Source organism: Phaseolus vulgaris, chromosome 5 (assembly GCF_051622355.1).
Source record: "Phaseolus vulgaris cultivar YP4 chromosome 5, ASM5162235v1, whole genome shotgun sequence".
Lineage (NCBI taxonomy): Eukaryota > Viridiplantae > Streptophyta > Magnoliopsida > Fabales > Fabaceae > Phaseolus > Phaseolus vulgaris.
Window position 1 is genome coordinate 8,447,307 of NC_143502.1, and position 72,089 is coordinate 8,519,395.

Genomic DNA, 72,089 nt, shown 5'->3' on the forward strand with positions numbered 1-72,089 from the left:
GAGTGATGATCTTGAACCCCTCAATAACATACACCACTCCTTTCAGAAACACTTTTCTGAAACTGCCTTACACCACAAAATTACAATGTTCAAAGTTAAGAAAATAGAGTACACATAGACTTTACAAAGCAGCAGAACAGAAATATACAAAGACTCAGTCCTATTCCACACAAAAATGATGATTAAAGGCTTTTGATCTCTTGAAAAACGTTAGTAATAATCTTTCTTTCTTAGGCTCTTGAAAAGATAATCAAACAGCCTTTATATAAACTTAAGCAAGTGGTTAAAACTGTTAGATCATAAATCAAAAGCAATTAGAATCATTTAAAAACAGTTTCAAACCCTTAACATATTGTTTTTTTAAATAACATATTGAAATAAATTTTCTTTTAAGGATTTCATAAAAACAACCAATTGTTTTATCGAAATAAATGGTTGTTTCAGTTTAACAGCAAAGACAAAACAAAGCAAAGATTTTCCAAATCATTTTGAAAACCACTAAGTGTCAAACAACCAGTTGCTTCGACAATGCAACAGGTTGAAAAATTTGTCTTAGCCTCAATACCTTTGAGCAACAACTATTTCAACTAGTTGATTAGAAAAACAACTAACTAAAATTTCTCAGCTTTTAAGAAAACATTTCTTTCAAAAGAGATTAAGAGTTAAGTGAGCTTGGATTAATATAAGGTGTGAATTAACAAGTCAAAAACTACTAGACAACACACACACATAGCAGTAGGGTCTTCAAGATTTCCACACAGATTTGGAGACATCAAAGCATCTTATTTAACATAAGTAACTTTTCTTTACTTAATCTCATACATTGCATATTATTTTGCCTGTGCAAATTAAAGAAGGAAAGCTTTTTGCTAAAGTGATTTCTGAAAACTCATTGACAGATCATTTGCCAAACAAACTATTGTCTAACTACCTAGTAACAGACGATACTTTACAAAAAATGTTTTTTTAAAAAATTGAAACACAATTCAACCCTTCCTTCTTGTGTTTTTCTTGTTTTCTACAAAGTGATATTGTTCTTGTTTCTAATTCATTTTTTAGTGTTTGTATTGTATTTGGATAGGTTTTTAGGTGTGTCGGGTAATAGGGTGTTACTAGGTATTAAGTTAAGTCTTGTTCGATTCAAGATTTTGATTCTTATATTTACTTTCAATGTTGAGGTTGTGTGTTTGAAAATATCTAATATTATAGTGTGAGCTTGGTTGGTTTGTCTAAGCAACTGGATATAGCTCTTGATTTAGTGTGAACTAGTATAAAAATTATTGTGTTAATATCTCTTTCTCCTTATATCTCTTTTATTCTTGGAATTTCTATATTTTTCATTGGAAGCATTGCCTATTGTAAACCAAATTTTGCAATTCAAAGATTTAATAATTTTTTCATTCTAAACATTTGACAATATTATTCTTAGTTCAATTCAATTCGGCCCCATCTTGAACTCAACCTTTAAACCTAACATGGAGAACTCAAACTCCATGGAAGAAAGAACAATGGCAAAAGCATGTATATTACCAATGGTGAGTTGCAACATTTAACAAGGCAAGAAGTAAAACAAAAATAAGTAAAAGAATGACATAGAAAATGGATTAAAGACTACAAGAAGGTAAGAATACATCACATTTGTGATGCATCCCTGAGGATAAGTCCAAAAAGATTCAGAATTTGAAAAAGATTTTCAAAATAAAAACCAAAACAAGAATAAAGAACTCTTTTGATTCACAAAGTTGAACTCACAAAAGGAGAACCTTATTCAATCTTCAAAAGTACAAGTATGAGAGGTCTCCTTATATATGCACAAGTCTTGACCAAGGAAGAAGAAAAAGACAATAGCAAAGAGAAGAAACACTAAGCTAGAGTTAACTATCTTATCTTAATCTTATTATTATCCCTTTAGTTAACTCCTACACTAGATTAGTGCATTGTAACTTCTTGAAATTAGGAAAAACACATGGGTAATTCCTTAAGTTTATGATGTAATTCCTTGATTTAAGAAAAAACTCATGATGACACTTACAAGATACATAATTGGCACATGGGAGAAGGAAAAGACACTGGAGGAGTTAAAACCAACCATGTGTACTTGAAAGTGGCATATATTGGTTAAAAGTTATCTATATGATATAAATAAGGATAAAGAAGAACTTGTTGAAGAAAGATAAGAGGACATATAAGAAAATTAAATAGAGGAAGAAGATTTCACGAAAGACGAAAATAGTAAGACTCCATGATTTGGAAGAGGAGATTAAAAGACTTGTACTTGAGTAGTTTCTCGGTCTTCAAATGAACTTGATAGAATTAGGAACTTCATATGTTTTAATTCATATACATGGGAGAAATCCACTCATTCTTGAAGTTAGAAGTGTCTTTTGGAGCTTCTAACTACCACATGTCACTTTCAAAATGCACATAGGGGTAGTTTGACTATTCCACTTCACCTTTCATGCTTTTAAGAGTCTTTTTGTGTCCATTGGAGTGAATTTAGGTGCCTCGCATGTGACTTCTTCAAAATCCGTCATTAATTTTCACATGTAATCATTACATTCAAATAACTACCCATGTGCACTCCTTAATTTCAAAGGGGTTAAACATGTGTTTAGCTTAGCAAGTGGAGTCATCTCTTAATAGAAAAAGTTCTCCTAGGACAAAATTCTCTTCTATCTATAGGTATCTCCTTCATTTGTAAATACAATATATCTTGAGTTGAATGAAAAATCTCTTTTGTAAGTTTTTGTGAGAGTTTTAGTTTTCTCTTCTCTTATTTTTTTTGGTTCTTATCTTGAGAAACTTTATCAAGTGGTGAATCCTCTTGCACTTATCCTTTGATTATTCGATTAAAGGTGGCGTGATTTTTTCCATTTCTTATCTAAATTTATTTTTTATTTTATTTATTTACTTGTTCTTATTTTTACTTGAAAACTATTATGACTTTCTGGATTTCTCCACAACTTCCACGTTTTGCACCAATACTTTCCATTTCTCTTTTTCAACATTCTTATCAAGAGCTAGAAGATTAACCCATTCTAGAAAGGTCATCATCACATTCCTAGTAAGTGTTCTTCAAGAATGGATATAAAACCCATTTCTATTTGGATGTGGTTCTTGCTTTTTTTTTTATTGATTACTCTTTTGCCAAATCATTTTCATGATGTTTCGAACATGTTTATTATTTTGTTTAATTAGTTTAATTGATTCATCAAGCCATTGTTTTAGACTGCTTGTTGAGATTTCTACTAGAGTTCTTGGTTCGTTTGCTTATTTCTAATCAATCTTTTGTTTGCTTAATTCAAGAGGTAGAATGTAAACATCTTATGAGTAGACGCTTGGAGGCAAGATACTAAATACTTCTGTAGACACTTGTTCTGCTGATAATATTCTATGGAATTTGATTAAATTGATTAAGTTCAACTCTCTGTGAGAATTGATAGCATGATAAAGTTTTGTTAATTAATGATGAATTCACTACTGAATGAACTTGAGTCCTGCTTTTTTCATTGTTTTCATCTTCTATTTTACTCTTTTTTTCTAAACATCCTTAAACACCATTTAATGTTTATTTTTATTTCTTACTTTTATTACTCATAGATGAATTGCAAACACTAATTTCTTATTATTTTACTTGAATTTACAATTGGATTCGTTGAAAGATAACTTGAGATCAACTAATTCTATCTATACTATCATCTCTTTGGTTTTAGATGATCTAGCCAGTGTTAGACGGTCACACTAAAATCACTTTTAAGTTGGTTGTGAAACAATAACTATTAATGCTTTAAAACTAAGTATTTGATTTGCATCTATACTAGTTTATCAAACGTAAGTATTACAATGTATAGCTGAAACAAGAGGGGGGATGAATTGTTTTTGCAAGATTTTCGCAAAGACTAGAGCTAGATTGAAAAGATCAGTTAAATCAATCAATTAATTTATCTGTTCAACGTTATTTAACAGATTAATAGTTCTGTGAAAAATATAAACCTATTGTTTTTACGAATCAACTGATTGTTTTATGCAGAACATATAGAACAAAATATAAAATAGTTTTATCAGAGTAGGGAAGAGAGATTCACACTAAGAAATTTATATTGGTTCATTCTTAAACAAGAGTTACATTCAATCCTTAGCACACTACTAAGAACTCACTAAGTAATCAAAAACATATTACAACACAACTAAGAGTGTTGTTCTTGAACCCTTCAAGAACACATAACACTCTCGCAAAAAATACAATTTCCAGATACACTATTTGAAACTATTTTACTCACAATACAAAATTAAAAGAATGAATTAAAATACACCCGAACTTTATACAAAGAACAGTGGAAGAATTAAACTGGAATTCTATTTCACACAAAAACAATGATCCAAGACTTCAAGAATGATTAAAAGCTCTTTGATCTTCTCTTTTGAAAAAAAAATTCAATAAACTCTCTTCTTTTTCTAAAAATGATCAGAAAACCGTCATTATATAAACTTCAAAAGATGGTTAAAACAGCTTAATCATTAATTGAAATTTGCTAAAAGCATTTAAAAACAGTTTGAAAATCATAATAGAAGTCTTTTAAAATCACTTAATTGATTTTTAAAACAAAATGATTGTTTTCATTTTCTGTTAAAATCAACATAAAAAGACCAATTCATTTATCGAAATAACTAACTGATTTTGCTTTACATAAAAGATAAGAGAAAACAAATCATTTTTAAATCTTTTTAAAAACCTTAAATGCAATTCAATGGGTTGTCACGATAAATTAACCTGTTGAAAAACTTATTCTAGTCACCAGGCTTTGAACAAAAGTTTTTTCAAATGATTTAAATCACAAAACAACTAACTAAAATTAACACATATTTGAAAAACAAAATTTTCAAAAGAGATTTCAAATTAGACGAACTTGAATCATAAGTAAGTGCAAATTAACAACTCAAAATCTACCTAACTACACACACATACAACAACAGATTCTTCAAGCTGGATTTAGAAATCATCAAAGTAACCTTGTTCAATCGTAAGAACTATAATTTGATCACTTAGAAAAAAAATATTAAAATATGTTAGTCAAGTGATTCAGTTGAGTTGTAAAATTTATGTCAGATGTAGTTGTTAAGACTGGGAGAGTTGATGAAAAAAATAAGTATTCAAATATGTTCATCTAATTAATTTGTTGCTAGATGTTAAGGATACACCTTTTGTACTTCATCAGATGAAACATGTTGAGAAATATCTGAATACATATATATATATATATATATATATTTAAATCTATCTTTTTTAACTAATCATCTTAAGCAAAACTTGCATCAAGTGTAATCTATTAAATAGAGGGATTACAGTCTGATTATTAGTTATAGTTAATAAAAAGTTATCTTGGGAAAATACTTGGGTAAAGTTATCAAATTTTGTTTGAGATGATACATCAGATGAAAGAATTTTAATTTAATTGTTTAACAAAACCAAATCATCCTTTTAACATCATTTTCAAATGATATTTGCTAAAAGAAATTAAGTATTAATTCAATCACAATTCAATCTTCTCTTCTTGTGATTTCTGTATTTTTCACAAATCTAAAATCTTAAAAATGAGAGGAGAGAGAAAAAGATCATTTTCTACTAGAATTGAGTGATATGGAAGAATCCTATATAAAAAAAAGAGATGTAAGAGAAAGTGAGGAAGTTATCCCTCTCTTTCCTTAAGTTCCTCAATTCCTCGGTTATTGATGGTTGACAATGATGGAGAAGACATGACAGCGAAGATTTCATTGAAAATGGGTAAGAATGTGAATGATTTTTGGTTTGAAGAATAGAGCTAGGAAAGAGGTTAGGCCAACCTTCTATCTTTTTCTAAGGCTTCTACACTTAGAGAGTGAGAGCAAAAGAAAAGTGAGACTTGAGAGAAATTCTGAAAACCATTTATATAGAAATTCATTACTTAGTTCAAGTTTTATTTTTACAATAGAAAAGCTCTTTATTTATAGAATAAAAAGTGACCAGTGAAACTTAAAAACTCTTTGATCATGGAGTGACATGTGGTACCTAAAATACTCTTCATTCGTGAGTTGCCATTTGACAATCCATGCACCTCCAAGCTGTCCATCCAGGATGTGACAAGTGGCATTAAGGAAGAGGAGAATGCAAATAGGAGGCGCCTCTTGCTCCATGTGGAAAAAGACTAGTCACTTTGGGAAAAGGAAGGAAAAAAACTCCATGTAGGTGTCCATGTAGCGCTTATGTATATGTCTTTTAGACTTCCTTTCAAGATCTTCTATTCTAATACAAAAATTGGCCAAATACAAGGCCCACAAAATTTAATATAGAATTTTAAAGATCAAATTAGAAATTCCTAATTAACCCTAAACCCTCTATAAAAAAATTTACAAAACTTCAAAAAAAAAAAACTTCTAGAAAAAAAATTTGTATTCAATGTTTTCTTTTTCTTAGTCATGATATTTTAGGTGATTGGGATGGTCCTCCATGAAAAAAAAGACACAACAAAAGGGCTAAAAATGAAGACACTAAATAAAGATAAAATTAGATTTCTAAAATTTTCAAGAAGTTATGATCTCGATTTGTATAATGGGAAGGAAAGTAGAATAAATCTTATTTTCTTATGGACTTTTTGATTTGGACATTATTAAACTTTCTTCTTTATAATTTGAGGTTATTTATTGTTTTACTGGAATCAATTCCAAAGTTATATTATAAAAAGGTAATATAAATTCAATAGTGTCTTGGGAAAATTTCAAGAAGTGTGTGAAACAAAGGTTTGTGCCCAAGCACTACATCAAGAAGGAATTGATCCTTCAACTTCAAAAGTTGAAATAATGCAACAAGAGTGTTGATGAGTACTATAAGGAGATTGAAATGCCCCTTGTAAAAAGTGGGATGAAGTAAACTAAAAAATGGTAAGATTTATGTATGGTCTCCTACAGCTCTTGAGCTGATCAACCCTGACATCAACATTAAGTGGTAACAATTCTTATAACCATGTGACAATCCAACCATCAAACTCGAACAAAAAAGATCTCTTGAAATTCCTTTGGATATGTAGAATATTCTAGAAAAATCAAGAAATATTCTACAACATAAGAAATTGACAAGTTTACATGGTTTTTTATATCTTCTTCCATAACTTGGAATCTTCCCTTTTAAAGCTCTCTTCAAATTTCTACTTAGTTTCTTCTTCTTTATTTTTCCTGTCATGTTTTTTGTATTTACTTTTGTTTGTTCCATTTCTTTATCGTCAACAAGCTTTTCGTCAACCTTATTCACATAGTAGAGTCAACATAATCTCTTCTAAACCTACTATAACACCAGTAAATATTAAAGCCAAGTTTATTGTCTCCTCTTATTTTTCATACTGGGATCTAATTCACTGTTGTAGTTTAGCAGGAGCATTGCAATATCTTACCACATGAGATCTGATATATTATATACGGTGCAACAACTTACACATGCATGATCTAAAGACAAATCAAATGCATGCTCTTAGGTGAGTTTTTCATTTTACAATACTCCCTAGACATTAGATTAAATTTAAATACCTAATCAATTTCAAGTCTCACTTGTTACAGAGATCTTGATTGGAAAGGATGTCCTAATACTAGACGGTCCACTTATGTAACTGCATTTTTTCTCAAATATAATCTTATCTCCTAGTCCTCTAAATGACAGTCCATTTTGTTTGGGTCCAATGCTAAATTCAAGTATAAAAGCATAGTAAATGTCATTTATTGAGTCCAGTTGGATTCATAATTTACTACTAAAACTTCATTATCCAATCTACAAGACTACATTAATGTACCATGACATTGTGAATGCAATATACATCTTTGGTAACCCCTACAACATCAACACATGAAACACACTAAATTAGATGTACATAAGAAAGAAGTTGCTCCTGGGCAAATTTATATCCTTCATGCTCCCTCTCCCTGTCAAATTGTCAACCCTATCCCTAAATAACTTCTCAGCATACTCTTTGATGATTTTCGAACCAGTCTCGTGTACAAAAAAACCTTCTGTTTTGACCTGCAAGGTGTAATAGAACATATAAATATTCTTGCAAACATTTTTAATCTTTTATCTTAATGTAGTTATTATCCTTAGTTAGTTAGCCTAATTGTCTTATCAATTTTATTACCTTGAATTACGTTGATCCTCATCTAATTGACTATTTCATGAAATAAAATCACGGAACAACTGTCTTCCACCAACACAACTAATTCTTGTAGATTGTTGTAGAATGAATTTACACAGAAAAAAAAAAAATCTGTATTTTCTGTATCAAGATGGTGGTTAGAAAGGAAGGGTAAATAAAAGTTCTACATAGATTGGATCCAAATGACTGCTCTTATGTCTAAAGCTAGTTCTTGATCTTCCAGTTATGGGATGTGCGAGGTCCGCTTGCAATGCCTTCATAGTAGTGTGAATCAAGTTTTCCTTTATTCCAAGCTTTGACAAAATCAGTAAACAACTCACGTGCTGACTCGGACAAAAGATCAGAGAAAAACACATTTTTCTCTTCCTTTAACCAGGCAGCGAACTCATTATTCTTTGCAAAATAGTCATCCTTTGACAATTGTAGGAATTCCTACATCCAAAGTAGCCAAGATGAACCATAAATACCAATGAATAATAATGGAATGCCATGACAAATGTTGAATGCAGCGATCAATCTTAAAAGTTTTCAATTATTTGATAATTATACAGCTCAACTAAATAAAGTCATTAAAATAAGGGAAACAAACACAGCTGGGCTGTTAGACGTTCAGCATTAACCATTTTTTATTTTTTTTCTACATTTTTTTTTCTGTCTAATAAAATAAAAGATTTCCTTGAACAACATAACAATAAATTCTTGTAGATAAAACAATGCTGTAAAATGAGAGGGAATAAAATTTAATAGAAACAACTGTGAACAGAAAAGCATGAATGCAAAAAAGAAAGGGTCTGGTCCCAGATACAGCTTATAGTAATACATGATTATTTTGCATGTAGCACAATTAATAATATTGGCAATACAACTCACCACATGGCCATCACCTTTTCTATTCTTGTCTCTGTGCCTATCTTTCGACTTCCCTGAAATAATAACAAATTGTAGATTTAATTTTCCATGAAAAAGAAGAGTAAATTAACCAGAACTCTAGTCCAGAAACAACAAACACCAAACAAAGTTAATGCTCATCTAACATAATATTAAGCAATAATGAGTGGAAAAATCATAATACAGAGGAAGAGTACGAACATCTTCACTTCACTTATGTAAAAAAAATAGGCATTGAACTATTTAGAATATTTATAACTGTTTAGAAAGAAAATCTTTCTAAGAAAAATTTATAGTTTTCTCACCATTCACCAAGGGAGCAATTGTTTTATGGAAAATTATCAAGCTATGAGAAACAAATTTTAGCCAAAACTTGTTTTCTTAAAAATTGAAGCATTTTTCAAGAGAAGGTGATGGCGTACCATACACATACAGCAATAAGTAGAGCCACTGAACCAACAGTTCGCGAGTTGTTTCTCTCAAAAGTCAATTTGGCAACTTCAACTCAAACACATATAATACTAATGTAGGACAAACCGTACAGAACATGGCAGGAAAAAGGATCTTTGGTAGGCTTTGAAATAATAAGGAATATGGAAGAAGTAAAGTAAGGGAGAGATAATAAGAAAAGAGGAATAAAAGTAAAAGGAGAACCAATAAACAATTTCGATCATAAATTCAGTTTTGCAAACTATTTCCCTAAGAGCAATGGTCAATAAATCAAGAAATACAAAGTTTTTATTTGAAATCATGGCAGTTAATGCATTGATAACATTAAATGTTACATTTTCAAACAGACTTTCACTTGACAAATAAAGAATTATTTTATTGATATCAATCCCACAAATTACATTCTCGTCATTTTTATTTGTAATAACCCATTTTTATCTGTAATAACCCAGACCTTTGAAAAGAATAAAATAAAAATATGTGAAAATAAATACTATTATCAGATCTAATCCTTTTGATATTTTTTCAAAATTGATTTTGGAAAAGGAAGAAAAAAAAAATAACAAATTTGAAAGACCTCAAATTTACTTTTCATAAGGTATGTTCACGTGACACGAGTACAATTATCAATAAAAATAACCAACCATTTGACATACGAGTTGAAGAGCTTAGGAAAAGAAGTCATGTAATCAGTTGCTCCTAAATCAAGAATCCAAACACCTTGAGACAAAGGACCAATAGTATTGAATGTAATCTTACCTTTCATGGGGAGGGTATGCAATCCATATGACTTAGTCATTGATTCAATCATTGTTTTCAAATGATTTGGTTCCTCTTTAAAAGCTATCATGCTAGACATTGAAAAACACACAAAGTGTGGTCATATTTTACACTTAGTCATTTTAAAGCACTAATTAAAACCCTGGGGTGTTGGGCATTTGCCTTAACAAAACTCGCATAAGATTTCTGTATCAAAATCTGAAAAGTTGTTTTATTTATAACTTCCTCTACAAAACACTGAATGAAATCAAGGTAATTAGGGATAATTACGTGAGACTAATATACACACACACAGCTAAGCATTCAAGTTTTTATTCAGTATAATTGAATTTAAATTTTGTAGAAAATTACATGATTGCACGCTTAGAAGAAAATAAATTATTTTTGTAAGTTAACATAAAACAACTATATTAAACTTAATAATTGAAATTTCTATACATATATTACAATATCCTTAATGCATACAAAATATGACGTAGCATAATCTTAATAATATTGTCAATATCCCGTCATTATGGCTATATAGTCAATAAAAAATATATCATCAACATTGCCAAAGAGATAGATAAGGAAAAAGAAGTGAGAGAATCTGGTGTGCAATGGCAGAATAATGGGCCAATAAGGTGGGTCTAGTGAGATTATGAACATCCAGGGGAGAGATGAAAGACTAAGAGTTTATCAGCAGGAGCCCTCATTAGGATGAGCATTCCCGGTTTCCACCTTAAGGGCAATATAGAATTTCAAGGGGGAGGTGTTGTTAGGATGTATAACGAGAAGGACGGAATAAGGAAAGCTGTTAAACAGTTAGTCCATCAATTATTTACTGAAACTAGTTAGTTAGTAAAAGCGGTTTGGTTAGATAAATAGGAAAATCAGATTGGGGGTGTGCATTCAGTGAAGGGAAAGATCCACTATGATGGGCAAACCCCAGGGAGAACTCCATTCTCCACTTTCTGTTCTGTTTTAAACAATAAAGTTCCACTCTTTTATTTTTTTCACCTAGGTTCCATCCAATTTTCTGCATTCCTAACAGGTAGTCACGTCTTATGCCTACACTCTGCCCTATTACAGAGTACTTATAGATAGACATGATTGAGAAATACTTTCAGTGTCCAATTCCAAATGAACTTACATTTAAATTCTATCTGCTGAGTTACGTTATGGAACTGGAGAATTTCATACACCCATCTATTAAAAACGGAAGACGCCTAAAATTTATTTAACATTCCAATTACATAATAAATATTGGCATGCCTTTTGAACTAGAACATTGAAGATTTCAGCATATAAAAAATTAGTGTCCATGACTGCAGATAACCCTTCTTTTTATTTGTTCCTCCGATTAGAATTATTCCATAACATGGAGATATGGTCCTAATCTCTTAAATAAACTATCACAACCTAAAGCACTTTCAAAGCAGTTTCTTACTCTATAATACAACATTAATGTTATTATATTATATCCCGTTTATTAAGATTTGAAACTAATAGTCCCACCAAGGTTGATCTAGGTTGTCCAATCCAGATAATCAGCACCCAAATTTGCATGTATATAGTCCTGCAGGCACTACAATTAAGCAACAACAAAAGCTTTGTTCCACTAGATGAGGTTGACCACATGGATCACATGAGCTTTTCGACTAAGTTTAAGACCAAACTCAAAGACATTATTCACCACAAGGTTCTTCTTAACAACGTCCCCCAAACTCCCTCTTTGTCCCCCCTTCCTATTTTGACATGACTAGAAGCCATGCTGTCTACTACTCTTTGGTCCTTTCAATGACCTTCTTTATTCGTGCCCAAACCATCTTAATTGATTTTCTGCATTATAAACATGTCACTATGGCCATGCCACTGCCATAGCAGACCTCCCTTCCCAAATTGCCTATTGCAGTTGACAAAAATCTGCTTCACCATTCCACCCTATGTCAAGGTGCCACCATTTAGCAATACTGATACTTTCATTTCGTATTTTGTCTTTCCTTGTGTCACCATACATTCATCTTAACAATCTCATTTCTACGTTTTTTTTTCTTATAACATTCAGAGCTCTATCCACTAAAGTTAAGCAAAGGTTACAAAATAAAAGATAGAAACCCCACTGACCCTTCTTATCAGATTTTTCTTTGGAATGCTTGCGAGATTTCTTGTCCTTCCTTTTCTCTTTCTTTTCCCTCTTTCGTTCCTTCTTTTCCTCATCCTCTACCGTTCTCTGCCTCTTGCTTCTCTTCTCATCTGTCAATTAACCCCAAAATTAACAAACAACAATAACGATAACCGGGCCAACACAAAAAAATAGATAAATAACTACTAAATACTTTTTTTCTTCTTGCTCACTATTTTGTAGAACCCATGAATCGAATTTAGTTCCAATCCCAAAACTTAGTTTGGGATTTTGCTGGAATGATGCATAGCGAGGGGAAGTCATGTACCTTCTTCGCGTTGGGAGGGTGAAGTTCGTTTCGATTTCCTATCGCTTCCCATGATTTTTTTTTTCTCGCAAAATTTGATAACAAAATTGCTCACAGTGACACTACAAACCAGATTCTCACAAATTAGTGTTTTGTTAGGTTATTTTGACAATCATGATGCTAACGTGGCATTTTGAGTCGGTGGGCTTCACCTGGCACACATTTGAACCCTTATGGTTCCAATTGCTTTTCTTAAAAGAAAGAGTTTGACAACTCTTATATCTATTTATATAGATTTAGAAATAAATATATATTAAATAATAAATTTATAATTAGATGATATAAAAAAATATTAAAATAATAATATTGGGAGTTGTAATATGATTATATAAAAATTAGAGTTGTAATGTGATTGTATAAAAATTGGAGTTGTACATGTATAATTGTTTAAAAGAAATATACATATGTAAACTGATTAGGATTTAATCTTAATACCTCAAACTTAACCAACATCATACCACCTTTGTTTCTTTTGGATATATAATTGAGTTATTTTCTTTTATTATATGTTATATCATGTATTGTTTCTAGTTTTTTTAATATTGTATGCATAGTCTATAGTCCTTCATACATATGATTAATGCATTTTGTTTGATGTTAATCCAAATATATGGTCCGTTATACAATTGTAATATTTAGTGATAATGTAATTTTAATAAATTACAAAATACTCACAACATCTTTAATAATTAAAATTATTTATGGTCATGTTAAAAATATTAACTGTGATTAATTATATGTAATGTGATAAAAATATATTTGTTATATTTGTATGATAAAATAGGATAATGTATTGGATTATATTTCTTAATCTATTCACACACAACTTGATATTTTTGTCCTGAAGTTCAACTATAAGTCTAATTGAGTAGAATTTAACTCACTCATAAGTTTATATTGTTATATTCATGAATTAAGACATATTTACATGAGTGAATAATGATTTATTTTAGTTTCAAATTATGACTTTTTTTATCAACAATCTCAAATTATGATGATAAGATTGTATTTTGAATTTTGTAATTCCGTGATACGTGAATAGTGTGATACTCCTAAGTTGATATAAAAGAAGAGAGTTCTTCATTTAAGATGGAAGAACATTGACTATATCATGAGGAAAGATGAATAACTACTAATTAGTGAGACCAATACTCCAAATGTTATTGGCCTTTATGAAAAATGGGAGAGATCATACCGCCTCTTTGTAACGTTCATAAAAACCAAAATTTTTACTTGAATTTGTTGTTCTGTTGACCAATATAATAATGTCAACAATTTTGTGAATGTTATTTATGAGAATTCACTACCTCTGATAATACTTATATTATGCAGTTTTCATCAATGAAGTTCATTGAAATAAGAGGAATGTGTGATCGTATCATGGGCATAAGGGATATTGTAGCTCAACTAAAAGCTTTGGAGGTTATTATGTTTGATTCTTTCCTGGTACATTATATTTTATGCACCTTACCTCATCCATATGTCTCTTTAAAATCTCTTACAATACACATAAGGATAAGTGGTTTATTAATGAATTATTAACCATGTGTGCTCAAGAAGAGGAAAGTTTACTAATGGAAGAAGGGAATAGTGTGAACTTGACGACCTCTATTAAGAGTAAGAATAATCAAGTTAATCACAAAGGAAAATATTCCTGATCAATAAATCATAAAGAAAGATTCAAAGTGTTTCTTTTGTAAAAAGAAAGGATACATGAAGAAAGACGGTAAAAAACTTAAGAATTAGCTAAAGAGGAAAGGTAATCCATTTTGTTGCTATGAATCTAATGTGGTTAATTTTAATCAAAACACATGATGGATTAATTCAGGTTCTATAATTCATATTTTAAATACCTTGTAAGGTATGGAAAACCTAAGAAGACTAATAGGAAGTGAGCAAAACATATATTCAATAAGTAAGATAAGTTCACATGTGGAGGCCATTTGGACATGCAGTTTAAAGTAATGGTTTCATTTTCCATTTAGAAAATACTTTATGTAAACTCTTTCATTTGTTGTATTATCATATATGCACTTGGTTAACTCAAATTAATCATTTGTATGTGCTACTTTCTTATTTACCTATACAAAGAAAATTAGACTATGATTATTTCGTTTGAGCTACAATATCTAGTGCATCTTTCAAAAACATGGCTTAAGACGAAACCTTCTACACATATATTTCAACATGTTTCGTCGGATGAAGTTTAAAACATTTTTCTTTAAGAATAATTATAACAAATATGATCAACAGATATATTGAAAGACTTATTTTATTCTCATCTCTTCTAGCTTAGAGAGAACATTTCAGATGATTGTGACATGAAATATAAAAATAGATAAGGAAGAGAGAAGATATACACAATATTTTATATTGCTTCATTTGTTGCAAGATATTGTTGAAATAAGGGGAAACTAAGTTCAAGAGGATAGGGAATTATACTTAGTTTGCAAATAATTGTTTACAACAATTCAGAAAGAATTTTAACAGATTGTTTTTCAAAACAACAAATTATTTTATAGTTGAAATACACTAATATAGAAAATGAATATGTTTTATTAAAAAATAATTGATTAAAATCTTTAATACACAGATCTTAGAACACAATCTTGTAAATCAAAAATACAATTTGAAAAAATCTAATTTGTTTTAAAAGAAACAAATATCTTAATTAATTTTAACAAGTTATTTTTGGAATTAACTGGTTGTTTTTGTGATCAAGAATTACTAGAAAGATATTATTCTTGTTGGTTGACTCAGCCGTCATTGACTTCGAAGGCAGATGGTGGCTCCTCCTATCTCCTGGTGGTTTCCGCTCTCTCCTTGGGTAGCTGAGAGTGGCTCCGTTGAAACAGAGGGTGCCCGACCTCTTCTAGGGTTCTTACCACCCTTTATATAGGTTGTGTCTAGGTCAACTCCCTGTCTCACAAGGATCTTTCCTTTAGTGGAATTAGGGTTACTGGTGAGGCATCCTGTGACGCATTGCACAAACTTGTAGCCGCGGCACAAGACTTGCCTCTTCTGGAGTGCAATCTTTCTAACTGTATGGTCACCTGGGTACCAACTCATGTACCAGCGCTGCGTTGCCATCTATTTTGTGGGTGCCCTAATTATTCACGTGTCATGTATGCAGTCTTTCCCTATAAACCCTAACCCTTACGAGCCTTAGTGCCTCCAGGGAACACTTGCTTGTGTCGTACCCAAATGTACTATATACACCCGATGCATGATCCTCTCGTGATTTAGGTCTTTTTGGTATCTGGGTGTTAACTCATACTATTTGTGGGGTCCAGCTTACGTGGTCCATTATTACTATCGGACCACCGAGGTTCGATGTCGACGTCTAACGTCGACCTCTTCTTCAGCCGATGTCCAAGGTCTGGCCAATACAAATATTTTTACAGAATACATGATAAGTGCAGAATTCAGAAGTATCGATCAATGTTTTTAAGAAAACTATATTAGAATTAATGAAAACTTCTTAAGTTGTGAATTGTTTCAATTTATCTTGTTAATCTGTAACTAATACAAATTGATACAAAATATATCAATATTCAATGTAAAACCAATATCACTTATCACAGTAATTTCAATTATTATAGAGAATCAAAGAACATAAACAACAAATTGATTTTTGAAAACAACCGATTGATTATGTTTGTATAGATTATTATGCAAAAATATTATAAAACCATGATAAAGAACGCATAAAAGACACCAAGATTTTATACCAGTTCACTCACAACAAAGCTACATCTAGTCTCACCTCGCACTAAGGTGGATTTCACTAAAACAACACAATTTCTTTACAAGAAATACAAAAAATTTATTGAACACTATAAGAACATAAATCACTCACTGCAACACCTTGTCACAACACTGATACACATCAAGAAACCCTATCTTGGCCCCAACAATTACAAAAATAAACATAATAGAAAGGAAGAATTAACCTTGACCGTGAACCAAGAAATACAATCGGACCTCTCAAATTCAAAGCTACAATGAAATATCTTTGATCTCAACCTAGATGATGAAGGTTTTACTCCAAGAAACTCAAAGATCTTTCAAAGACTATTTCTTTCAAAAACTTTTATTACAATGGCTCTCACAAATGTAAAATTGTAAATTGTACGAGTAACCTCTTTTTAAAATAATGTAGAATCTTTTATAGAGATTTAACATAAACGATTTTTATTAAAAGGGTGGAGTTAAGTAAGATCAACCTGTTAAAAAATCAAAATATTTTTTTATTTCACTTAAAAAATGTAATATTCATGAAAGTTGATTTTTCTCCAATAGAAAGTACTCAAGCTGAAAACATTTATTATGTTACATATTAAAACATGGTTTTCAGTATATAAAACATATTTCAGAAAAATCTAAAAACTTTTCAGTATTTTCAATCAATTGATTTAAAAGATAACAAATTGGAAAACTATAAATTTCCAGAAAACAAATTAAAACAAGTTGAAAAAACATTTTAACTAGTTAAAAGTATTTGTTCTTGGATTCATCATCATTTCTTAAGGCAAAAGATAAATCAAGACACACAAAATAAAAACTAAACTACCTAGACACTTAAGCCAACAAGTCTTCAACATGACTTCATTAAACAACAAAGTTGGATCCTTGAGATGTCCAACAAATATTACATGGAGTTATTAACTAAACCAATCAAGTTCAACTAAGTAGACTAATATTGTGAAGTACATATTAAGTATTTTTCGGGCTCATAGTTGCTCGTAGCTATTCCTAACTAACCCCTTGAGTATTCTTGACACGAGCTACCACTAGCTTAACTTAGTGTTCTTTCCTCAAGTCACTTCGGGCTAACCTTGAGTGTTCTTTACACCTAACCACTCCTGGCTAACCCTGCGTATTAGTTCTGGTATCACCCACTCTTGGCTAACCCTATCACGAAGTATTTTTTACTCAATCCACTCTTGGCTAAAATATGAAATTCTAATGTTTAACGATCTATGGGTCATTAGGTTTGATAACTAGGGAGGATTTTGTTTGACTATGAATACAATGTTTAGGCTTTCTCTCCTTGTTTAGATCATTTTTCTCTCTAGGGAAGGTAGCATTTTTCAACATATACAATGATTTGACTCACTCTTTGAGGTAACTGGATAAAAACTCAAAGTGTTTTCCATTAGGTTTCTCAGGATCCTAATACATTAATCTTCTTTTGGCTTAATGATCTTTCTAGGAAGCTTGAGGTGTGTGTTATCATCTGATCAACATATCTGCATGATGCAATCAATTCTCTCTTGGCTTAGAGGAGTCTTCTTTTTTCTTCTTGATAAACTCATTTTTATGCACTTGTTGAAGAAGGTAATTTTAGATGATCGTTTATAGTCGGTGAGCATTTTTAGTTTTTGTGTCCATTACGCGTCTAATGAGCTTTATTGTGATGGTTGCATTTAATACAGTCTCAATCTTTTTTCCTTTTTCTTCACGATGTTATTGATGACTAACAACAATTATCTCCCTAGGCAGTATACAAATTTGCACAATGTTATGATTGATGTGCCTTAAATAGTTAGATCAAAATTTATAATTTATTTATGTTAGGAAGTTGATGAAGAAAACAGTTTTAACTTGTGTAAGGAGATATTTAATATATATTCAAATGGATCTCTTTAACATATGAACATTCCTAAAAACATAGTATAAAGACATGTATATTTAATTTCAAGTACAAGATTTTCTTAGCATATGTGTATCTCTTATGTTTGTTTGCATATTTCATATATTTTTTGTGTGCGCCTTATCAGACTCTCTAAGAAAAGATTGCACGGTGTTGTATTATTTGTTAGATGAAACACTTAAATATTTCATGCTTTGTTATTTTTATCATCTCGTGGATGATGTTTGATCATATTTTATACTTAGTTATTTTAAAGCACTAATTAAAACATTGGTGTGTTAGACTTTTGCCTTAACCGTTTGAAACCCAATTTACGACTATACACGTTTGAGAATGTTGTCTTGTTGGAAAATGATTTATGGACATGTTAAATCAAGAGGAGTGAATTGTTTTTGAAAAAATTTCTTGAAACTTTTTACCTCTTTTTATACTTTTTTGAATACAAAACTTATTAAAAAATAATGCAATTAAATTTGGAATCAAAATTAATAAATATTACACAATTTATTTAAAAACAACAAGATAAATGTGTAAAGAATAAGATGTAAGAAGAAATATTACATAAGGATTTCTATTGGTTCATATCAAACTAATCCTACATTCAATCTTAATGTTCAACTTTAGAACAATCGGGTTCCATTATCTTTATGAGATTTTACAAGCATACTGATGACACATATTTTGTACACATATTTATAGCTTTATTGAAAAATGAAATCAAACATTTTCAGTATGCTTTATTTTAATTTATTAACTCATTTTCTTTTAATAGTAATAAATTGATTTTTTTTTTTACATATTTACTTTAACTTTATATTTTTAGCTCATTTCACCTTTGGTAATTGTTTTGCATATAACTTTTTTATAGATATTAATTTAGGTTGATTTCAATCGTATTAGTTTTTAAATTTTCAAGGCTTCAAAATGGACACATGGTTTGATGGATTTGGACTTATCTTCTATTTTCTACTATTATTAAAAGTTGAGGCAGATTTTCTGAAATTTTGTAAAAGAACCCAATTGGATTCAACTTCCTTTGTTTTAGTTTAGACTTTTGTAATTGGGCTTATATAGAGAATTAGAGCATATATATAGTCTATACGTTCTTTGAACTTGTACACAAAATTTATTTGCTTAATATTTTTTTTGGAATTGTCTCTTCATCTCCTTTTCTCTCTTTTTTGTCAAATTTCAATTTGACTCTTCCTCTTCTCTCAATTTCTCTTAATTTGATTTTGCATTCTTCATTTATGGAATACTAATTATTGATGATCAATTCACATAATCAAGATCAAACAAGACAAATTAAGTTTTTACTAATCATTTAACGCTCTAAGTTTGTTATTCTCTTCTTTAATCTTAGTTTTGCATTATGTGATTACAATTGCGCTTCTAATTATAGAATCAAATTAGAAATCTATTGAATCTTGTTTCGGTAATTCTATACAAATTAGATTGAATGATATTTTGATTTGATTAATATAATTAGTTTAATTAATTAATTGAATCAGTTAATTGTTCAAACTTTGATTCAAATCTTTAGAGAACTTTAATAAGAGGAATTATTTATCCTCCAATCTATGAATTGACCTTTTATCTTCTCTTGATTTTTGTTTTTGATCTATGTTTACATTTTAATTCTTATTCAATTTGTGTTTTACATTTTTCAATCCCAATCTTAACTTTTATAGAAAAATATTAAAGACTAAATACAATATACATGTATCCTTTAAGAATTGACATAGGTTATGCTCTATATATTATAAATTTTAGAGAAAAATTAAAATCTTTGATTTTAAGAACGACATTTGAAGTCCCATGCACATTCAAATCACATACATGTTGGGTAGACAACAAATAAACTCCTGAACACGATTAAGAGGATATAGTTCAACTATTAGATCACACTAAATGGATCAAAACAACTCTTGAAATCTCTTTAAGGAAATAACGATTCAATCCTTGAAAACTCAAGAGAAAACAAATAGGATCAACCCATGAATTTAGAAGTCAAAAGAATGTAAATATCATACCAGAGTTTATAGTAGATGTATTCTGAAATGCTTTTGCTCTTGAAATAACTTGAAAAACGCTCAATTAGATTGCTTAAATAAATTAAAATAGTTTGTTTAAAACATATTCAAAAGTTCTTAAAGTATTAGTGAAAGGTTTTATTTATAAAATTTTCAAAATTGAGTTAAAACTGATTGTGCTATAAATAATCAATTATGTTAAGATGGTAGTCGATTATTTGAAGAGAAAATCATTTTACCGAAATGTTGCAACTATTTTAGTCGATTCTATTACCATTTAATTTGTTAACTTGTTTTTCATCTTTTCTAAAATAATATCATGAACACACTAGTTGATTAACCTATATCCTAATTGATTAATTCATTAAGGAATAATCAACCTTCTTAAGTACTTAACCAATGTTGAGACCTTGAACATAAATGAGTTTGATATTGTGGAATTTAAAGTAACAAAAGATAAATTGGTTGGAGGAGATTGCATTCAACCTTTTATAGCCGATGAGATAAGTCGAATTTGTTATTATTTCTATAAGAAATGTGACACGTGGTATATGCTTATGTTGTAATGTATTTTTGTAAGTATTTGGTACGCGAGATGCCTTACTTCAATAGGTGCATAAAATGTATTTAGATTTTAAAAATATATTCTAGATTGTGCAATTTGAAATGCAATTATGTATCTAGAAATTTCCTCTGAATTATAGCATTTGAAAAAAAAATTTCAGATTGTACAACCTAGAAACTTATTAGAACAACTAATTCAAATTGAAATTAAACAACAACAATGATTTTTTTTTGCAAACGAACCTTTAAAACAATAATACCGATGTGATAGGGTAATGGATAGCCAAAGTGGTTCCTAAGAACAACAAATGAGTCTTGACATTGAGTGTGGAACACCAGAACGGAAGGAAGGAACAACGGGACAATAATGTATGAGATGTAATGACGAGTGGAAAAGGAATGAAAAAAAAAAGAAAAAATAATAATAAAAAAATAAAAATAAATAAATATATATATATATATATATTATCAAGGATATTTTTATCTTTAATTAGCATAGGTTGTATATGGAAACTATGAGATGTAGAAAGAAATGGCCTAATCAAAATTAGTATTAGCCAATGAAAGTTCAATTTCTGATTTAGGCATTGACGAAGACCCAAGAGTGAAAAACAATTGCGTTAATAATTCTACACATCCATTTATAACAACACAACAATGTAAAATATTGAATTTTGGAATGATTTTATTTATTTATTTTAGAATATATAATCCAAAATATATCATATATTTTAATGTACATTTTGAAATAATTTTTTATTTTGTAATTCAATGTACATTTCTAAACAGAAAACGAAAAATGCATTGTATAGTGTATATTTTGAAAGGCGTTTCAAGAACCAGAAAATATGTTATTGAATGTGCAATCAGAATAATTTTTTTCTGAAACAAATTTGTCATTTCACTATTATATGGGGTGCACGTTTGAAAACATAAGGGTGCATAATGAAACTCCCCTTTTCCAGTTAAGCAAGTGAGATAGCTAGCAACTAAAATAACTTCTTCCCGCTTTTTCTTCTTCTTCTTCTTCTTCTTCTTCTTTTGTCTGCACCAAAGATTTTGCAGAGACAACCAAAAATGCGAAGCTGCATCAATCTCTGGATCGTGGTCGCACTCGTTGTCCCTGTCCTCCTCTCTCTCAGAAGCCCTCGAGGGGAAACCCAACCCCGAACCACTTCTTCTGCTGCTTCTTTCTCTGATTCTTCTTCCTTCTCCGTGAAGCTTGCCAACACATTCCATTTCAACAAAAGGATCCGAGACGGCTCCAATCTCGAATATGATTTCTACAGGGCCACGTGTCCCCAAGCCGAGGGCATTGTCCGTTCAGCGCTCACGCGCATCTACTTCGACCATAGGGACGTTGCTCCTGCCCTGCTTCGTCTCTTCTTCCATGATTGCTTCATCCAGGTCCTTCTTTTCTTTATGGCGTTCCTTCTTTATTGATAAACTTTTGTACTTTCTATCGAATTGGGTGTTTTTTTGTTTTTGTGACTCTTGCTCCCAAGACTTTGAATTTAGAGTCTTTGCTATGCTAATTCAAATGCCTCTTTCTTGATTGCTTAGGGTTTTTCTTTTGTTTCTGTAGCTTTTCTTGATTTCTTCTGCTAAGTTGAGAGGTTCTTGTACCTTGGGTTTTGCGCAATATGCTGTAGATAAATCCGTTGCTCTAGGACGTCTCGGGACCCTGTGTTTTTGTGTGCTTAACCATTTAATATTACAGTTTGTACTCGGAATATGAATAATCTAAATTTTGATCATGATCTTGTGCCATAGTAGATCGTTGATTCTCACTTTTTCTCTGTGCAGTTTAATTTTGATGTGTAAAAACGTTTTCTTGGTTAATTAGAAATTAGTTAGATAGGAATTTGAAAATAATTAGTACAATGGTTAATAATCTTAGCATACTTTTACTTGAAATAGTTTTTGTATGCATGCAAACAATTTCTTATTTGCTATGTTGCTTTTGGGGTGTTGATGAATCAGGGGTGTGATGCTTCGTTGCTGTTAGATGAGAACGATGGTGATAGTAACCGTTCCGTGGAGAAGCAGGCTGTGCCAAATCAGACATTGAGAGGGTTTGACAAGATTGACTTGATAAAGGAGGAGGTGGAGCAAGCGTGTCCTGGTGTTGTGTCTTGTGCTGACATAGTTTCTCTTGCGGCTAGGGATTCCGTTCTTCTGGTACACATTTCATTGTTTACAATTCACTTGGGTGCTTAATATATCCTGGGTTTCAATGTTATTCTGATTGCATTATATACAAACTTTTAAGATCATTTGGTTTCTTGCGTCTTAGATTCATTTGTTTTGTCTCTCTTCATGTCACTTTTGTGCTTAGTGAATCATGTGTCTACACATTATCTTTGATAAGATAAACAATTTATCTTTTTCTTCCTTGACAATCAATGATATCGTGATTTGAGGTGGTAATTAAAGTCTTTAAAAATACCACTTTTGTTGCATGTACTGCACTTTTTAAAAGCCCAATATCATTGCATATATGATATGTTTTTTCGTACATGTTTTTTTTATACATGGCCATGGTAGGCTGGTGGGCCTTTCTATCCCGTTTTAACCGGCAGACGAGACAACCATCAATCATTTTTTGAGGAAGCAACTGATGAGATTCCCAGGCCTGATGATAATGTTACACGCACATTACATCTCTTTAATCTAAGAGGATTTAGTGCAAGAGAAACTGTCAGCCTTCTTGGTAAGTGCTTTACATTTTGTTTCATCTTAAATATATATTTCCCTTAGTTTTTCAGTTAGCTCTCCATTCTTAATAAGATGTAATCTAGTCATCATATGAATGTTTTGCTTCTTTCTTTGTATAGCCATGTTTAATTTTGTGCACAGTGTGTTCATTTTTATTGCTTTTCGATCACTTAAAATATCACCCGAAACGAAAACCTATGTTTAGCAGGATAAAAATGTAAGCAAAATTATCACTTAATACCATGTGATATATAACTGACTTCACATAGTAAGACAAAACTTTTTTATTGTCATCCATGAATGAAATTTGACTAATGGGTTTGATTGATGATGATCTGAAGGAGGACACAACATTGGAAAAATTGGTTGTGATTTCATTAAGCAAAGGTTATACAACTTTCAGGACACAAAACAACCGGATCCTAGTATACCTCTTGATTTCCTTAATCAAATGAGGCTAAACTGTCCAAACAACTCGAACACCAATAGCAATAAAGAGGAGTTTGTGACTTCAAACCCTATGAGCATGCAAGCATTGTCATCTTCAGTTCCATCAGGTTCAACATTTGACTCTCACTACTACCAAAGCCTGCTAAGAGGAAGAGGACTACTTTTTGCTGATCAACAACTTATGGCTCAGGATAGAACTGCCAAATTGGTCTCTGCTTATGCTTCAGATGATGGATCAACCTTTCGCATGGACTTTGCCAGGGTCATGTCGAAAATGTCTAATCTTGATGTTTTGACAGGATTTCAAGGTCAAGTTCGACTTAATTGCTCCAAACCTGTGACTTCTTGAGTGAGTATATATGTACATTTCAAATAGTTCATTCTTTTGTACAATTTGGTAAACCAAATTAGATTTTTGGTGGAATATACATTTGGGGCTAGTTTTGGTCATTTAAATTGTGGGGTTTAGTTGCAAGAGGAATTATGAATTGGGTCACATTGTATAAAATGTATACTCTATGGAAATGTTCTTTCATTTCCCACCCTACAAAAAGAGAAAAAGCAATCCTTACTATCTTAGTTGTAATATTTTGCATGAATATGATTCATCCACTAAATCAAATATATATACAGCAACTTTGTTTCATACCATAAATTCTCAATATTATATATTGTAAACAATTTTATTATAAGTCACTTAATTTTACAATTTTATTTTTCAATTAATGTAACTCATTTACTATAATTTTATATTTTTAATTGGAGTAATTTTAGTTTTGGTCTTCCAATTTAGTTTTTTTTTTCTTTCAAATTTGCAAAATGTTGTTTTTAGTCCTTTAAATGAATTTGAAGGAATAAAAAGAAAAAAAATATACTTTTTTTTAATAATCCCTTTAAAATCACTTTCTTCAATTTGAGAGAATAAAAACAACCATTTTTAAATTAAGGGATTAAAATATAAATTAATTCAAATTCAAAGGACAAAAAATATATGAAGAAATTATGTGTTAAAGATTGATTATATAATTATAAGACAATTTGGTCTAAATGATTCTATTAACTATATACATAGATAAATGAAATTTAGATCATTCATGTTTTTTATCATAACAAATAATGTGATGAACTAATGTATTTATTTAAAATATGTTCATTAGATAAAACTACATAAGATTGTCTCCTTCAAGTGTTTACATTCTACTACTATATAAATTTCAAATATTTATAATATTGTTATTTCTAGTGAATCCAAAGTTTTTACCTCTTTAAGTTGAAATGCTATTAAAAAATTTGGTGATGTATTTCTTAATGAAGTTCTAGTTGAAATTTCACCTTTTAAGAATATAAAAGATCAAATAGATCTTGTTTTTGAAGTAGGTCTACCCAACACACCGTTTATAGAACAAATCTTCAAAAGACTATGGAGATAAAATCTCAAGTTCAAGAGTTGTTAGAGAAAGGTTGAATTCAAAATATAGATAACCCTTATGTTGTATTTATCTCATTAGTGCCAAAAAAAGATGGAAAATGGAGAATGTGTTGTGATTGTATGGCCATCAACAACATTACAATAAATACAAGCACCCAATTTCCTATGCATAATAATATGCTTGATGAATTGCATGAGTCCACAGATGATGGAGGCCATCCAAGTCACCATCCACAAGAATAAAAGACAAATGAATTGTCTGTATCAATAATAGAATAAACTTGTATAAGATTTGTATTTTAAATTTTCTTAAAGTATTTTATAGATGAAACAAGGATATTCTAGAAACCATAACTTGTCTGACAAGTAAAGGCTTCTAGAACACCTTAGAAGAGTACACACGGCCTCCTTAGGCCACCACACTCATCGTAGTTGTCTACTTAACTAGAGTTATGGTAGCTTAAAGAACAAGCTACCTTCATCTATAAATACTCCAAAATACTCTCATGTATTCAGATTTGCAAATATTGAATGAAGAACTCTGAATTTGAGATTTATTTTCTCTCAAATCTCCTTTTGTTAGAGAGTCTCCAAGGCCTTGTAATCCTTGGAAAGTTGGTCAAATTTCTACTTCCTAGCACCAAAAGTACTCCAATTCCTCACCAAAACCTCTCATTCTCTGTGCAAACTCTTCTCCATTCCATTGTCATTGCATTCAACTTCTACAATCCATCACCTTGGATTGCATCAACATACCATCTTATAGAACAAATCTTCAAAAGACTACAGATATAGAATCTTAAGTTCAAGAGTTGTTGGAGAAAGGTTGAATTCAAAATATTCATAACCCTTGTGTTGTATTTGTCTTATTGATGCCAAAAAAAGATGGAAAATGGAGATCATCTTATAAGGATATAGAATCTCAAGTTAATAGACCATCTTATAGAAAAAATCTTCAAAAGACAAAGGATATAGAATCTCAAGTTCAAGAGTTGTTGTAGAAAGGTTAGATTCAAAATATTCATAACCCATGTGTTCTATCTGTCTTATTGGTGCTAAAAAAAGAGGGAAAATGGAGAATGTGTTGTGACTGTAGATCCATCAATAACATTACAATAAAAATGCAAGCATCCAATTTCCTATGCATAATAAGCTTGATGAATTGCATGAATCCACAATGTTTTCTAAAATTGATCTAAAGAGTAGTTATTACTAAATTCAAATAAAAGATGGTGATGAGTGGAAAACCACTTTTAAGACCAAGTTTGGACTATCGAGTGGTTAGTGACGCCTTTTGGTTGTACTAAGGCACTCAACCCTTTCATGAGGCTTATGAATCATGTCGTACGGATTGCATAAGAAATTTTGTAGTTGTTTACTTTATGACATTTTCGTGCATCGTCGTAGTCATAACGAACATTTAAATAATTTGAAACAAGTTTTGTTAGTACTTAGTAATAACCATCTATTTGCCAATTCAGGTAAGTGCACCTTTTGTGTAAATATGGTTATCTTTTTAGTTTTTGTAGTCAATAAAAACGGGGTTCATGTTGACCCCTAAAAAATCAAAGCTATCCAAGAGTGGCCCACTCCACAAAATGTGCGAGAAGTTAAAAGCTCCCATGGTTTGACGAGCTTTTATAAAATATTTATTTCTAACTTCCTTTGTCTAGCTTCATTGCTCAATTAATGAAGAAGGATGTCACATTAAGGAAAAACATGAGCAAATTTTTCAAAAGATTAAGGCTCAACTCACCAATGCACCTGTTCTAGCTTTGCCTGACTTTTCCAAAACTTTTGAGTTAGAATGTGATGCATTAGGAGTTGACACAAATGCAAGGAAGGCACCCTATTTTTAGAATTAGAGACCTTAAGCAAGAGGGGGGTGGATAGTTTATGAAAGATCTTCGCAAATATTGAAGGTGGATTGAAAGTCAATGAGAATCAATCAATTAGAAATCTATTCAGCTGATTTAAAAAACATTTTTTCACTTAACAACAGAAAATAAGCCGGTTTTTTTTGTGTGAAACAATTGGTTGTTTATATTAGCAGTTATAAAATTCAAGAAAAAACAAATTTAAAGAGATAAGGGATAAAAAGATTCACACTGGAAATTTATACTGGTTCACTATTATCCAAGAGCTACATCCAGTCCCTAGAAAACCTCTGAGTATTCCACTAAGCAATCAAACACCTTGATTACACAACACAAACCAAAGTGGTGATCTTAAACCCTTCAAGAACACATACCACCTTTGGCAAACACACCACAGATCTTAGAACAACCTCTGGATCTGCACACCAACAATTCTTACAAAAATACAATAGTCAAGAGAGAAAAGGAATGATAACACCTGCTACAATAAAAAATTGAATAGAAGAAGTACAAAGCAATCCTATTCCACTCTTAGAAAGAATCCAAAGCTTGGAACAATCTTGGAAAAACTTGATTTGAAAGTATTCTCATGAATCAGTAACAACCAGGAGCTTAAAACAAATTATATATACTCCAATCAGTTGTTAAAATCATTTAATGCAAAAGCCAAATCAGTTTTAAAATAAACATAACAGATTAAATCAGTCCAACTGAATTCTGTTAAGGATTTTCAAAAATCAACTGATTGAAAATACGAAACAATCGGTTGAATTGGCTTGACAACAAGTTCAACCAATTTCAAGCTTTTTCAAATTCTTTTAAAAAATACTAAGTGTAAAACAACCGGTTGAAACAATAATTCAACAGATTGATTTTCCACATCCTTTAGAAACCATATCTTTTTCAAAAGAACTTAAATCAAGCAACCTTGGATCATATCTATTAGTGGATTTACAAATTCAAACTACACAAAACCTACACACACAAGAAGCAATAAAGTCTTCAAGCAATTTTCTTGGATTTGGAGACATCAAAGCCCATGCTCAACACCTATTACTTATTTCATTGAAAAATTTCATGGTGCCTCCCTCAATTACCCCACCTATGACAAATAACTCTATGCTCTTGTGAGTACCTTTCAAACATGGGAACACTATCTAGTGTTCAAGGAGTTTGTCACTTATAGTGACCATGAGTCACTTAAATATTTGAAGGATCAAGGAAAACTCAACAAGAGAGATGTACTTCAATGAGTACTATTAATCTTAAAATTTGAATAATATTGAAAAATATTTTCTTCTTTTGAACTAAGTCAAATCATCCAAATAACTCAATGTCTGAGAATGAAATTGAGTGTTTGGCATGAACTGCTCCAGCAATAATGCAAAAAGCAAACTATTGTAAGTCAAGAAATTGATTATGATAGTTTGATTTTTAAATAACCATGATTATTGAATTAACTTGATTTGACATTGGGGAGTAGAGAATTTGAATCTTATGTTATTTATAACTAGCCAAGTATAAGAGATTTACAAAGTTTATTCAATCCCAACACTTTTATGAATATAAGAACATCTTTTTTTTTACACCAAGTTTTGAACTTTCTAACTTTATTTTTTGTTTGAATCACCGGCATTATTTAAACAACTTCACATGATTACTTTCACACTTTATAGTGAAAGATATATATGTTGGATTTACCATTAATTCATGAGGATACAACAACCCCTTTTCAACTATATTACAGTTGACTCGATCTACTTGTCAAGAAATAAAACTCCATAAGTTATCTATGTATCGTTTTTGTCTATATTATTTTAGAGTGTTCTTTTATATTTTTTTTCATGAGTTTGAACTTTCCTATATATATGTTATTTTTTTTTATACTATGTTTGATACGATGATGTCATGATTAAAATAAATAGTAGATAAATTATAGCGTGTTATTAAAATATATATATATATATATATATATATATATAATTTTAAGAGTGTAAATAAATTTGTGAGAGGAAATAATAGTAATAATTACTCGAAGTATACAAAAATATGTATATCCAAAAGAATGTATTTTCTCTATCTTTATATATATATATAAATATGTATCACTAATAAAAATCATCTTAAAAAAATTAAAATTATGACCATAAACATTTCTAAAACTAAAATTAGTCACATTTAAAAAATAATTTTAATTCTTTAGATTCAGTGTTTAAAGAATAATTTTTTTTTTATGTTTAGGGTCTAAATTTTTTTAATTAGGAAATCAATAAAAATCAGATTAAAACCGTAATTAAGAAAATAAAACATTTTAAAAACTTAGTGTTACGTTTATTATGTTATTTTTTAAACAATAAGAAGAATGACATCGGAAGGGAAAAAAATAAAACATTTAAAGAAAAAAAGACACTAATGATTTTCCAAATGTATGGATGAAAAAGTGTAGAGAAAGGTTAAGACCCCACAGAGAGGTGATACGCAAGATTTCTCTCTATCTTCTCATCCGCCACTTCTCCAATTGGAAGCACACGCCAACAATCTAATTTCTCAATCATTCAACATTTTTCAATGTTCATAGCCACACCACACCACTAACCTTCTTCTGCATCCTTGCTTCTTCTTCTGTCATCCATACTTGAGACCCCAAATGGCCCCTGCCAGTGCCACCACTCTCTTCTCCTCTAACCCCATGTTTCCTTCTGACAACCACTCTCTCTCCCCCTCTCCAACCATTCCCAAATCCTTCACTGGCCTCTGCAAACCCTTCCATTCCAGGGTTCCCACTTCCATCCCCTTCTTCCATTGCAGAAGACCAGTTTTCTTTGTCAGAGCCACTGTGAGTGTTTCTGCCTCACCCTCTTCTTCAATGCGGTCAAGTTTTTCTTTGTTATTTTTATTATTTATTTGGGTCTGCATAATTTTGTCTGGTAATGCTCAAGTTTCGATTTTTCCTTGAGTCCATGCTTGTTTGTGTAATGAACTTGTTGGATGTCCTTGGCGATGTTGAGAAGGATTTTTGAATTTTAGGTGTTAGTTAACCTTTTAGTGTTCATTTGTTCTTTTCCCCGTGAATTAAAATGGGTGTTTTTATATTTCCATTGGTGTGGGGTTGGGGCCTGTTTTTGTTTTGGTTGTGCAAAACCTTTTTTGTTCTTTCTCAAGGTGTAGCACCTATGTAGAAATTGTTGGTAACGTTGCATGAAAGTTGGAATGGTTTTCAGCAGTGGGAAAGTTCTGTAATAGTTAGTATTTAGCTATCTTTTGATTGAAATTTTATTTGAAGTTGTTATATTGTTATTGGTTATGCTTTGGACAAAATTGTTTCTTTTACTTCGAAAGACTTGAAGTATTGAGGGTTTTTTTAATTTTGTGGGCATTTAATATTTGTTGATTAAGACTTTCTCATTTTAAAATGCTTGCAAAAACCTTGGCTTTAGGGTAATAATACCTATGGTCTCTTATGAATTGAAATTTGCTATGGTGTGTTGATTAAGATTTTAACTTGTACAAAGGGTAAAAGTCAAAATTTCAATGCATCTTTCATGCTTTTAGAAAGTTTTTATTGGAAGTTTATTCATCCTTTTGTGCTCAAATCATGTCGTGATTGAGCAGCTTCTAAAACAATCAAGCTCTTAGTAAGGTTGTCTAACTTGCGTTTATATAAACTTGTGGAGGGTTGTTAAACTAAACAAGTAGGTTTACCTTAGACTAACATAATATTAAAAATTTGTAATCATAGTACACAAACCAGTTCCAACTTCACTATAAAGCATACCATAGTAAAAATGATAGTACAATCGTTCTTAATTATCCAAGGTATGAAGTTCTCAAATTTCAGTTCATTTTTGTCGCCAAAAAATAACCAGAAGTTCTATTTTTAATAATAAAACCTAATTAATTGGCAAATACAAACTAAAATAACAGACAGGAGGGTTGCTGGCCTTTGGGTTTGGACATAAAGGTTTCAGTTTTAATAGTGTATGAAGAAAGTTAAGGGATCTTCTCTAGCTTTCAGTTCCTTGCAGGTTAGAAGGGTGTAATTGGTTCTTTTGCCGTTGCTGGCTTCCATTTGTGGCTGGCCAGTTCCGTTCTTTGGCTACTGAGTTCCTGTTGTAAGCTTTGTAGATGGTTGTTCTTTTCTATTGAGGTTGTCATAGATCTGGTTCATGGTTGGTGACACTGGTCAGAAGAATGACTGGTTTTGCTTGGTGGTTGATGGCAGCCATGGAGGAATGGTTGATAACCAAGCAATACGCAAATATAGCATGGTTCACAATTGGTAGTGTGAACCCTGTGGGATAAAAATTTCAACATCTCAGAACATGAATTTCTTTGGACAATTTTAATAAGAAAAATGAGAAATTAAAATGCAAAAATATGGATTGAGGGAATATAAACGCCAGAATCTCTAAAGATTAATAAGCTGAGGAAGATTCATCATTTTGAATTAGGAAATTCAAGGATAGAATCAAAAGTAGTTCCTAAGAACCTAGATAGAGAAAGAGAATCCTCTCAATTGGAAAAATATTCAGATTAATTCAATTATATCTCTCAAAATCTTATAAAAGGTTCTTTATAAGCTTAGATGGCAACAAGTAGTAAAGGCCCTTTAAGGTTCCACTTAGAAATAAATTCCGACTAAAATTTATTTTCCAGTACAATTGACTATCATATCATCCCATTACCTATCATTATGGTTTGGGAAGCCGAAAAACACTAAAAACTGTTCTAGAGAGCCTTAAAAGACATCTGAAGTATTTAAATAAAAAGAACTAGAAAAATTACATTAATAATGAAGGAAAAATGGTCTTAAGCAATTATTTAGAACAACTATTTAAACTCTAGCCCATCAATGCTTTTTCTAGGTCATGTGAATTTGAGCTTGTCGTATGTTATCTTCAAATTGGGCTTAAGTCTTCATCAACATCTAGAAAATAGCATTAGATGATATATGATATATCTTCATGAGCATATCATGCAACTCTGTCCATCTTTATTCCTAAAATTCTTTCAAGTGCAGTCTTGGTTGATTCCATGAAATGGTCACTTGGGTTTTGGGTGACTTAGGTTTCAGAACAAAACAAAAAGGAAACAAAACATAAGAACTCTTGTTTTTTTGGAGTTTTGAAGGATTGTTTCCTTCATTTATATGAACTCATGAACTTGCCCCTGAACTTGCAAGTTAATGCAAGTCTTCTGAGTTTTCTGCCAAGCAAGTTTATAAGTATTCTTAGCCCTGGAATGGTGGTTTTTTTTTATGTGCACTGTATTTTTAACATGTTTTCCTTTTCTAATATTTTTATAGAAAGTGGAACTTACTGATAGCATGACCATAGAAAGCAAATATAGTTTTGGCCATAGACTCAAAATTTATAGGGGAATAAAAGTCTTGAGCAACGGTTCAGTAAGGGCACTGGTTCTAAATTTGCTCTCTGACTGTTGAATTATGCAAACCATCTTCTGCTTGTCCAAAATTACATTTAACAGCATGTTTGGGACATGTGAAATATTTCAGATCTTTCAGAAGAAAAAAAAGTTGTTTGCTGGATAAGCTGTGTTTGGAACAATAACTGAAATTTGGTAAATAGTTTTTTTTTTATATATGAAAATTTGTAACTTATATTTTTCTAGTTTTTTTTTTTCCTTTTCATCATAAACATACTTAGTATCTTATATAAACTTTTTTGTTGCATCAAAACAAAATTAATTATCTTAAAACCACTTTTCAGCAAGTTTATTCACACAAAAATTAATACGATTATAATGGTTTATAACAATAATTGATTATTAAAATAATATGATTTTTGCAGTAGCTCCGAACCCTTAGTGATACAACTACCATAGTGATGAACTAGGGAAGAGTTATACATACATATTATTTTCATCTTATCTTTCATATAGTGAGTCCCCATCAGTGATTATATGCATATCAGATGTCAAACCAACAATTACTCACTGGTTGGAACTCTAAAAGGCATATTATTTTCATCCTATCTTTCATATAGTGAGAACCCATTTGAGTGGATAAACACATTTTTACACATGCTATTTTCTATTTGTAGTCTGTATGGTTCCTTTTGGTGTGCACTAATACACTTTCTTGGGTTTGTTTCTCCTGTAAGGCTCTAACATGCACATTAAATTCATTTTCTCGATGAGAGAATGGACTATTCGCTGGCATGTCAAATTGTTAAGATTACTGAATAAATTACTATCATCTTGATAATGCCTGTGCTTCTGCTGTACCACAGGTAATAAAGTGGAGATGTCCAAAGCAAAGCCTCCCTTCCAACTGTGATACTGGTTTCCAAAAGAAACTCCTCTATCTAGAATCCATTGGTATTGACTCTTTCTCACTTATTGAAAATCATCCAACGCTGATCACTACCTCTCTTACAGACATAAAATCCACCGTGGAATACATTACCTCCATGGATTTCACTGCGATTGAATTTCGCCGAATTGTTGGCATGTGCCCTGAGATTCTGACCACCAATGTGTCAGACATCATACCTGTCTTAACCTTCCTTCATCGTGAGGTTCATGTGTGTTGTTCAGACATTAAGCGGGTTATAAATCGCCGTCCCAGGTTGCTTGTCTGCAGTGTTAGTAAGCGACTTCGTCCTACCCTATACTTCCTCCAAAGTATTGGCATAGAAGAGGTAAACAAGCATACTGACTTGCTATCATGTAGTGTTGAAGAAAAGTTCATGCCCAGAATTGATTACTTTGAGAATATTGGGTTTTCTCGCCGGGATGCAACTTCAATGTTTCGCAGATTTCCTCAGCTGTTTTGTTATAGTATTAAAAATAATTTGGAGCCTAAATACAGTTACTTTGTGGTGGAGATGGGGAGAGATTTGAAGGAGCTGATAGAATTTCCACAGTATTTCTCATTTAGCCTAGAGAATAGAATTAAGCCTAGGCATAAAAACTGTGTAGAAATGGGGGTGTGTTTACCTCTCCCTGACATGTTAAAAACAAAGGAAGTGAAATTTCAAAGTAGATTGGAAGTATTTGTAAATTCTTCAACACCCTTGAAAACATCCCCTCTGTGGTGTGCTGGCTGTGATTTTTATGAAGTATAGAATAACAATTGCTTTGTACATTTAATTGCTCTTGTGATTTTGTAAGCAGCCATTAGGTGCTTTTGACCTTCCAGTTTGCAAATGTTTCTATCATGTGTGAAACCATTTTGTGCAATTTCCAAGGAAGAAAAAGCTTCTGCCAAAACTCTTTTCCAATGACATATAAATCGGTTCTTATGCTTCCCTTGGATTAGGGAATAGAAATAAGGAAGTAAATTTGAGATGATACGAAGAGAAAGTGGAAAGAAATTTAGGATGTTTGAATTAAGATAAATACGATCGAGTAAAAATTTATGAAAGTTTGTGAGTAATGTGATATTTGTAATTGAAATTATATTTTTTTTAATTGATAAAAAGGGTAACTTTATAAATTTATATTTATATTTAAGATTGTTAAAAAATTAATTTAATTGATTTATTTATAATTATAATTACTTGTAATTAAAATATTATTTAAATATTTATAATTATAAATATTTGATAAAGACTTATTTTTATATTAAATAACATTATTATTTTTATCTTTACTTTTTTTATAATTAATATAATTATAATATAAATTTATTTGTTTATTATTAGAAATTATATTTATTATTATTATTTATATTTATGTTTTATTATATATATAATATGATAAATTATGTTATTTTATAATAATTATTTTTTATAATTGTAATTATATTTTTATATTTAAATTGTAATTTTATTTTAAAAAGTAAATTAAAACTAATTAATTAAATAAATACATATATAAACAACTTTCTTAGCAACTGTGGAAAGAAAATTTTGAATGCATCATTCTTTTCGATTTCTGTGTTTTTTAATTATTTATTGCTTTGGTTTTTGCATTTTATAGACATTTGTTTTTCTTCGTCCAAAAGCAAACAGGACCTAGTAAGCTCTATATTAGTTATAAGACTATTTCTTCTTGCAACTTCATACCTTCTTCTCTCACCTCCATAAATTTTCGAATTTTCAAAAATGCCATTTTATAATATTTCGGATTACATAATCTAGAAGTCATTTTTTAAATTTGTAATTAGCTTCCAGATTACATAATTCATTAGCCTTTTTTCATATGCATGCTTACTTTCCGGATTACATAATCCGGAAGTCTTTTTTCAAATGAGTCCAGATTACATAATTCAGAAACTACTTTATGGGAGTGACACAAGAAGAATAAAAATGTATTTTCATGTTGTGTATGAAGGTGGCGGAAGAAGATATGTAGGTACAGGAAGAAACAGTCTGGTTATAACTCGTCCTTGGATATTCAACTTTTAAGTCTAGAACATCAATGAACTTTCCTATTCGTAACATTTATTGAAACAATGTTCTACACTCATAGATAAATGTTCGAACCTTAGAGTTCTATGTTGTCGTCACACACAATTTTTTTCCATATCTTCATAACCAATCTTCAAAAATATCTTCTTCCTCTATTGTGTGTGACGTCGATTTCAAAACCTCATTACTTCGAACATCATTTATCTATGCTTCCAATTGGTATGTATTTTCGAACCCTCATTTCTTATGCCTTAAATCTCTTCTTTGCCTAACTCCAGTGTGTTTGTTTGTTTTTTGTGAAGAAATTGTTCTCAATTGGTGCATTTTTCTCCCATAACTAAGTGCATTTCTTTCGTTTTGTGGTTTCGGTGCTTTAGTTTCAGCTCAAGGACCCAACACTTCTCTTTGATTCGTCTCTTGTTTCGCTATTATTTGATATTGTTTTCTTTCATATTAGTTTATTTTCTCTGGAATGATCACATTTGCTTTTTAATTTCATAAAATCTAGCTGTGTATTTTTATTTTGTTGTGTATAAAACTAATCAAGAAAAAAGGCAGAGGAGAGGCATAATTTAGTTGCCTGCATTCTAGTTTATTATGCATGGAAACTGTGCGTAGCAGTATCACCATAGACATGCTAACATGATAACGAACTTATGTGAATTTACTACTGAGTTTAATGATGAAGTTGTTGTTTGAAGTATAAGAAAAGGAAAAAAGGTGAGTGATAAAGTTTGATGTGTTAATGTTAATTTATAGTTATAGTTAATTTAATGTTGATGTGTTATTACATTTATTTTCTTTTGTTCGTAAATACATAGATGCGGGTGACATTTGGGAGGAGATTACTGCATGATTTTTTTCTTAATATTATTCAATCTGATTAATTTTATTGATTTTGTGTTCTAAACTAGGTTTCTATATTGACATCACAAGCCAATGAAATGAAGGTAATTGTGACTTTTTTTTTGTGCAAAACTATTTAGGAGAGTTGCCTCATGATTTTGCTATCATGCATCACCGGTAATATTTAAATCTTTATTAAATTAATATATATTTTATATTATAATTGAAATTCTAATTATTATAACTATTTTTATATATTAGGCATCCGATAAAGGAAATGTTCCTTATGATGAAACAAATGATCAACATCAAGAATCATAGCCGAAGAATGTTATTTAGTAGGAACTGTTCACTTTTTGAGATTTCATAGGTTTTAGTTATTTGTGGGCACTGTTTTGTTTGTATGGTACACGAAGAAGGTTAACAAGGAAGAGAAAAAACTGGTACTTTACTTTCTCTTCCATTTTGCGGAGTTACTTGAGACTTTCTCTTCCAGATAGTCTTCCATCATTGTATTTGTTGGTTTTATATGTGTTGTCCATCAAGAACACAATGTTGAATGCATTCAACAATCTAACTAAATCGGGATGTGTTTAAAAAATATTTGTAACAACCTGTGTAGACATATTGCACTGACTCCAATGAATATAATTGTCACTCTCTAGCAACATCATTAACTAATACATTTGAGTTATAAACCCTCTTTGTGACTTTTTATATATACACTTGTCTTATTATCATGACATTTTTCTCATTGTGCTATTTCAAAGTAAGTAATAATGTTTGTTGGCTTCACTAAACTCTTAGTCATGTCAATAAGCATGGAATGTTCATTTGATTTTAATGTATCAACATAAGGGTGACCTTCAATACCCAACCTTCTCCATTGGAAATTGGTTTGACCCACAATTTAAAAGGACAATCACATTTTCTTGTACCAGTTACTGTCACTGTCAAATTGCATTTGTATTTCTTATATTTATCACCCCTTTCACAACCTAACAACACATATGTTTTTCTTCCCCGTTGTCCATTTATTTTGCCAGACCTCAAACTAACAACCACAAAATCTAGTCTAAAGGTCACCTTACACACCATTAAAGTAAGTCATCTCATGTACCAAATACCTACATAAATACATTACAACTTAAGTATATCTCATCTCACATTTTATGCACAAATGAATGCAACACACTTACCTCATTTGTTGTAAATTACAGAACACGATCTCCTCCAACCATTTCATCTTCATACGCCACAAACTTTATTATGTTTGACTCATTCATGTCAGATAAGTTATCTACTTCATTTGACATTTTGCTCTAGAGTTGGGATTCCATCTTCACATTCAACAACCACTCCTAAATCCATCAAATTTTATATTAAAAAACACAGCAAAATTTTAAATAAATGTTAATTTTTTTTAAAATTCTTTGAATTTCGTATTGTACAATCTGGTCTAAAAAAATGTATTTTGAAATAGAAATATGTATTTTGAATAGCACAATCTAAAATACAAAAAATTATAAAGTTCTTGATTACACAATCCAAAAGTTCACCGAATCATGCATTCTAGAACTAAAATTATAACACGAAAATGAAACGCCTCACCGCCAACCACTACACAACACCACCACAATCGCCACCAACCACCACCTTTCACCAACAATGAAATCCAACCAAAAGCATTCAACCACATCTCAAAATGCCACACCTCCTAATTTATTTTAACAAGGGTCAATTTGGAAATTTCAAATATATGGGGGGTGCTATTTTAAACATGGGGTGGAGATTGAAGTAGCCCTTTGAGCATCCGTTTATTCCACCAACACAAGAATAACTACTTATCCAGTTAAGCGAGTGACATAGCTAGCAACTAAAATAACTTTCCTACCGGCCCTTTCTTCCCGCTTCTTCTTCTTCTTCTTCTTCTTCTCTTGTCTGCACCAAAGATTTTGCAGAAACAACCAAAAATGCGAAGCTGCATCAACCTCTGGATCGTGGTTGCTCTCGTTGTCCCTGTCCTCCTCTCTCTCAGAAGGCCTCGAGGTGAAACCAAAACCCAAACCGCTTCGTCTTCCTTCTCCGTGAAGCTTGCCAACTCATTGCACTTCAACAAGAGGATCCGAGACGGCTCCAATCTCGAATATGATTTCTACAGGAACACGTGTCCCCAAGCCGAGGGCATTGTCCGTTCAGCGCTCACGCGCATCTACTTCGACCATAGGGACGTTGCTCCTGCCCTGCTTCGTCTCTTCTTCCATGATTGCTTCATCCAGGTCCTTCTTTTCTTTATGGCGTTCCTTCTTTATTGATAAACTTTTGTACTTTCTATCGAATTGGGTGTTTTTTTGTTTTTGTGACTCTTGCTCCCAAGATTTTGAATTTAGTCTTTGCTATGCTAATTCAAATGCCTCTTTCTTGATTGCTTAGGTTTTTTTTCTTTTGTTTCTGTACCTTTTCTTGATTCCTTCTGCTAAGTTGACAGGTTCTTGGGACCCTGTGTTGTTTGTGTGCTCAACCATTTAATACTGCAGTTTGTACTCGGAATATGAATAACCTAAATTTTGATCATGATCTTGTGCCATAGTAGATCGTTGATTTTCACTTTTTCTCTGTGCAGTTTAATTTTGATGTGTAAAAACGTTTTCTCGGTTAATTAGAAATTAGTTGGACAGGAATTTGAAAATAATTAGTACAATGGTTAATAATCTTAGCATTCTTGTTTTATGATAATTTATGATTGGATGGCATTTGAAATAGTTTTGTATACATGCAAACAATTTCTTATTTGCTCTGTTGCATTTGGGGTGTTGATGAATCAGGGGTGTGATGCTTCGTTGCTGTTAGATGAGAACGATGGTAATAATAACCGTTCCGTGGAGAAGCAGGCTGTGCCAAATCAGACATTGAGAGGTTTTGACAAGATTGACTTGATAAAGGAGGAGGTGGAGCAAGCGTGTCCTGGTGTTGTGTCTTGTGCTGACATAGTTTCTCTTGCGGCAAGGGATTCCGTTCTTCTGGTACATATTTCATTCTTTACAATTCACTTGGGTGCTTACTATATCCTGGGTTTCAATGTTGTTCTGATTGCATTATAAACAAATTTTTAAGATCATTTGGTTTCTTGCGTCTTAGATTCATTTGTTTTTGTCTTTCTTTGTTTCACTTTTGTGCACAGTGAATCATGTGTTTAGATATTATCTGATAAGATGAACAATTTATCTTTTCTTTCTTAACAATGATATCATGATTTGAGGTGGTAAAGTCTTTAAAAATACCATGTTTGTTGCATGTACTACACTTGTTAAAAGTCCAATATCATTGCATCTATGATATGTTTTATGTACATGGCCATGACAGGCTGGTGGGCCTTTCTATCCCGTTTTAACCGGTAGAAGGGACAATCATCAATCATTTTTTAAGGAAGCAACTGATCAGATTCCCAGGCCTGATGATAATGTTACACGCACATTACATCTCTTTAATCTAAGAGGATTTAATGCAAGAGAAACTGTCAGCCTTCTTGGTAGGTTCTCTACATTTGGCTTCATCTTATATATATATATATATATATATATATATATATATATTTCCCTTAGTTTTTCATTTAGCTCTCCAGTCTTAATAAAATGTAATATAGTCCTCATTAATGTTTTGCTTCTTTCTTTATATAGCCTCATTGTTAAATTTGTTAATTTTCTTTTCATGTTTTTTGCTTTTCGATGACTTTAAATTTCATCCAAAACGAAAACCTGCGTTTAGTAGGATAAAAGTGTAAGCAAAACTATCACTTAATACCATGCGATATATAACTCACTTCAGTTAGTAAGACAAAGCTTCTTTATTGCCATTCATTAATGAAATTTGAATAATGAGTTTGATTGATTTGATTGATGATGATACGAAGGAGGACACAACATTGGAAAAATTGGTTGTGATTTCATTCAGCAAAGGTTATACAACTTTCACAACACAAGACAACCAGATCCTACTATACCTCTTGATTTCCTTCGCCAGATGAGATTAAACTGTCCAAACAACTCGAACACCAATATAGATGAGTTTGTGACTTCAAAGCCTACGAGCAGTGATGTTCACTCTAAACCGGGGATGTCATACATGCAGGCATTGTCATCTTCAGTTTCATCAGGTTCAACATTTGACACGCACTACTTCCAAAGCTTGCTAAGAGGAAGAGGACTACTTTTTGCGGATCAACAACTGATGGCTGAGGATAGAACTGCCAAATTGGTCTCTGCTTATGCTTCAGATGATGGATCAACCTTTCGCATGGACTTTGCTAGGGTCATGTTGAAAATGTCTAATCTTGATGTTTTGACAGGACCTCAAGGTCAAGTTCGACTCAATTGCTCCAAACCTGTGACATCTTGAGTGAGTATATATGTACATATCAAATTGTTCATTCTTTTGTACAGTTTGGTAAACCAAATTAGATTTTTGATGGAATATACATTGTGGCTAGTTTTGGTCATCTAAATTGTGGGGTTTAGTTGCAAAAAGAATTATGGATTGGGTCACATTGTAAAAAATGTTTACTCTATGGAAATGTGCTTTCATTTCTCAGCATACAAAAAAATAAAAAGCAATTCCTACTATCATGGAAATGTTTACTCTATGGAATATGATCCATCCACTAAATCAAATATATATAAAATTATGAGGTACCACTTTGTTTCATACCATCAATTCACAATATATTTACATTCACTTGATAATATTTTAAATAGATATATTACAAACAAAATTTCATTTTAAGTCACATATTTACATATTTTTTAATTAATGAAACTCATTTACTGGGTAATGTTAGTTCTGGTCTTCCAATTTAATGTTTTTAACTCTTCCAAATTAGCAAAATGTTGTTTTTAGTCCTTTAGAATGAATTTGAAGGAATAAAAAGAACAAAAATATATTTTTTTAATAGTCCCTTAAAAGTCACTTTCTTCACATTGAAAGAATAAAAACAACAAATTTTTAATTAAGGGATTAAAATAAAAATGAATTCAAATTCAAAGTAAAAAAAATATATGGAGAAAGTATGCTTACTTGCGATTATGCTAAATGATGTTAATGCTTGATTTTCTAATTATAAGACAATTTGGTCTAAATGATCGTATCAAGTATATAATATACACAATTTAATATTCATAGATGAAGGCAATCTAGATGAATTTTTGTTTTTTATCATAAGAAATAATGTGGTTAACTGATGTATCTATTTAAAATATGATTTTTTTTATCATAATAAATAATGTGGTTAACTGATGTATCTATTTAAAATATGTTCATATGATAAAATTACAAGATTATCTCATTTAAATGTTCAAATTCTACTAAAGTTTAGGTGTTTATAATATGCAATGCAACTTCTAGTGAATCTAAGGTTTTTACCTCTTCAAGTTAAAAAGCTTTTAAAAATATTGGTGATGTATTCCTTAATGAAGGTCTAGTTGGACTTTAACCTTTTAGAGGTATAAAATATCAAAATATTGTTATGGAAGCTAGTCTACCCATTAGACCAACTTAAAGAATAAATCTTCAAAAGATTAAGTAGATATATTCTCAAGTTTAAGAGTTGTTGGAGAAATGATGGAGAACTCCTTGACATCATGCTTGCTTGTTCTTTGGTAGAAATATGGAGAATAGGGACAAAGTGCATTAGAATTGAATTATATTCAGGTTGGATGTGTAAATGATGCAATAGGAGTTAGGCATGCATTGAAGAGCTTAGGTCAACTTCATGTGGTTTCCCTAATTCACTCTCAAAAGTGTTAGCAAAAAGAGTGAGACTTTGGAGAGAAAAGCTTAAGAAAATTTGGCAACAATTGAATACTAAAATCAAGTATGTAAATTACATATACCAACTGCCTATTTATATTTATAGAGGAAGGAAGTTTGCAAACTAAGCTTCTAACCTTAGCTTGCATTATAAATTAGGATTAGAAACCCTAACTTGCTGCCCAAGTCTCTTAACCCTAGTTTGGAGTGCAAGCTTCTCCTAGGGTTAGGGTAAGACGTGTTGTATGTGTTGAAGATATGAAGCTTTAATGTGTCAAATCCTCATGAAGCCTGAAGCTGTGTGATGTTTTAGGTTTAGGTTTTGGTTTGGGGTTAAAAATCTTTGTAAGATTAGTTTTGAATCTCAGATAAAACTCATTTCAATTAGTTTTAAAGATTAAAGAGTTTTTTCATGCAAAGGGAAAAACAACCGATTAAAATGTCAAGATAATCGGTTGTTTGTAACTTATGGAAAAGAAGGTTTTGAAACTATTTTATAACTGACAAGAGCATTCAACCAGTTAAATCGTAGTTTTAACCGATTAAATGTAAGTCTTTGTAACAACTTTTTGAAAATCTATTTTGACTGATTTGCTTGTTTAGATTTGCTTCAACGTTAGCATTTCAAGTATTATAAATATGGTTTTTATTCAAACGTTTCATAAGGGAGATTAGATTGATGAAACATAAACTTTTGACTCTGAGTTGAGATTGATTTGAGAGATCACCAAAACTGTTTGTGAAAAGGTTTTTCACCAAGTTTTAGCAAGATTGCTTTGTGCTTTGATGTGGTTCAAAGAACTGATCAATAGGGTGTTGGTGTATTGTGTTTTACCAGGTGTTTTCTAATCCTGTTCAAGTTCTTGTAATTGTTCATATAACATTTTGTATAACTGTGTAAAATCCTGTAAAGTCAGTGGGATTCTGGCTTGAGGTGGTTGTTGTGTGCAAGGAGGGTGAGTAGGCTTTGTGGGATTCAAAGTCACCTCTTTGTGTGTGGTGTTTGTGTAAATCTGTGATTGATTGCATAGTGAAAACTCAGTGGTTTGACTGAGGAATGGATGTAGCTATGTGATTGAGTGAACTAGTATAATTTCTGTGTGTGATTCTCTCTATCTCATCTCTCATTAAACTGTTTGTATTTTCCGCTGTCATAAACAACTGGTTAAATCGCAATTTTAACCGATTGATTTTATGTTTCCAGTTTCTGTTTGACTATTGAATTGGTTTTCTGAGTTGTTTGTTAGAGCTTCATTCTAAGCAAAGCATTTGTGAAAATAGTTTGAAAACAATTCACCCCCCTCTTGTTATAGCCATCAAACCTAACAATTGGCATCAAGAGCAAAGTTCTTGAAAGTTACTCAAGTTTTTTATTTTTGGTTTTTGAAAATCTTTTGATGGCTGATAAAATGCCCTTTGGGGAAGGAGCCTCAATAAACATGCCACCTTTGTTTTGTGGAGTTAATTACCAATTTTGGAAAGTTAGAATGAAGATTTTTATACACTCAACTGACAAAGGCATTTGGGAATCAATTGAAAATGGTCATTTTGTACCTCAAGTTAAGAAAGATGATGTTTTAGTTGATAAACCTTCATCTGAATGGACAGAGGCAGAATCTAAGAAAGCTAAATTTGATTGGATAGCTAAGAACATTATAACATCTGCTTTGAGTAGTGATGAATTTTCCAGGGTTTCGCAATGCAACTTGGCCAAAGAAATGTGGGACATCTTGGAGGTCACACATGAAGACACAAATGATGTAAAGAGAGCTAGGAAGCATGCTCTGATCCAGGAGTATGAAATCTTTAGAATGCAGAAGGGAGAATCAATATGTGATGTGCAAAAGAGGTTCTCTCACATTGTGAATCACCTTATGAGTCTTGGTAAGAAGTTTGATGAAGAGGAACTCAACATCAAGGTACTAAAGTGTCTTGATAGAACATGGCAACCAAAGGTTACTGCCATTTCAGAATCAAAGAATCTCACCTCAATGACTGTGGCATCTCTTTTCAGCAAACTAAGAGAGCATGAAATTGAGATTCAAAGGCTTGTTGTTCAAGAGAGTGAAGACAAGCATAACAAGAGCATAACACTCAAAGCTAGCAAACAACAACATGTTTCCAGTGAAAGCGAAGAGGAAAACATAAGTTTGTTATCAAGAAAATTCAGCAAATTCTTGAGAAAGAAACAAGCTTCTAAAATGTATGATTCAAAGAAACCTAGTGAATTCAATTCTAATAAGTATACCTATTATGGTTGTGGTGAACAGGGACATATTAAGTCTGAATGCCCAAATAATGAAGTCAAAGAAAAGGGAGACTTCAAAAGGGAGAAAAAGAGAAAAACAAAGAAAGCTTATATAGCATGGGATGACAATGATGTCTCATCCTCAGGCTCTTCAGATGATGAGGAATCTAATCTTTGCCTTCTAGCATCAGTAACAAGTAGTGTGGATTCTACTTCAACAAGTAAAGGTACCACCTATGATCAATTGCTTAATGCTTTTTATGAAACTCATGATGAAGCCAACCGATTGTCCCTTTCTCTCAATCGGTTGAAAGGATTAAATAACTGGTTAGAAAATAAAGTTAAGGATCTTGAGAAAGAGTTGTACAAAACCAATGAAGTTTTATTACATCTGGATTTAATCTACAAGAATTCTTCTTGCAGTTGTGAGAAAATGAGTTGTGAAAATTGTGAACTTCTTGAAAAGAAGATTTGCTATCTTTTGAAAACCTTGGACAAGCTTACAACTGGAAAGTTCAACTTTGAAGATATTTTAGCCTCACAGAAATGTGTTTTTGGAAAAGCAGGTTTGGGATTTTATCCTCAAAACAAAGAGACAAAAATTGCAAAACCTTTTTCAAACTTCCCAGAAAAACAATTGGTTAAAAATTCGTTTCAACCGGCTGTTACATGCTTCTATTGCACGAAGAAAGGCCATTTTGTCAGGTATTGCATGTTTCGTAAATCTCTTGTACCTAAAGGCATCTATAAGTGGATTCCAAGATGTATTGTCAATACAAAAGATAAATCTAACACTGAATGTCCCAAATTCTTTAAGGGATCAAATCTTAAGATTTGATAGTTCTATTTTGCAGATTTCTGATTTCTTTTGAAAGGTTCAGCAAGGACTGGATGTTCTGTACTTGTCAACATGTTAGAGTCTTGTGATGGTTTCCTTGAACTTCTGTAATTAGAAAACCAGTAATCTAAGGATTAAACTCTCATTCTTTGTTAAAGAGCTATCAATGTACAAAATTCAATTCAATATGCATCTCTATGTTTCTATGAATGATTTCTATGTGCTCCATCTTTTCTCCATATGTTTTGTAGCTTGCAAATATGTGAAAACCTAATAATTACATGCAACATGTATTTTTGGTTTAAAACATATTTTTTTTTCAGAACAGAAATTTAAACGATTGTTTCCTCGAAACAACCAATTATTTCTGTCAGATAAGCTCTGGATGAATCTTTTTTTGATTTTTAATTTTGGGATTTGATTTTCTATTAAACCTAGTGACGTGTATGGTCAAACTTGCTTTAATTGATGTTTGAATACAATTTAACTCTGGTTCATTAGCTTTTAATAGATCAGATCTCTACCTATCTTGAAAATCAAATATGTCTTAAATTCTTGGTCAAATATCACATGTGAATCTGTACTTTCTGATTTGACTGACCATGTCATCTTTATTTTTATGATTTGATTCGTTTTTATGTTGAATACAATCAGCTTTGACCAAGGATTCTCTACTATAAAACCCAATGCATTTAGCTACTGTTTCCACTCACAAATAACCAGTTAAACTAGAACTGTTATTTCTATCTTTCTTCAAAATTTTTCTTTGCAGAAACTATTTTTGATTTAAGCAATGGCTGGATCTCCTCCATTTGCAAAAAGAATGAAGTCCAGGGGTGTCAAAAGCTCTGGAAAGCTTGAAGGTTGGTTTGCAGGAGATACCAATCTCATCAACAAGTACCTACTAGAGACTAGTAGAAAGAATGTGAATACTCCAAAAGTTGTTTCCTTCACTTGGATGAAACAACAAAAGTTAGATTCTGTAAGGAGTGTCCTCAAAGAACAAAAGTTGAAAGATTTTTGGAACTCACAGGGAACATTTATCCTGATCTTATAAGGGTATTCTACATTAACCTTAGTTTTGATGGTGACTCACTTGTTTCTCATGTCAAAGGTGTAGATATGATTATTAAAAATGAGGATGGTCTGCTATGACCGCGCTGAAGTCTTCTGGACTAAGAATCAATAGGGGAAACCTTGAAATTGTGGAAGATTTCAACAAAATCCACTTTTACAAAAGTTGTCTCAAGAATCCCCACTCCAAAGTGAGGAATTTTTCTGTTGGGGGTTGAAGCTTGATGAAAGGCTTGTGGCCTTCATAGTTTCATGGATTCTCACACCTAGGGGGAGCAACCATTCAACTCTTTCTGAATAAGATCTTCTCATGATCTATTGCATCATGAATAAAGTGAAGATCAACTGGATTCACACTATTAAAGAGCATATGCAAAAAGCCATGAGGTTATGTGACTTTCATTATCCTTATGCTATTTTGATTTCTATGTTCCTTCACTATTTTGAAGTGGATATAGAAGGAGAACTAGCAGAAGTTATCAAGCCCTCTAATGAAATCAATAGTTGATCCCTAAGCAAGATGAGATTGGTGGAAGATGGATAAGCAAAGATGGTGATTATGCTGGCCCAAGTGAAACCAATGAAAGAGATGAAACTGAAGAAGCAACAATGCAAGATGATCCTGCTGCTGGAACTCAAGAAGGAATGCATCATGATATCAACATGGAGGAAAGGGTGTCAAGCATGTCATCCTTTGAAATGCAAATGCTAAATAGAATGGACACCTTTGCTGACAATCAAAGGAACCTTCATGAGATGTGCGAATCAAGGTTTACAAACATGGACACAAGGTTCTCTACTCTGGATGAACAAATTGAAGAAGTACAAAGGTAGATTTTGGAACTGCAATTTCAAAGGGAGGATAGCCCTTTGTTTTAGCTTAAAAAGTTTTAAATTTCTTTTATGTTGTTTTTAATCCTACCTTTTGTCTATTTGATAAGACAAATAGGAGGAGAAGCGTTTGAGAAGTTGTAATGTTCTTAATCTTGTGTGTTTTTTGTTTTTTTTTGAACACTGTTATTACTGCTATTAAACTGTTTTAAGTTTCTGGAAGTATTTGAAATTGTGGTTTCTCGTTTACATTTTTTCAATCGGTTATCTCTGTATTATAACCGATTGTTCTTTTGAAGGTTCTGCTTATATTTGAAATTTGTTATACAATACTATTTGTTTGGATTAGACTATTCTGTGTTTGTTCAGTAATTACAGGATTCAAAAGATTCTAAACAAGGAACATTTTTGAAAAGCATCGCAGGGATTTGTCTTCATCAAATAGGGGGAGATTGTTGAAGATGGGAAGCTTTGATGTGTCAAATCCACATGAAGCCTGAAGTTGTGTGATGTTCTAGGTTTAAGTTTCGGTTTGGGGTTTAGAATCTTTGTAAGATCAGTTTTGAATCTCAGACAAAGCTCATTTCAATTAGTTTTAAAGATTAAAGTGTTTTTCCATGCAAAGGGAAAAACAATCGATTAAAATGTCGAGATAATCGATTGTTTGTAACTTAGTTGGCCAAAAAGGTTTTGAAACTGTTTTATAAATGACAAGAGAATTCAACCGATTAAATCATGGTTTTAACCGATTAAATGTAAGTGTTTGTAACAACTTTTTGAAAAGGTGTTTTGACTGATTTGGTTGTTTAGATTTGCTTCAACGTTGGCATTTCAAGTATTATAAATATGGTTTGGATTCAAACGTTTAGTAAGGGAGATTAGATTGATGAAACAGAAACTTTTGAGACTCTGAGTTGAGATTGATTTGAGAGATCACCAAAACTGTTTGTGAAAAGGTTTTTCACCAAGTTTTAGCAAGATTGCTTTCTGCCTTGCTGTGGTTCAAAGAACTGATCAATAGGGTGTTGGTGTATTGTGTTTTACCAGGTGTTTTCTAATCCTGTTCAAGTTCTTGTAATTGTTCATATAACATTTTGTATAACTGTGTAAAATCCTGTAAAGTCAGTGGTATTCTGGCTTGAGGTGGTTGTTGTGTGCAAGGAGGGTGAGTAGGCTTTGTGGGATTCAAAGTCACCTCTTTGTGTGTGGTGTTTGTGTAAATCTGTGATTGATTGCATAGTGAAAACTCAGTGGTTTGACTGAGGAATGGATGTAGCTATGTGATTGAGTGAACTAGTATAATTTCTGTGTGTGATTCTCTCTATCTCATCTCTCATTAAACTGTTTGTATTTTCCGTTGTCATAAAGAAACGGTTAAATCGCAATTTTAACCGATTGATTTTCTGTTTCCAGTTTCTGTTTGACTATTGAATTTTTTTTTCTGAATTGGTTTTCTGAGTTGTTTGTTAGAGCTTCATTCTAAGCAAAACATTTGTGAAAATAGTTTGAAAACAATTTACCCCCTCTTGTTATAGCCATCAAACCTAACGGTATGTTGCTTATAATCCAAGGTTTAGGTTTTGAAGCAAGCCTCTACTCTATTCCTTGGACACAAAACCCTACTCTAAACAACTCAGACTGCAAAGCTTTAAATAGTTCAACCTAGAATACAAGGGTCTAAAAACACAAGAGTATCCTATACTATTTTGTACAAGGCTTAAAAGGAAGAAATTTATGTTGTTCTAATCCCTGTACTTCATTCCTCTTAGCCTAAATTGGTGATGGTTGGATGGACCTCGATCAAACCCTTTCTTTTGGAAAAGTTCTATCCACAAATCCTCAACACACTTCAAGATTTCCACCTTTATTTTAATTTTACATTCCATCGAGTTCATGGATCTATTTATAGAACATAGAACACATCAGAAGCATATTCATGTTGTTTCCTTAAGCTAATTCACTCACAAAAGTATTACTAAAGGAGTGAGACTTTGGAGAGAAAAACTGCAAAATTTGCCAGCAATTCAATACTGAAATCAAGTCTGAAAATTACATAGTCCAGATGCCTATTTATACACAAAGGTAGCTTGAAAGCCAAGCTATTAATGCTAGCTTGCATGAAAAGCTAGGGTTATAAACCCTAACTTTTAGGCCAAGTCTCCTAACCCTAGGTTGGTGCACAAGCTTCTTCTAGAGTTATGGTAAGACATGTTGTTTGTTGCTTGTCATCCCATGTTTAGGTTTTAAAGCAAGCCCCCTCTATGCCTCGAACACAAAACCCTACTATAATCAACTCAAACTATAAAGCTTAAAATAGTTCAGCCCATAATACAAGGTTGTAAAAATTCAGGAATATCCTATACTACTTTGTACAAGGCTTAAAAGGATTATATTTATTCTTTTATGCTTCCTTTACTTCATTCCTCTTAGCCTAAATTGGTGGTGGCTGGATGAACCTCTATCAAGTAAGGTTGGATTTAAAATATGCATAGACCTTGTGTTGTATATATCTTATTGATGTCGAAAAAAGATGGAAAATGAAGAATGTGATGTGATTATAGAGCCATCAACACCATTACAATAAAATACAGACACCCGATTTCCTATGTATAATGATATGCTTGATGACTTGCATGGGTCCACATTGTTTTCAAAAATTGATCCAAAGATTAGTTATCAAAAAATTCAAATAAAAGGGGGTGATACATGGAAAACCGCTTTTAAGATCAAGTTTGGCCTATATGAGTGGTTGGTAATGCCTTTTGGCCTTACTAATCCATCCAACCATTTCATAAGGCTTATGAATCATGTTCTTAGGGATTATGTAGGAAAATTTGTAGTTGTTTACTTTGATAACATTTTAGTGCATAGTTGTAGTCATAATGAACATTCAGATAATTTGAAACAAATTTTATTAGTACTTAGAAATAACCATCTATTGTCAGTGTAGATAAGCACACCTTTTTCGTAAATAGTGTCATCTTTTTAGGTTCTGTAGTCAATAAAAATGGAGTTGATGTTGACCTTTAGAAAATCAAAGTCATCACCTCACTCCAAAAATGTGCAAAAATTTAAAAGCTTCCATGGTTTGGCAAGCATTTATAAAAATTTATTGCTAACTTCTTTTGTCTAGCTTCATTGCTCAATTAGTGAATAAGGATGTAATATTAAGGAAAAACATGAGCAAAGTTTTCAAAAGCTTAAGGCTCAATTCACCAATGCACTTGTTCTAGTTTGGTCTGACTTTTCCAGAACTTTTTGAGTTAGAATATAATGCATTAGGAGTTGGCACAAGTGTAATTTTTGTTGCAAGGAAGGCACCCTATTGCTAATTTTAGTAAAAATATTCATGGTGCCTCTCTCAAATACACCACTTAGGTCAAAGAGCTTTAAACTCTCGTAATGACCCTTTAAACTTAGGAACATTATCTAGTGTCCAAGGAGTTTATTACTTATAGTGACCATGAGCCACATAGATATTTGAAGGGACCATGGACCCAACCTTTTTGTATTAAACCCTGAACTTGTATTTGGATTTCTTTGTATTCTTTTGGGTTGGTTCTATATACATGCCGATTTGGTAAAAAAGCTCTAGGGATAAAGTCAATATGATTTTCAATGCCTTTTAGAGGGGTAAACTCTTAGGAGGATCTTAAAAAAATATCTCTTTATTCCTCTAACAAAGACTCCAAACATTTAGAACTATTAAAAGTGAAGAAGGGGAGGGAGAATATTTCAAACACTTATAAGGGTAGGGAATAAATAATTCCTGACGAGCCAACATTACCTTCTTCACTCCTCTTGGTGTGATGAAAAGACCCATTTTGACTTTACTATTTTTCTTCTCACTTTTCTTTTCATTTTCTCTTTTCTTTTTCATTTTTATTTGATCCTCATTAACTTCTTTAGGAGAGAGAGGTTTGGGTATGACCTTATGCCATTGGAAGTTGAAAGAGATTTTGTTGATAAAGACATCATGTTAGTTTTTTGATCATATTTCCAAGGCCTACCTAAAAGTACTTGTGTGGCTTCCATGGGCACAACATTACACAAAACCTCATCATCATAATTTCCAATGACAAATGTTATGAAGACTTGTTTGTTCAGAACTATTTCGCCCTCTTTCACTAAGTCATTGTAATTTATAGGGCTTTATATGAGAGATAGTGAGTAATCCAAGTTTCTCCATCACTCTTGTACTAGTCACACTTGCACAACTACCCTCATCTATGATCATGAAACATAATTGGTTGTTAATAAGGCAGTTGGTATGGAAAATATTTTCTCTTCGTGTTTTGTCAAAAGGTTTTTGAACTTGTCCCAACATCAGCCTTACCACCAACAAGTCAGCTTCACATGGTGCTTCTAACTCATCCTCACATAGGGAATTTGAAGAGGTGGGGGAGCTAACCTAGACAATTGAGAATTGTGATCACTCATGACTATCCCCCTCGTTTTATGACCATGACTCTCTTATTAGACCAATTAGAAGCAATATGCACAAAGCCTAATGCTTAAAACATTTTATTTAGGATGACTTGGAATTAGAGGACTTAGGAGTGGAACTAGAAAGTGTCTGTAGAATTCCTATTTTGTGGGGTGGGTTCTCTTGAAAAATTGGAAGGAAATTTTTTATTTTTAAATTTATTTTTATGAGTACTTTTCTTAAAAAATATTTTTTCAAAAGTTATGATTCAATCTTGATGGCTAGGTGAACTAATTTTTCTAAATAAGTGTAATCATATATTTTTTGTTTTAATGATATTTAAATGAAACATATCTTTTGAGATAATTATAAATTATTTTATGTACTCATATGCTTCAAAGATCAAAATTTTATCAATATTGGAAAGTTTTAAAAAATGTTGTACTAAAAGAGAAAATTTTGAAAAAACAAATATATAATTTATTACAAATTTAATCTGGTTTCAAAATTAAGTTTTGATAATTAAAACTCAGTTAAAGTCTGATTTACTTCAACATTTAAAATTTATACAAACTTAAAAAGTTTTTGAATACATGTTCCAAGTAAAGTTTCTAGTATAAAAGGTCTTTTAAATTAGGATTCTGAAATTAAATGTATATGATACTACCCATTTGATTTAAAGATGTACAAATATATAATGATTTTGGAGATTGACATTAGGAGATAAACACTCATGATGTGTAGCAATCTTCATATCAGAAGTTTCCTCTTAGAATGTCTAACACGAAAATAATAAAGAGCAATGTAAGATTTGTGCAAACATCAATTACATAAGATTCAAGTTCAACAATCAAATATTTACAAGTGAAGAAAGATTTCAAAGTCCAATGGATTGATATTAAATTGGTTAAGACGCACAATATATAATCATAGCAGAAGTTACCTTATAATGTCTCAAATCATATGTATTGGAGATTCATGAGTCAACGTACAAAAACACTCAAGTATAAAAATATTTTGTAGATCAACATCAACATAAAACTACTTAAGATACGAAATAAATATTCATAGCAGACATTTCCTTTTGAAGCGTCTAATGCCAAAGTGATGAAGTGCAAAACGAGATTTGTGTGTCTTTATGGATTGCTATTTACAAGCTTCAACAATCATCATTCCTAAAGATTATTAAAAGGACTAAAGCTGAAAAATAAAATTGAAATTAAAATTATAACACTCATAGTGTTCTAGAGACAATTATGAAAACACGTTAGCTGCAATTCAACCAAAGCCAAACTTATTCAATATTCCAACACCAATTCAGTTGCACCTCCACCAAATGCACCAGTGTAAGTTTCAATTTCAATTGTGGAAATTATCTAAACCAACTTCATTGCTTCGCACCAAACAATTAAAACAAAAGAATCAAGTTCGGTAAGAAAATTTCACTGAAACTGACTTTTTTTTTTTATCAACAAAGAATGGAATTAAAATTAGAGGAGATACAAAGGGGTATCTCAACCCTTTTACATAAAACACCCTCATAGAAACAAGAGGTTGAGCTGTTTGCAATAAAACGCTGCAAACGCTAGCACTAAAGCAACACCGTACCTCTAATAACGCTAGGAAAGCAAGAACACACAGAATCAACAACGTCAACAATCATCCCCACATGCCACAGCACCTCCTTCCTCCTCTCACACTACATAGCCTAGCATAAGTCGGAGATTTGTGTTTTTTGAGTAATGTCCACCAGCCAATCTCTTGTTTTTGCTATTCATCTGTATTGACTCGCCAGTATAGAATTGTGGCCAAAAGTGGCTTTCCAGTGTTGGCATTCCTCATTCTCCTCGCCACGCGACGAGTTACCCATACACGTTGCATAATTTCGGCGACCACCAACTCCACACAGATGGAGAACGCCGCTTCCTCGACCGGCGATCTTGTTGACCTTTGCATATCTTCGACGAGCACCGACTACGCACACATGGAAATCACCGTTTCGTCGACCGACGATCATGTAAACCTATGGAGAACGCCACTTTATCAACCGACGATCATGTTAACCTTTCCATACCTTCGGCGGCCACCGGCTACGCGCGCATAAAGATCGCCGTTACATCGACCGACGATCATGTTGACCTTTGCATAACTTTGACGACCACCGACTACGCACGCATGATGATCACCGTTTCATTGACTGACGATCATGTGACCTTGTATAACTTCGGCGACCACCGACTACACCCATATGGGGAGCGCCGCTTCATCGATTGGCGATCATGTAAACCTATGGAGAACTCCGCTTTATCAACCGACGATCATGTTAACCTTTCCATACCTTCGGTGACCACCGACTACGCGCGCATAAAGATCGCCGTTACATCGACCGGCGATCATGTTGACCTTTGCATAACAACTTTGACGACCACCGACTACGCACGCATGAAGATCACCGTTTCACCGACCGGCGATCATGTGACCTTGTATAACTTCGGCGACCACCGGCTACACCCATATGGGGAGCGCCGCTTCATCGATCGACGATCATGTTGACCTATGGAGACCACCGCTTTATCAACCGGCGATCATGTTGGCCTTTTGCATACCTTCGGCGACCACCGACTATGCACGCATAATCGGTGCCCGCTACTTTAAAGGCTGCATAGCAATTCTTGTCTTCTGCTTTCTCCCACTTCATCCATGCATTAACTTCTAGAAGCGCAAAAATCTCTCAGCTGAACCCCACAGTACACACATGGTGTTCGTGTCCAGATATATCAGCTCCTTTTCGTATACTATTACAGCCCAAGGAAATGCCCATCCATATCGGCTCCCAGCATGACCTACGATCTCCAAGAACTCCCTTTGCAACATTCCATCAAAATTGCTTGGTAGAGCAGAACTCAATGAGGCGCGAACACCTTATACCTTCTAAAGAACCTCCCTCACTTCCTTACTACGCCATACCTGTTCCAGCCCATGCTTGAACCACTCAGCGAACCAAGAGGAGGCACTGGTTCAGATACAAAAGCCAGTCCGAGAAGGCGTACGAGAAAGCTGATGTTTTGTGCTTTAGCCACAACCAGGACTGTAGCTGCGCGTTCTGGAAAATCTCATCGGAGTCAGGCACCCCTTGTCTAAAAGCCACTATGTTCCTGTGCTCCCAAATATAGCTAACAGCGGCCGCCCAAAAACCTAACCATACTTGATTCTGTTGACTGGACAAATGTGTTAGCTGGAAATTCATAAAGTGATTCATGAGATCTTTATTTTGGACACCTAGAATACCTATCCACCTATAACACTGAGACCACACTTGTTGAGCAAAACCGCATTCTAGAAAGAGGTGTTGAGAGGATTCCTCCGACAGGTTGCAAAGAACACAACGAGTTGATGTCACCTGCACACCTCTTCTCAACAAATTAACCCTATTAGGAATTCTATCGATGAGAATTCTCCAGGCTGTCGTAAGCACCTTGGGCATGGCTTTAGCTTGCCATAAGAGACTAAACACACCTTCTCTTGCAGTTGAGCATTGGTGATTATCCAACATAGAGTACGCTGACTTAACAGAGAACATACCCTTCTGGTCCCCCTTCCATATAAGCTGGTCGAGGGAATCCTTCCACACAACGCCCGTACTAAGTCTGGACAAGAGTTCTTCCTCCATATCCGTCTCCCATTGGAACCTACCCCTCCTCCAGTTTAGATTCCACTGCCAGGTAGTCTCTTCCCATGCTCCTACCTCCCCCACCCTTTTACCTTGATCAAGAGACAAAGAGAAGAGTCTAGGGTAAACCGATCTAAGACATTCGTTCCCAAGCCACACGTCCTCTCAGAATCTCACTCTGGCTCCATTACCTACTTTCCACCCAATGGCCTTTTGGAACCAACCGTCTTCGACACCCTCAGCGCAGATTTTAGTGAGATCCTTCCACCACCATGATTGGTACTTCGACCTCAGGTTCATATTTTTTGCTCCTGTACTGTATTTAGATGATATAATCTCTTTCCACTTACCTCCTTCGCTACTCATGAGCCTCCATCTCCATTTAGCCAGGAGGGCCACATTAAATTTCTTCATATCTTTCACCCCCAAGCCTCCTAGCTCTAGAGCCTTACACACATTATCCCAGCTTACTCAAGATATCGACTTAGTCTGCTTCCCCCACGCCCATAGGAACTTCCGCTGGATGCTATTGATTTTATTGTACACTGCTACAGGGGCTTTGAAAATGGAGAGATAGAACAGAGGAATGGCTGTGAACACTGATTTCAACAAACACCTTCGTCCTGCCATTGAAAGAAATCTCCCCTTCCAAGAACTAAGTTTGGCTTCAACCTTTTTAACTACCGGATCCCAGAATTGTATCTTCCTCGGGTTACCCCCCACCTCAATCCCCAGATATTGGAACGGAAGCTTCATCGTATTACAATTCAGAGTTTTAGCATACGTGCTCATGGCAAAACTGTCCACTTTAATACCGAATAACTTGGACTTATGAAATTTGACTTTCAGACCCGATGCGATCTCATAACACCGAAGGATAGCCTTAATTGTAAAAATGCTATCAAAGGAATCCTCACACAAAAAGAGTGTGTCATCTGCGAACTGTAGCAGACAACATTCGACATTATTTCTTCCCACCTTGAGCCCCCTAAGGACATTCGTTCTCAGTGCTTGTCTGACCAAACCTGTTAAACCTTCAGCAACCACCAAGAAGAGGAATGAAGCCATTGGGTCTCCCTGTCTCAATCCCCTAGAAGGTTTGAATTCCTCCGTAGGACTCCCATTAACCAACACAGATACTGACGATGACGCCAAGCATCCTTTAACCCATGAGATCCACTTATCATGGAAGCCTAGCCTGTGTAGCATATCGAACAAAAAACTCCATGTCACCGAGTCGTATGCCTTTTCAAAATCCACCTTGAAGCACACCCCGCTTTTGCCATTTCTCTTTATATCCTCAAGGATCTCATTGGCCATAACAACGCTGTCCAATAGACCTCTTCCACTAATAAAGGTTGACTGACAGTCATCAATGATAAACGACATAATATTCTTCATACGGCTTGACAAGACTTTAGTAATAATCTTGTATATTACACCAACAAGAGATATTGGTCTGAATTGATCGAGCGAGGACGGATCTCTTACTTTGGGGATGAGCGCAATAAAGGAGGCATTACAACCTTTCGGGAGAGAACCAGTAGTATGAAAAAGTTGCACTGCTGCCATAACATCCGCCTTAAGCACTTCCCAACAACTCTTAATGAAATTGAAGTTGAACCCGTCCGGGCCCGGGCTTTTTGAGCCTCCACATTCCCATACGGCATTCTTCACTTCTTCCTCAGTGAAGTTGACTACCATATTCCTGCTTACCTCCAAGGGCAACGACCTGAATTCCACCGAACCCAATTGTACACCAAAGTCCTACGTAGCCATGAATCTCTTCTCAAAGAGAGACTTTGCTTCCCTCCTTATAACTTCCGGTTCCTCACACCACTGAGAGTTCACCACAACTCCTTTGACCTCATTTTTTAACCTTCTCCATCCAATCGTAGAATGGAAGAAATTGGAGTTAGAGTCCCCATGCTTTAGCCAATTCACCCTTGCTTTTTGCCTATAAATGGAATCTAGCTTTCTATTAACCAACCCCAGTTGACTTAGCAGATCCAGCCTTCTCTGCCTTCCCTCGTCCTCTAGAGCATCAATGTCATCCTCCCCGTCTAAATTCTCAATTTCCATCTCAATACGTCTTTTTTCCGATTCCACACAACCAAAGACCCTTCTATTCCACTCTTTAAGATCAGCCTTTAAGAGTTTCAGCTTTTCTTTCAGAGCGGAAATGCAATTACCTTCCATCTGATATGATTCCCATTTACCCTTTACCATTGCAATGAACCCTGGTTCCTTCAGCCATACATCGAGGGTTCGAAAAGGTTTAGGCCCCCAATCTTTAACACATGATTTTAAGACTAGAGCGCAGTGATCCGAGACGACTCTCTGTTGCACATACTGTTTGGATGCCGGCCAAATTTGGAGCCACTCTTCAGAGACCAGAAATCTATCCAGTCTACTCTTTGCTGTGCCATTCGCTTTAAACCATGTATACCTTTTCCCTACACCAGGAATGTCCATCCAACCATTATTTTGAATAAAGTTGTTAAAACCTGCAATCTCCTTCCTTTGACTTGAATGGCCTCTAATCCCTTTCCTCTCCTCAGACCTCCTAACAGCATTGAAATCACCACATAGACACCAAGCCAAATTTTGATACGATTGCTTGAGAGTCGTTAATGCTTCCCACAAGAGAATTTTGTCCTGTAAATTACATGCTGCATAAACATTTACCACCACACAATGACATTTTGTTTTTGAAGATGATAGCCCGCTATAGCGATAAAGCCAGTCCCGATAACGTGGCTTCCATACTCAAAAGCTTCCTTATTCCACATAGTTAACATACTTCCTGCCCCATTAATCCCTTCATGATGGATCCATCCAATGTTACTACTCTTCCACAACAGAAAACATCTGGCATCTGAGAAAGAGGACGTTTTCGTTTCCTACAAACAGAGGAAAACAACCCCCTCCTTAGACACAAGGTGACTCAAATACCTTGCTTTTGTCCCCCCTCCCAACCCTCTAATATTGAGACTAATTATAATCATGATAACTCCTTCACACTTCCCACCCAAGAGACCTCTTTATCATCCTTATCCCTTTCCTCTAGCCGATCCAATTCTTCAACTAGATTCCCCTCGCCCCCTGGACACTCCAATCCGAGATTACGTCCCAACTCCCAGATTCGCACTGATTCCGCATCCTTGACGTCCAGTTTCAACCGATCGTTGCAATGATGAATGTTTGTACTCGATTCCGCCAAGGAACAATGGCTAAGCCTAGAAACAGGGTTTACCCCATGAAGGAGTGTTCCTACTCCCCCATTCGACCTCCACTTTGGTTGTGCATTCTGCGTTCCCATCCCTCCCGTAGACCTCAGTCTACGAAGTTCCAGTGATGACTTACAACCAACTTCTCCTTTAGACAAAGCGTCGTGTTCTGCACTTGATTCTACACCGTTGGTCCTCTTACACCACTTAACACTTCCGCTTGATTGGGGGTCTGAGCTCCCCGTAGATGAGTTCTCTCTCTCGCTACTACAGTGGACAGCTTGGCATGGGTTAATATCAGATTCATTCACCCGTGTTTGCAACTCTGCACAATGATTCCCCTCTTCCTTCGTACGATGTGAATTTGACGCAGCCATGGTAGCATGCCCTTCCTTCCCACTTCGACTAACCGTTTTTCCCCCGTTACTTCCTGACATTGGGCCCCTTAGCATTCCTTCTTTACTAACCATACCTCTCATTGTTGATTGGGCCTGACCTTGCTTCGGCCCATTTGTTGGGAAATTGCACCCATAGGCCCCTTCTACTAGGTTAGCCAGCGAGTCCTGGAATGCCTTGCATGCGTCGTTGACTTGGCTCACAGCAGCTAAAGCTGCTCCTCCTTCAGACCCTCCTTGCACACGTTTTGCCATTTTGGGGAAAAAGAACCCACCTTTAGACTGACACCCAATATCGCTGGCAGCCTTATTCTCTAAAAAATTTTGGTTCGATGGTATCGAGGTTTGGGTCAACCCCACCACCTCGGGGTCCTCATCCCGCCACGGACCACCGTCTTCGCACTCTTCCCCTTCATCGGACAACCTTTCAGCGTGGTATGTTTCCTCCACCACGGTATCCGAAGACGATATACTATCGGAAGATTCGTAGTGGTCTTCGTGACACAAACATTCTCCTCGTTCTCTACTAGATATCTCCTCTGTAATGACAACATTACAGACCTGCCCGTTGATCCTATACTCCTTCGCCATATCCACTTTGCATGCTTTACGTACTCTAACCTGCAAACGGGCGAACTCCAAATTTTCCCATTGTCTAGTAGACTCATCAATTTGTACCAGAGATGCTACTTCTCCAACCACCTTCTTGAAACACTGTTCACTCCACAAGGTTAAAGGGATCCCATAGCACCTTACCCAAACTATTTTATGCTCTGCGACATGAGATTCAGACCAGGATTTAATGTCATCGAAAAGGGAGACGAACCATTCTTTATTGAACTTAATGATATCCTCCAATCTATCACCGTCTTTGGGCGTTAGCAGCTCAAGGTTATCACCCATAACTCTTAGCTTGATTCTGCTCATACCCCCCTTGAAAAATTCTTCATTCAAAGTATCAAAGGACATAGAAGGGGACATCCATCCAACTGCACTCGAAGCCAACCACGCCGGTGTGTTAGGTATTATTTCAAAAGCAGGGCCCGTCCATCTACCTTTTGAGTGTTTACGCACAATCTCAGCATAGGATTGTTTAGGTTTTTGGATCTCCTCCTTTCGGACTGTTCTATATCCGCGCCAGACCTCCTTCTCCTCCTCCTTCATCTTACCCTTAGAGCTCCTTGCTCGCAAGGCAGCATGTCTAGATATGCTTGGTCTTCCTTTCTGAACTCCGACCTCTGCTCTCCTATATTTCGGGAAGTTAACGTGCAGTTTCAGGTGGCCAATATAAATCTGGTCCAATTTCTTTTCCAGTCTAGCCTCATTGGGGACTGGGTAAAATCTCACAAAGCCATATCTTCTTCCCCACCTATTCAGCCACCTAGAAAGGAACACCTCTTTCACTCTGGCCCATTTTCTGAAGATTCTATACATACCGTACTCTCCATGACTGTCAGGGAAGTTGGAGAAGAAAGAAGTTGTGGAAATCCCTTCCCCAGAGTTGTTCACCGACGATGCTATCTTGATATCCGCCTCTCTTCTCCAGGCTTCTTCCCTCTTCCCCCTCCACCTTGCTTCTTCTCCTCTACCACAATCTCTTTCCCCTCCACTGAAACTGACTTTTTTAGCTACTTGCATTGATTTTCTTCGAAAATCACCGCTCTAGTTGCGTAGCACATGCTTGAACAATTTCGAATAGAGAACAATTTTACCGGTTCATCTTAATCTCAATTTCACCGATCTCTTACGCCAGTTTTAGCAGTAAAACAAACTCTAGTCACGACTCTATCTTTTTTGGGCGAGGAATTTACAAACGCAACAGAGAAGGCACTGCAGCTTTAATTGGATTTCGCACTGAACAAATTCTTCGTCAATCCTCATAATCGCTTCTATATTCCGTTTTAAGTATCGCATTAAGAAAATCTAAGCAAAAGATGAACGCGCATCTCGATTTTCAAAATCGATTTCAAATTGCAAATAGAACATATTTTGCTATTTGCACCACTGAAATTGCTCGTTGCAACACGGAAATGTTTTGAAACTTTCTCAGAACTGATGTTTCACAAAATGATAATGTTAACCTAACTCTAAAGAAAATTGCTAATGATCTAATGGCCATTTAAAAACTCAAATATGAAAATAAAAAACACTTAAAAGTTCTAATCTGGATGAAAATAAAAAACACTGGAAAGGATCCTATGTGGAAAGCTTAAAAAATATTGTAATTCGGAAATTCAAAGCACACTAAATGAGTTATGATAAATTTAGACTAAACATGATTCTAGAATATATATATATATATATATATATATATAATTATAAAATTAAAATTACTTGATTATAAAAAAATAACCGAAAAATTTGAAGAAAAATAAAGAAAATTCAAAAGAACACATATAAATCTGAGTATTTGTAACTCAACTTCTTCAATGTTTTAATTGATTTCTTCTATGGAAGATGATGAAGTTGCGAAAGCATCAAGAAGTGTAGATTGAATTCAAATTTGGAAGAGGAAATGAAAATTATGAGGTAATTCTATTAAGGTCAAAACCTAGTTTCTAGAGTGAGGTTGACTCAACACTACTAGGAGTTACCTAGGAAAAAAAAAACAACTTTAGAGTGAACTTTAATAAGTAAAAGTGTCTCACAAATTTGACAAAATTTATTAATCTCATCAAGATTATTTTTCACATGCAGGACTTTTATTTATAGGAGAGGAAACTTGTAAGGCAAACTTCTCAAACCCTTACCCTAACCTTAACTTGTGGAGCAAGCTTTTTAAAAAGGTAGTTCGCAACCCAAGCTTTAAAGCAAGCTCAAACTTGACATCCAACTAGCTTGGTGTTAACACTCTCTCCTAGGATTTGCTTATTTACCTTAAATTTTTCATGGTCCAAATAATATTATACTCTACTTGGTCCAAAATACAAGGCCTAAAATAAATTCCTAAACCACCCTGTACAATTATTTACAAGGCTAAGAAGAAGGGAGATTCTTCAAGATTGATCATTTCTCTCCAATATGATTCCTTATCTTCAATCCAAAATGGTGGTGGTTGGATGGATATCATCAGTTCTTTCTTGAATCACCAATCATCTATCCTGAACTAGTCAGGATGTTATGGCAAAATGCAAGATTAGTACAAGGAAACGACATTGTCTCCATGGTGCTTGAAAAAGAAGTGATCATTAATCAGATTATCATCAGTGAGGCAATCAACTGTGAAAGGGTCTTAACTATTTTACCCTAAATGGGAAAAGGTTTATTATGGAAGTGGCACAGTAGAACAAAAGTTGTATGTTAAGAAATTCTCATAGAAACTAGTTGGTCAAAAGGTTTACTATAAGAAACACTACATCAAAGAAAAATCTGGAAATAGTTGTGTAACAAGAGCCTTCTTCAAAAACATAGTTCAAAAGGCCATGTAACTGATTATGGAAGGTTTTTTATTTACCATCTTTTTGGCATTCCTTTGAATCTTCCACACCTGCTATTCCTAAACCTTAATGAACTGTCTGCTTTGCTATCAATATATCTACAAGGAGTTCCTACAAGTTGGAATATTTAGAGCCTCCACACTTAGGTCCATTTGAGAACCTTAAACTCAGAAGACATTCTGAAAAAACTTTTCCATGATGTTTCTGAAAAGGAAAAGGAGAAGAGCATAATAGAAAGTCCATCAAATGTTATTTGTCCCTTTGCAAATGATTATGGATCATTAGACGATCCACCTACTATTGGGACCAAACCTGTTTTAAAGACTTGCTACAACTTTGCCCTAAAAAGAAGAGAACTTCTACTTCTCGGGAAATGATGAAGAGAAAGAAGTCAGAAGTATCCCTTGCATATAGCCAAAATCCATTAACTTAAAGGACATTGTGCTTGCCTCACTTAAAAAGAAAAGAAAAGTACATAGCAAAGTGTTTACTCTCCTAAAAGTAATCCTTTAGATGATCTACCCCTATCTTCTCATAAACACTCAACACCTACACATCAATCTCCCATCCAAACATCATTTCCCATAGCTAAACCGTTTATACCTCAACCAACATCTACCAAAACTAGGTCTAGACAATCCAAGTTTTCCCCTCCATTCACATGGCCCCTTTTCTCTATACCACACAATAGAGACTATCAACCCAAACCTCAAAATTGTTACTCATTCAAACTCGCTTCCCATACCTACTCATCTTATGAAACATAACATGCCAAACCTGGCCTCAACAAACATCTAAAATCTTTAAGTCACCCCGAGCCGACCTTAACCTACCTAAAGATGTTATTATCATACTAGACCCTCCTACATGGAAACACCCAATTTATCCTTCAAATCTTAATTGGCTACTTGGACCTATCCAACCTCACCCTACAACCTCTAGACTGATTAAGATTGGCAAGCCTGATAGTACTCTATGTCTTTGGCCAATAGACCAGATGATCAAATCACTCTCAACATATATAGATGATTTCTTTATAGATATTATGGATTTGTGCAAGATTGGTAACATCGAGATTTAGCCATTTGTGAATAATCATATGTTTATTATTCCTCCAACCATGAAAACATCTTTGGACAATGAGTTCAAGGTTCAACTAGACATGATTTGTCCTCGTCCTCTTGCTTTGAACTTTAGGATGCTTAAGAAGTCTGCTCTTTCTTCGCTCAAAAGAATTAAAGAAGTTCCTAATACAACCCCTATGGATTAAAGCTGTGAATTCAACAAGGAACAATGGTTCATTAAAACTCTGAATGAAGATGAATCCATTTCTATTTGGCAAGATAAATTAGCAAAGAACTCACTAAGTGCTTATTCATCTCATATTCTCGGTAAAGAAGTCTTTCATGCTTAGTATAATTGTCCCATAGTTAATTAGTTGTCATTTGTAAGGCCTTGTCGTACTTAGTCATCAGATGCTCTTATAATGATTTTTCTCCAAGAACCTAGTTTTACTTTCTAGAAATCGGAGAGGTGTAGAATACTCGTACTAGAAAGGTTGAGAATACTTGTACATGGAGAGGTGTAAAATACTTGAACCAGGAAAGATGGAGAATACTTGTACTCGGAGAGGTGTAAAATACTTGTACTTAGAAAGGGTGGAGAATACTTGTAGTTAGAGAGATGGGGACTACTTGTACTTGGAAAAGTGGAGAATACTTGTACCTAGAGAGGTGGAGAATACTTAATACTTGTAGAGACAAAGAATATTTATACTTGGAGAGACGAAGAATACTTGTACATGGAGAGGTGTAAAATAGTTGTACTTAGAAAGGTGGAGAAAACTTGTAGTTAGAGAGATGGCGACTACTTGTACCTAGAGAAGTGGAGAATACTTATACCTAGAGAGATGGAGAATACTTAATACTTGGAGAGACGAAGAATACTTATACTTGGAGAGATGGAGAATACTAGTACATGGAGAGGTGTAGAATACTTGTACTTGGAAAGAAAATGAATGCTTGTACCTGGAGAGATGGAGAATACCTGTACACGGAGAAGTGGATACTACCTGCAGGAGAGGTGGAGAATACGTGTACTTGGAGTGATAGAGAATACTTGAACTTGGAGAAGTGGAGAATACTTATACATGGAGAGGTATAAAATACTTGTACCTAGAGAAGTGGAGAATACTTGTACCTAGAGAGGCGGAGAATACTTGTATTTGAGAGGTGTAAAGTACTTGTACCTAGAGAGGTGGAGAATACTTGTACCTCGAGAGATGAAAAATACTTGTACCTAGAGAAGTGGAGAATAGTTGCACCTAGAGAGGTGAAAAATACTTGTACTTAGAGAGATGCATAATACTTATACTTTGAAAGGTGGAGAATACTTGTACCTGGAGAGATGAAGTATACTACTATCTAGAGAGATATAGAATACTTGTTCCTAGAGAGATGTTGAAACCAAAGTGTTTTAGGTTAGTGAATGTTCTTAAGTGGTTTGCTTAAGGGGATTGGACGTAACCCAAGTGGTCGGGTGAACAAGTATAAATCTATGCCTATTTTTCCTCTTTGCTTGTTAGACGTTGTTTTGTATTGTCTTTACATTCAAAATTTGATTTAGACTCCATTCAACCCCTCCTCTAGAGCCGAATCCATCTACTCATATGGATAAAGTTTTTACTTAAATGTTTCCTTTCTAATGTTTTTTTCAAGCTTTTCTTTGCATTTTTTGAGTTAATTTATCATATAGTTTAATATAAACTTTTGGTGACTTTTCTCGAATTCTATTTTAACTTTTTGAATTCTTGGTGGTTTTTTCATAAAATTTTCAAAATTTTAACGGTTTAAGTGCTTTAATATTTCCTTCCTCTTTCATAAGAACTTGGATATAATTAAAGGAATGCCTGATAAAAAGATTTATGCCCATACATTATAAGAAGGAAATGATGCTTCAACTTCAAAGTTTTAGGCAGGCAACAAAAGTGTGAAGGAGTTTTAAAGAATACAAATGATTTATCACCCATTAGATTGAGATTCTAAGAGTTTTGATGATAACAAAACACTATAAGATGTGTTGTATGTATAACCAAGCTTACTCATGTACAGAACCATTAGAAATCATATATCAAATTATCATGAGAGCTAAATAGAAGTTATGAACAACTAGAGACACATCAAACGATGTAACATATAACACACAAAGACAGTCTTCATAGCTGAAAACGTCAGAGAATGTCAAATAGACTTGTCTGGCTATGTGTTGAAATGGAATAGAAACTTGTCTTCACATAAAGCATATGAGGATGTCTACATAAGAACTCAATGAAGCAAAGATAAATACATAAGTGTTAGAAAGACATAACACTAAAGGTTAAGACGATGAAAGCTCCGAAATACGTCAAATGAAGATCAGGTCATACATGACAGACGATGATGCGTATTGGACAATAATTTCACAGGGAAGTTTCCATACTCAATAATTTATTACTTACATGATCAGATAATTATTAAATGCTTTCTAAACTTGTTTTGATATTGAGAATTCATTGAAAACAAATTAAATCAAAATGAACAAGTAAAACCAAGAAAAAAAGTGTTTTGCAAAATTGATTTGAAATACAAAACACAACTGATATTATGAAAATACACATGTTTTAATGTTTCAAGGAATAAATGTATTTCTTGAGTGATTAAAATCTGATTTGGAATACAACTATTTAACCTTTGATTGTATGGTAAAGTTTATGTACACTCAGTGCTTGAACGAAAAAGGTTTAGAAAAACAAGAGCATATGACTGATTATATATTAAATGGTTTTTCAAAAATATATTCAGAAGAATATAAACTAGATTAAATCTAATTGCCCCTTAAATGTTTTAATTTGAGTTAAACTGGAAACTTAATAATATATTTTGAATTAATATATGAGAATAGAAAGATGTAATAATTCGAAGATATTGTTTTTTAGTGATACACATGCTTTAATATAAATATTATATTGATTGTTGATATTCACGAAAGGTTTCTAAATGTGTTTTAGGAACATAAAGATGCGAACAAAGTTAATATCTAGAGTTTCCAAACTCAACGTCTGATTAAGGAAATCATGAAGTTGATGAATGAGATTAGTACAATTAAGCATTAAAGCATCATCCAATCATTTCTTAGAGGAAGTACACACAAAGAATTTATTCTGAAAGTAATCATGTAGAAAAGACGTGTTCAAAGCTCATATAAAAACATTTCAATCTCAACGTTTGATACAAGAATGGAAAAATATACAAAGGAATACGTATGATAATTCACATGCAAATAGATCAAGCACAATGTTCTATTTCATCTAATTAAGGGAACTATTTGAAAGAACGAGCATGTGATAACAAAATGAGAACATGATTCAAACTTTTCCAAATATATCTCAACAGCCACAAGTATAGAAGGAATGCAAAATGTATTGATGCAAATGTTAGATTATAATGACCTGCAAATATTAACAAAGCTAAAGTTTCCTTATCAATCGTCTACTACATTCATGGAGAAACAACATGACATAGATAATTAAAGATTCAGACACTCAAAGACATGAAATATATGATCAAAGAAAAAGTTACCATATTCAACATCTGATGAGAAGATGATGAACAATGCATCACAACGAAGGATATGATAAAGATACTCAAGATTATAACATTGAAGTATCAATGTTCACATTTGGAAAAAGAAAGAAACAATTCAGAATATATCTAAAGTCCAAGATGCAGAAGATTAAATAAGATTAATGAGCTTCCAAATTGATTGTTTAATGTCTATGTGAACAAGGGAAGAAATCAAAGCTTCAACGATCATAATTTGAACACTTGTCAACACCACGAATATACAACACAATCAAAATTTGTAGTGTGAATAATCTTACTGTGATTGTATTTCATACTTGCTATTTAGAGCACTTATACATTGGGGAGTGAGTCATACATTGTAAATTCTGTTGATCAAGAGTGATCAAGTCCTTTGAAGAATCCATATCCTATGTGTTTGATGTTGTACTTGGAGGGATCTGGGTAGAATAGAATGTGATTCACTCCTTTGTTGAATCTAAAACTGATGTGATTTTTAGTCTTAGGATTTTTTGAAAAGGTTGAAAACTGTTTTAGTTTGGTTGACTTAACTGCCAAACCAAACAATCGATTGTTTCGTGGTTTCAACCGATTGTTTCTTTGACAATCCTAATAGAATTCTGTTTTGGTTGTTGAATGTGCTTTAAATTATTTCCAACTAAATACGCTCCTTTATTAATTGCTTTGACCTATCTTTGGAAAATATAAATAGTTTGTTTATGTTTTCAAACTAGGAAGAGAAAAAAATTTGAGTTTTTCAGTTGTGAAAAAGTTGATTTCAAGATTTGAACATTCACATCAAGGGTTCTCAAAGAGAGTGGAATAAGATTTCAATTGTATTGATTTTGTTTTGTTCTATAAACAAGTGCAATCCCTTCTTGACCTTCTGTATTTCTGGTGTTGTGTTGCCAAGGAGTGTTGTGTGCTCTTGAGGTGGTCAAGATCAATACTCTTGGTGTGTGTTTTGCCAAAGTGGGTGTGTTTCTTGAAGGGTTCAAGGTCACTACTTTGGTGGTTTGTGGATTGTAATCTGGTTTGATTACTTAGTGGATTACCCAATAGTTTTCTGGGGACTGGATGTAGCTCTTGGCTTAAGAGTGAACCAGTAAAAATCGTTGGTGTATCTCTCTCTTACACTAAACTCATTTAAATTCTGTTTTTAAACTTTTCTGGTATAAACAACTGATTGTTTCGAATAAACAACCGATTGTTTTTCTGTTGCTTTGCTGATTTAGTGCTTATGTTCTTGGATAACCTTATTTCTGTTCTGGATTCACACAAAGAATTTGTTAAACATTGAAAAAGTTTTCGAAAACCCCTCTTAAACAATTTACTTCCCCTCTCGTTTAAGGCCATATATTCTAACAAATTTTTCACTGTGTGAAGATAACCCTATACACTTTCATTGTTGCTCTCAGTTTGAGAGTGTTTCTCACTTGTTGAGAGGTCTTTGTCTCGTGGGCAGATTAAAATTGATTATTTGGAGAGATGTAAAATACTTGTACCTGGAGAGGTGGAGAAGACTTGTACCTGGAGAGGTGGAGAATACCTGTACTGGGAGATGTGGAGAATACTATACCTTGAGAGGTGGATAATACTTCTACCTAGAGAGGTGAAGAATACTTGTGTACCTGAAGAGGTGTAGAATAGTTATGTTAGTAAAGGCTCTTAAGTGGGTTGCTTGAGAGGATTGGACGTAACTCAAGTCTTGGGTGAACCATAATGAACTTTGTGTGTACTTCTCTCTCTATCTTTTATCTTTTGATATTATATTTGCTTTGACAGCTTTTTTCAGGTACTCATATTAAGTTCAAGTTTTATTCACCACTCTCCACCTTCTAGAGCTAATTGTACCTTCAAGAGTATTATAAGGAGATAAAAATACTCTTTGTAATGAGCAAGCTAAATGAAGACTTAGATCCAACCATGACAAAATTTGTAAAAGGTCTATATTAAGAAATTCAAGATGTGGTGAAATGATCCTTATAGATCTTTTGAGGAACTAGTCCAAAAAGCTTAAAATGAGAAGTTCCTACAAAAATAACTCTTCATATTCCACATGAAGGATAAGAAAGAAAAGTCACACCAAATAAAAATATAATAAAACTTGTTATTCTTCTTCTTCTTCCATAACACTTCTCATTCTTCTTCATCTGAACCCAATTTTCAAGAAAAGACAACAAAAATTTATTAAAATTATTACTAATAAATTAAAAATAATTTTAATAATAATAAATTATTATTATTAAAACTATTAGTAATATTATTCATCTTTTTAATTTGCACTAATCTGGATCTGTAGAATATACTTAAGGGTGTTGATATGTAAAATATACCTACGAATTTATATCCGTGAATAATATTAAAGATATTATTAGTAATAATAATAGTATTAACATAAAAATAATATTAATAATAATATTAATATTTATAAATAATACTATTAATAGATTAATAGTACTAATAATAATAATAAAATTTTCATAATATTGACTAAATTATTAATAATATTAATAAAAATATTAATAATAATATTAATATTTAATAATATTAATAATAATAATAATAATATTATTATTTACAAATATACATCCATATATAGATAATACTTACTAATCTATATATAAGTAGATAATAATAATATTAATATTTTTAATAGAATTAATTACAATATTAATAATATTGATATTTTTAATAGTATTAATTACAATATTAATAATATTGATATTTTTAATAGTATTAATTACAATATTAATAACATGTATATTTTTAATAGTATTAATTACAATATTAATAACATTAATATTTTTAATAGTATTAATTACAATATTAATAACATTAATATTTTTAATAGTATTAATTACAATATTTATAACATTAATATTTTTAATAATATTAATTACAATATTAATATTTTTAATAGTATTAAATACAATATTAATAATATTAATATTTGTAATAGTATTAATTACAATATTAAGAATATTAATATTTTTAATAGTATTAATTACAATATTAATAATTTTAATATTATTATTACTTTTATTATTATTATTATTAATATTATTATTCTTAATTATTGTGTAATATTTCATAAATATGGATATGTGGATAGTAGTCCATATACCACGAATAAATTTCGTTAGTAATAATGTAATAGTGAATTTATTTATGGATATATTCGTGGATAAGGATTCGTATTGGTGGATAATCTTAAATTTATTTATAATGAATAGAATATTAATTGAAAAATTAACTTTTTTTTATTTCAATTAAATATTATACTACTCTTATAAACAAATTAATATAAGAAATAATTAAAAGTAGTAATAAAAATGTCAATTTTTTCTTTGCAACTTAAATAAATATTTCTGTAAAACCAAACAATTTAAATCATTTATCAGAATTGATTATTTTCGTTAATAATTATTCCTTAAAGTGAAAAACATAAGTATATTCCAAGTGGTAGTGTATATCAAGCTGGTTAATGAGGCAATATTGAGGATATAGAAAATAACTTTTCAAATACTCATATATTTATGCTGTTACTTAATATTAAATCCTCATATTCAAAAATATTATTGGCTATTATAATAATTATTTAAATTTTATATTTAAGGTAATTTTAAATTAATTGACTATATACGAATTTTATACATTAGTAGAATACAATATTCTCTTACATTTTATATAATCATAAACTATAATCAATTAATTTAAAAAACATTAAATGAAGTTTAAAATTATTTTCATAAATTAACGAGGATATAACTGAAAATCTTAATTAATATGTATTTCATAAAATTAACTTATAAATTAGTTTCTAGATGATAAATGTAAACTTAATTTTGAAGTTTCAAACTGATAAATTAATCTAGTGTATTACAAATATTTAATAGAATTAATATATAAATGTAAACTTATATAATATGATAAAAATAATAGAAGTTTATTATACATGTAAAAGTTGTATTTTTTTATAAAAATAATATTATGTAATTATGATTTGGGATATTTAAAAAATAAATAAATAAATTTAACTTAGTTAATATAATAATTAATTATTTTTATCTCTAATTTAATTTGTATTTAATAAGTTTTTTTTAGAGTTGATATAAATTTTTGTAATAAAATATTATTTACTTCGATTAATAATGTTAACTCTTTTTAAATTTGAACTAATAAAAAATACTTTAAATATACAAAAGCTTGAAAAATCAGTTTCGTTGCCCTTTCATTTAATACACGTGATCCACATTAATTGTAAACTTTTTTTTGTATATAGAAATTTAAATGAAATTATAACCATCCATCTCTATATTTAATGAGGATTCCTCATCAATTGCAAATTCACAAAAACTCTCCACTTGGGATTATCGCTATCAAAGCTATGGCAAAACAAGTTCATGTCTTTATTCTGTTCACCATTCTCTTCTTTGCTCGTAAGTCTGTCTTTTATTCTGTTCATCATTCTCTTCTCCGCTTGCATACATTTTTTAAGAATTTGCATCACAATTTTTGAGCAAATAAAACTTACTTTTGGTATGATTTTGCAATTGTAGAAGAAATATCAGCACAGGCTGCAACTGGAGAATGTGTGCCCAAAACTGAAACATTCTTAACTGGGTGCACCCAAGATTCAACTTGTGTTCGAACGTGCCAACTATCTCATTATGATACTGGTAAATGCATAACGTCCAACTTTCATTGTATTTGCTTTAAAGAATGCCACAAGATGGAGGGTGTTCACAGGGATTAAGAGAAGGAATCACAAAAAGGCATGGAGAGATGCTATAGGGTTTAGATTGAAT

The 72,089-nt window shown here is 32.7% G+C and overlaps 6 protein-coding genes and 1 pseudogene across 7 annotated transcripts; 4 read left to right on the forward strand and 3 right to left on the reverse strand.

The window, feature by feature from the left end:
- Positions 1-8,217: 8,217 nt before the first annotated feature.
- Positions 8,218-12,954, reverse strand: SCI1 (splicing regulatory glutamine/lysine-rich-like protein). 2 transcript variants are annotated; one of them, XM_068643414.1, is made up of 4 exons: positions 12,722-12,954; positions 12,396-12,524; positions 9,042-9,094; positions 8,218-8,603 (listed from the first exon to the last, which is right to left on the reverse strand). In XM_068643414.1, the coding sequence occupies exons 1-4, from the start codon at positions 12,771-12,773 to the stop codon at positions 8,376-8,378; spliced, it is 462 nt and encodes a 153-aa protein (XP_068499515.1). In that variant the 5' UTR covers positions 12,774-12,954; the 3' UTR covers positions 8,218-8,375. The 2 variants fall into 2 exon arrangements, with proteins under 2 accessions (XP_068499515.1, XP_090158830.1); XM_090302704.1 differs by having other exon boundaries at positions 9,056-9,094; positions 12,722-12,952.
- A 1,058-nt stretch (positions 12,955-14,012) lies between these two features.
- On the forward strand, positions 14,013-14,655 carry LOC150027462 (uncharacterized; annotated as a pseudogene).
- A 7,321-nt stretch (positions 14,656-21,976) lies between these two features.
- LOC137836234 (putative Peroxidase 48) lies at positions 21,977-24,689 on the forward strand. The gene is made up of 4 exons (XM_068645074.2): positions 21,977-22,420; positions 22,997-23,194; positions 23,561-23,726; positions 24,073-24,689. Exons 1-4 carry the CDS (start codon positions 22,091-22,093, stop codon positions 24,528-24,530), a joined length of 1,152 nt encoding a protein of 383 aa, XP_068501175.1. The 5' UTR covers positions 21,977-22,090; the 3' UTR covers positions 24,531-24,689.
- Positions 24,690-29,976: 5,287 nt separating this feature from the next.
- On the forward strand, positions 29,977-34,600 carry EMB3114 (Mitochondrial transcription termination factor family protein). The gene is made up of 2 exons (XM_068643416.1): positions 29,977-30,323; positions 33,739-34,600. Exons 1-2 carry the CDS (start codon positions 30,135-30,137, stop codon positions 34,573-34,575), a joined length of 1,026 nt encoding a protein of 341 aa, XP_068499517.1. The 5' UTR covers positions 29,977-30,134; the 3' UTR covers positions 34,576-34,600.
- A 3,957-nt stretch (positions 34,601-38,557) lies between these two features.
- On the forward strand, positions 38,558-41,347 carry LOC137835078 (putative Peroxidase 48). Its single transcript, XM_068643417.2, has 4 exons — positions 38,558-38,987; positions 39,534-39,731; positions 40,072-40,237; positions 40,619-41,347. Exons 1-4 carry the CDS (start codon positions 38,682-38,684, stop codon positions 41,101-41,103), a joined length of 1,155 nt encoding a protein of 384 aa, XP_068499518.1. The 5' UTR covers positions 38,558-38,681; the 3' UTR covers positions 41,104-41,347.
- A 13,572-nt stretch (positions 41,348-54,919) lies between these two features.
- Positions 54,920-55,597, reverse strand: LOC150027463 (uncharacterized). The gene has a single exon (XM_090302857.1). It carries the CDS (start codon positions 55,595-55,597, stop codon positions 54,920-54,922), a length of 678 nt encoding a protein of 225 aa, XP_090158983.1.
- Positions 55,598-57,364: 1,767 nt separating this feature from the next.
- Positions 57,365-58,475, reverse strand: LOC137833920 (uncharacterized). Its single transcript, XM_068641988.2, has 2 exons — positions 58,401-58,475; positions 57,365-58,255 (listed from the first exon to the last, which is right to left on the reverse strand). The coding sequence occupies exons 1-2, from the start codon at positions 58,473-58,475 to the stop codon at positions 57,365-57,367; spliced, it is 966 nt and encodes a 321-aa protein (XP_068498089.2).
- Between the last annotated feature and the right edge of the window lie 13,614 nt (positions 58,476-72,089).

Excerpts from the sequence above, each read along its gene's own strand:
- LOC137833920 (XM_068641988.2), bottom strand. The coding sequence starts at position 58,475 with ATGCCAGATGTTTTCTGTTGTGGAAGAGTAGTAACATTGGATGGATCC. Across the intron at positions 58,256-58,400 it reads AGGGATTAATGGGGCAGGAA|GACAAAATTCTCTTGTGGGA; the intron begins GTATGTTAACTA and ends TGTAATTTACAG.
- SCI1 (XM_068643414.1), bottom strand. The coding sequence starts at position 12,773 with ATGGGAAGCGATAGGAAATCGAAACGAACTTCACCCTCCCAACGCGAA. Across the intron at positions 12,525-12,721 it reads ACCCTCCCAACGCGAAGAAG|ATGAGAAGAGAAGCAAGAGG; the intron begins GTACATGACTTC and ends GTTAATTGACAG. Across the intron at positions 8,604-9,041 it reads GAAAAGGTGATGGCCATGTG|GAATTCCTACAATTGTCAAA; the intron begins GTGAGTTGTATT and ends CTTTGGATGTAG.
- LOC137836234 (XM_068645074.2), top strand. The coding sequence starts at position 22,091 with ATGCGAAGCTGCATCAATCTCTGGATCGTGGTCGCACTCGTTGTCCCT. Across the intron at positions 22,421-22,996 it reads TCCATGATTGCTTCATCCAG|GGGTGTGATGCTTCGTTGCT; the intron begins GTCCTTCTTTTC and ends TTGATGAATCAG. Across the intron at positions 23,727-24,072 it reads AGAAACTGTCAGCCTTCTTG|GAGGACACAACATTGGAAAA; the intron begins GTAAGTGCTTTA and ends GATGATCTGAAG.
- LOC137835078 (XM_068643417.2), top strand. The coding sequence starts at position 38,682 with ATGCGAAGCTGCATCAACCTCTGGATCGTGGTTGCTCTCGTTGTCCCT. Across the intron at positions 38,988-39,533 it reads TCCATGATTGCTTCATCCAG|GGGTGTGATGCTTCGTTGCT; the intron begins GTCCTTCTTTTC and ends TTGATGAATCAG. Across the intron at positions 40,238-40,618 it reads AGAAACTGTCAGCCTTCTTG|GAGGACACAACATTGGAAAA; the intron begins GTAGGTTCTCTA and ends GATGATACGAAG.
- EMB3114 (XM_068643416.1), top strand. The coding sequence starts at position 30,135 with ATGGCCCCTGCCAGTGCCACCACTCTCTTCTCCTCTAACCCCATGTTT. Across the intron at positions 30,324-33,738 it reads TTTTCTTTGTCAGAGCCACT|GTAATAAAGTGGAGATGTCC; the intron begins GTGAGTGTTTCT and ends GCTGTACCACAG.
- LOC150027463 (XM_090302857.1), bottom strand. The coding sequence starts at position 55,597 with ATGGAGGAAGAACTCTTGTCCAGACTTAGTACGGGCGTTGTGTGGAAG.